Source organism: Bos taurus, unplaced genomic scaffold, assembly GCF_002263795.3.
Source record: "Bos taurus isolate L1 Dominette 01449 registration number 42190680 breed Hereford unplaced genomic scaffold, ARS-UCD2.0 Leftover_ScbfJmS_2182_1813_891_820, whole genome shotgun sequence".
In the NCBI taxonomy this organism is placed as follows: domain Eukaryota; kingdom Metazoa; phylum Chordata; class Mammalia; order Artiodactyla; family Bovidae; genus Bos; species Bos taurus.
The window spans coordinates 1-72,089 of record NW_020191262.1 but is presented as its reverse complement, the minus strand read 5'-3'; the positions used below and the strand labels follow the sequence as shown (position 1 = coordinate 72,089).

Sequence of the window (72,089 nt, the reverse complement as noted above, 5' to 3'; positions counted from 1 at the left end):
CTGTGCTTACAGCATTATCTCTGCTCTTTGTTCTTAATAAACTCACTCCTTTCTGCAATACTCTGTGTCTGGTAATTCTTTCCCAACACATATTCAGACTGCCATGACACTTAGACCTCTAGGGTTAGGAATTTGGAGCTCATGGTTATTTGAGATTCTGACTTGCTGATAGAGATGCTCAAAGTTTGAAAGGAGAAGAAAAAGATATTTACCATATATGGCCAAGAAGCCACTTGCATCTCTCAGAAAGCAAAATCTTTCCATTTTTGTAATGTGCCATGTATTGCAAAAGTGGCGTGTTCTTAGTTACTCATCATCACCAGCATTAGCTCTGGGGTAATAGTTTCAAAGCCAATGTACAAAACCAAGGCCAAAAAGAACAAAGTGAAAAATGGTAAGGATAGAACTTTGAATGATTGCTTTGCTGCCACATTTTTCAGCTATAACAAGAGAGGAAGAGGATGGTCTGAGCTGGCAGGGTCTGGGTTCATGCTAGGAAATGTGTTTTTTCAGCAGGCAGAATGAGGGCCAGGGGCAAAAATGCCAAGAGGCAGCAGGGCAAAAACTATTTTCCCATCACAGCCGAACAGTGCTGGGATCAGCAGCCTTTTAAGGGAAAGGTACACACATGAAGAGACTGGGTAAGCTTCTGTAATAGGTGCTGTAGAAATTATTTATGCATAGGCTTGGAGGAGATGGTGTCAAAAGCAGCTCCAACTCCAGACTTCCAATGCTGCACACACCTATGTCTGCTCAGGGGGAAACCAGTCCTGTCCTCTGGTTACTAAAATCCCCTGTTCTGTCCCTTGGGCCCAGGACCCTAAGAAAGGATGCAGAAGGAGCCAAGAAGAGTGGAATCAAAAAGTTCATTGTTAGATGTTCACTATGTACTGAACTGTGTGCTGCAAAGAAGCAGAGGGGGCCAAGAGCCCTGGACTTGGTCAGGAGACCTGAGTTCCACCTTGCTTCTGCCAATTTCTAGTCCTAGTGGTAGAAGCAGTAGTAGCAGTAATAGTGAGACAGGCCTGGGACCTGGGACCCTTTGCTGCAGAGCTACAATACTTGCACCTGGACACACCTCTCCTTGAGCAACAAAACACAAAGAAACTATATGGGACTAAAAATAACTGTGTGCACCCACAGTTGGGGTAAATTTTTGACCCAAAAGATACAAAGAGACCAAAATACCAACTGCTACTTTTGAGGGGCCTAGAGCAAAAGCGAAGGGTTGGGTGCAAAAGCAGGGTACTGCACATGATCCCAGCACTCAACTTCACCTAAGGGATGGGCAAAACACCAAAGCCACCCTTCTGGCCTACACCTGGACACACTCCTACCTTCACTCCATATAAGGAACATGTTTGTCCTTCCCCTACTGGGGAGGCACTGAGCAACAGAACCTGCTGTTTGTTTTTACTCCCTCCTGCTGCAGTTCAGTTGCTCAGTCATGTCCGACTCTTTGCGACCCCATGAATCCCAGCATGCCAGGCCTCCCTGTCCATCACCAACTCCTGGAGTTCACTCAGACTCACGTCCATCGAGTCAGTGATGCCATCCAGCCATCTCATCCTCTGTCGTCCCCGTCTCCTCCTGCCCCCAATCCCTCCCAGCATCAGAGTCTTTTTCCAATGAGTCAACTCTTCGCATGAGGCGGCCAAAGTACTAGTGGGATTTTAAAGAACAAAAAGAAAAGACAGGAGCTTGCATTTTTCCCTCTTCTGCTCTTACCATGTAACCATTCTTGCCTGAGTTCCAGGGGCTTGCATTTCTCTCTTCTGTCTTTGCAATGTAACTAGTGTTGCCTGAGCTTGGGTGGTTTGCATCTCTCTCCTCTACCTTTCGGAGAAGGCAATGGCACCCCGCTCCAGTACTCTTGCCTGGAAAATCCCATGGATGGAGGAGCCTGGTGGGCTGCAGTCCATGGGGTCACTAGGAGTCGGACACGACTGAGCGACTTCACTTTCACTTTTCACTTTCATGTATTGGAGAAGGAAATGGCAACCCACTCCATTGTTCTTGCCTGGAGAATCCCAGGGACGGGGGAGCCTGGTGGGCTACTGTCTATGGGGTCGCACAGAGTCGGACACGACTGAAGCGACTTAGCAGCAGCAGCAGCCTCTACCTTTGCAATGTAACTAATTTTGCCTGAGCTCTCAGAACTGCCTGATTCATCTGTAGTCCCCCAGACTTAAGGGGAAAAAAAGGACCATTTTAAATTCAAGCAGGAAAACTATGTTCTGGTTCTACAGAAACTGGCTTATCTGGCTTCAGCTTGTGGGTTTAATTAATATAGATCTGTCTTTAGAGTCCTCAACATGAAGATTAATACTTTCACTGTACCTAGGGTTACTGAAAGTCAATAAGTGCATATTGTTTTCGTTATGAAATTTGCCAACATGGAAAACAACCTGGTAAGATCAAATTTTAAAGTAAATGTAATGGATAAGAACTTTTTGGTAAACTCTATAGGATTAATTATGTTTTGGAAATATCCATCTAAAACAGTCTCTCCAAAGTTTGGTATTTGAAACTAAACTAAGTTAAATGAAAAGAATTCAATGAATATCCAGGTCATTTCAACTAAGATAAAATTTTGGAACTTTAACTGCTAAATAGATCTAAATTTGCTTACTTTTGTCTTTCTATGAGAGAGAAACTAAGGATGTTTGAGATTTTTTTTTTTTAGTGAACTTTAGAATACTAATGTAGAAGACAGTTCATGGTTGCTTAAGGAAAGTACAAGGAGTGCTTTCAGAAAAGAAGATATGAGGAATGGAAATATATCTTGCTAAAAGGAAAAGGTGATTTTGCCCTAGAGATGGTTATCTCTGAATGGAAAGAATAGAGGACAAATATCGCTGTGGGACTGGATTTGGTTTTTCTCTTTCATAAGAGAATGAAGTTTTCTTGGAACACTCCTTTTGATACCATATTGTGTGAGTTTCTTTAAGTGGACAGGACGTCCAGCCTTTAAGTGATCTGTATTTACTTTTGATATCTTTTTTTCCACCTTAGCTCAAGAAATAATGGTTTCACAGTGACCTATGATCCTATCTGACCAGATGTTTAAATTTTTAAAAAAATTTTTGACAGAATTCCCAAATATCAAATTCTAATTAAAATTCTCTTGACTTCTAGCTAAATTTGGGGTGCTTCAAGTGGCTCCTGGAATATCCCAAAGAGGTATCCTAAACTAATTACATTCATTTGATATATTAAATTATATGGGAAACATTGTTCAAACCCACTACTGCCTGTGTCAGATGGATCTTCAGGCTCTCCCCTATCATGGCTGCCAAACAGATAGGGGAAAAGGTTTTCGATTTTTCTGCTGTCTAGTCTCTCACCTTACTTTATGTCCAAAAATTTCCTAGAGGTGGGAATACTCTCACCTCTAGGCCCTCAGGTCCTGATCTTGTAGCATTTTACACTGTGCCCAACTCCAGCTGGACTTAGAAATCTGTAAGGAGAGATCTGGCAGGTTCTCAGAGAACCCTGACAAGTTTAGGGATGAATTTATCAGGCTGAGGTTGACATCTCTCACGGGGCAGGACATCACGGTCTATAATGACTGAGCGTTAACAGAGGAAGCCAATAAGGATAAGAGGCTAATAAAAGATAGTTCAGATTTTGGTTGCTCTGATTCACCCTCGAGGGGTCCCTGGAGGGCCAATATACATGGACCGTGCTTCCACAAGGTTTCTTGGACAGCCCCACCTTTTTGCAAATGCATTAGCAAGGGAACTGAGTCTTGAGAAGGGAACTCTGCTACATGTCAATGATTTATGGATAAGTAGTGACCAAACATTGGAGAAGGCAATGGCACCCCACTCCAGTACTCCCGCCTGGAAAATCCCATGGACCTGGTAGGCTGCAGTCCATGGGGTCACTACGAGTCGGACACGACTGAGCAACTTCCCTTTCACTTTTCACTTTCATGCATTGGAGAAGGCAATGGCACCCCACTCCAGTACTCTTGCCTGGAAAATCCCATGGACGGTGGAGCCTGGTAGGCAGCAGTCCATGGGGTCGCTAAGAGTCGGACACAACTGAGTGACTTCCCTTTCACTTTTCACTTTCGTGCATTGGAGAAGACAATGGCACCCCACTCCAGTACTCCTGCCTGGAAAATCCCATGGACCTGGTAGGCTGCAGTCCATAGGGTCACTAAGAGTCGGACACGACTGAGCAACTTCCCTAGTGACCAAACAAGACTCAGTTCAAAAATACTGTTACAGTCCTAAGTTTTCTGGCAAATGGGATATGAAGTCTTTCCAACTGGATCAGAGACCAGTGGCTTATTTTTCAAAACAACTGAACTCAATGGCCCTGAGATGGCCAAGCTGCCTGCAGGCAGTAGCAGCCACAGCCCTGTTGGTTAATGAGGCTTCCAAGTTCACCCTGAGGCAACATTTAGATGAGTTAACCCCTCATCAGGTACAATCTGTGCTGGAAGTCAAAGGACGTCATTGGTTGACTGGAGGAAAGTTAAGATCTCAGGCCTTTCTAATGGACACCCTCAACATTGCCTTAAAGGTGTGCCAAACTCAGTAACTCTGCTTCTAAATATTGAGAATGGAAACTTAGTACCTCAGTGTATAGAGACCATAGAACAGACCTACTCCAGCAGGTCTAATCTTCTAGATGAGCCTGCTGGCAGTCCTGAGGCAAATGATTTACCGATGGGAGCAATTTTGTAGAGATGAGAACCTGAAAGGCAGGGTATCCCATCGTTGGTCTAGATGAAATCATAGAAGCCAAGGCCCTGTAACCCCACACATCAGCCCAGAAGCCTAAACTAATTGCATTAATAAGAGCTTTGTAATATTTTTATAACTCTAAATATGGGTTCCATGTGCTACATGCTCATGCTGCCATTTGGAAAGAAAGATGAATGTTAACTGGTAAAAATTCCTTCGTCAAACATAAAGATTTGATTCTGGCTTTTTTAGAAGCATTGCAGCTTCCCAATCAGGTAGCAGTAATCCACTGCAGGGGCCATCAGAACAATGGGTTTTTTCTGAGCCAAGGGAACAGCAGAGCCGATCAAATTGCAAAACAGGCAGCTCCAGCTCAACTGCAAGAACCTGAACAAGGTATGGCTCTAGTGATTGACCTCCTTGAGCTTCCTAGCCTCCCCCAGTATTCCCATAGGAACAAGAACATGCTGAGAAATTGGGCTATGGGAAGGGAAGCACAGTGTGGTATAAAAAGGAGGATAAGATTCTAATCCCTGAAGCCCAAAAATAGAGATCCACCGAGAGCTTCCATGATGCCACACACTATGGGACTTGAACTATGGGAGGCCTTTTCTTGCTTCTGACATTTTACTGGATGATGACATGAGCCAGGCCCTGAGATATTCTTAATCTAGGGTAAGTTCAGAAGGCAGTCTAGGACTATGCCCACAGGCCCTGTGAGCTCCCACTAAAACTACAGAGGAAGGAACAATTGCTTCACAAACAAATTCTGAGGACCAAGTTCTTCTTAAAACCTGGAAAGAGGAGTTCCCCTAACACCAACTGTTGCCAGAATGGAAGGGTCCCTATAAAGTACTTTTAACCACTCCCATTGCTGTCAAACCACAAGGGATATCTAGTTGGGTACATTTGTCCGGACTAAAGCTTGTACCTCCAGAAACCCCGCAGGTCACAGCAGAAGAACAGTACACCTGTGAGCCCGTGGAAGATCTGAGATGCCTATTCAAATGATAGGCACCGTCAATAGATAAGTAAAATGATGGCATGGATGAGCTCCTATTTGAAACCTTAATGGGACTTGGGACCTCTCTTGTTTCCTTGGTTAATGTTCTTCTTAATTATCTGGCCCTTGATTGCCTTCTGGCAGAGCAAGGCAGAATGGTTTCATAATTTTGGCAGGATTGATATCACCTCTCTTGTCTGGTCAACAGTTAAGGAAGCTCAAAGTGGTTCCCTCCTTTACCAGGCCTTTTAATGGCTATTGTTGTTATTCTCCTTTTTAGCCCTTGTATGTTTAAACCTTTGGTTAGGTTTGTGTCTTTCAAGCTCCAACAGTTTGAAGTAAGGCTCATTCATCATGGCTCAAGGAATTCAGCCCATTCTAGCAGTAAGTGGCCCAGGTCCCTACAGGTCCTTGGAACAGTCAGCGAGGGACTTCTACACCTCTAGGACAGGTTAGGGTCTGTGGCCCCTGTCCCGCAGGAAGAAGTTTCAGAAGAAGAGACCTTCGGCCCCTCATCCCTTAAAAATAAAGGTGTAGAGTCTCTCAGGGGAATGAGATAGGCCTGGGACCTGGGACTTTTGCTACAGTGCTGCAGTGGTTATGCCTGGATACACCTCTCCTTGAGCAACACAACACAGAGAAACTGGGATGAAAAATCATGCATGTGCAGTTGGGGCAAATTCTGCACCCAAAAGATACAGAGACCAAAATAACCCAACTTCTACTTTTGAGGAGCCTGGAGCAAAAACAGGGTGTTGGGAGCAAAAGCAGGGTACTGTGCATGCCTCCTGCATATAACACCACCTAAGTCACCCCTCCAGCCTAACCTCTGGACACACCCCTACCCTCATCCCATATAAGGAACAAGTTTGCCCCACCCCAAGAGATAGCGAACAAGGGAAACTGTTGTTTGTTCTCACTTCCCAATAAAGCCTTGTTCGAAGTACTTGTCTGGCATTTAGTCAACTTCTGTTGATTGGGGAAGGCCAAGAACCCTGGTCGGTCAGTGAGTGCAGTAGCAACAGCAACTCCAGAGTATTTACCATGTGCAGGGTGTGACGTGAATCATCTCATTTCAGACACTCACTGCTTCAGGACTACATTAAAGATGTGTGCATGTTAAGAATGGGGGAAAGGGAGCTAGTTTGAGATAAGCCTAAGCCACGGTCTATAGTGGGACTTGGAAGTCAGGTTAAATAGTGCACACTTTACCTAGAGGGCATTAGAAAGCCATTGGGGGATTTTGACAAGGCAGTGACTAGATAGAGGGTGATTGTACCATGACATTGTTTCTTCTCAAGCAAATAGAGTTAGTGGAAATGACCACACTTAGCACTGGGGTTTCAAAGTGAAGTTGCTTGGTCGTGTCCAACTCTTTGCAACCCCAGGGACTATAGCCTACCAGGTTCCACCGTCCATGGAATTTTCCAGACAAGAATACTGAAATGGGTTGCCATTTCCTTCTCCAGGGGATCTTCCCTACCCAGGGATCGAACCTGGGTCTCCCACATTATAGGCAGACAGTTTACTGTTTGAGCCACCAGGGAAGCCTGGGGGTTTCAAAGCTGTGTGCTAAATATCAGTAGTAAATCTGATGGGTCTTTCTATCTGCCACTCACTCTCACTGTCCAAACTGAAAAGGACAGGGCACACCTCACATACGGAATGGTCATGGGTGCATGTATCTTACAGCAAGGCAGTGGAAAGCTCAGGTCTATGATGCCATGGCAGGTTCATGTCCACTCCTAGTATACAAAACTTGGTACAGCTTGTTTTTCTGCTCCATCTGATTCAGCTGAGATTTGCTAGTGGGTAGTACGAAGCAACTTAGCAGCAGCAGCAGTACCTTCAGAGTCTGTCGACATATGAGAAAGGCACATCTCCACCCATCCCCCACCCGCAGGAACCCTGTTTTGTGCGTTGGAGTCAGAGGCACTGGACCTGTACAGACTTGGGATCCATTCTTATCCTGGTTATACCCTAAAAATCCCTAGCGTAGAATTTTGATGACCTTTTATTATTATGATTGTGCCCATAGATGGGATATGAGAACCTTAAGCTGGACCTCAATATATTTAATTTCTAACCATCAAACTCTGCATGCACTTGTAATTATACCAAGTTTTCTTTGATTCCTGGACCTAATAATTTTTTTCCTTAAAAATAGTTAAAGAAAAAATGATGTCAAATGGCAAGTAGGGAGTCCCAAGAATCTGTTCCTGCACAGAAGCAATTATTAAGATGCCAGAACTGTCAGAGTCAAATTTTTTGAACTCTCGTTGTTGTCCAGTCACTAAGTTATGTCTGACTCTGCAACCCCATAAACTGCAGCACACCAGGCTTCCCCGTCCTTCACTATCTCCCGGAGTTTGCTCAAACTCATGTCCATTGTGTTGGTGATGCCACCCAACCATTTCATCGTTTGTCGCCCCCTTATCCCTTATCCTCAATCTTTCCCAGCATCGGGGTCTTTTCAGTGAGCTGGCTCTTCGCATCAGGTGGCCAAAGTATTGGAGCTTCAGCTTCAGCATCAATCCTTCCAATGAATATTCAAGGTTGATTTCCTTTAGGATTGACTGGTTTGATCTCCTTGCTGTCCAAGGGACTCTGAAGAGTCTTCTCCAGCACCATAATTCAAAAGCATCAACTCTTTGATGTTCAGCCTTCTTTATCGTACAACTCTCACATCCATACATGATTACTGGAAAAACCATAGCTTTGACTATTTGGGACTTTGTCAGCAAAGTGATGTCTCTGCTTTTAATACACTGTCTAGGTTTGTCATAGGGCTTCCCTTGTGGCTCAAATGGCAAAGAATCTGCCTTTAGTGCAGGAGACCCAGGTTCAATCCCTGCCTCAGGAAGATCCCCTGGAGAAGGGAATGGCAACCAACTCCAGTATTCTTATCTGGAGAATTCCATGGACAGAGGAGCCTGGCGGGCTACAGTCCACAGGGTCACAAACAGTCAGACACAACTGAGCAACTAATACAAACACACAGGTTTGTCATAGCTTTTCTTCCAAGGAGCAAATTCTTTTAATTTCATGGCTGCAGTCACCATCTGCAGGGACGTTGGAGCCCAAGAAAATAAAATCTGTCCCTGTTTACAGTTTTGAACTCTGGATTGTGAAAAAAAAATAACTTACAACAAATAGAAGACTGCTTAATATGGAAAGAGGTTTCAAATTTCAGGAAATGAATGTTGTTGTGTCACCCACATTCCACCACATTCCATGGTGGATATGGGAATGACAGACTGAGTTCCTGGTACAAGTTGTTGGTACAGAGGGGAAATATGGACCTTTTCTCATAGAATAGTAGTTGTGCATTTTGACCTTTCTGACGGTTTTCTGAGATGTCAGCTCATAAACTTGCCTTTGTTTTGCTCCCCACTTAGAAGTCTCTTAAGGCTGGGACAGTTGGTCAAAAGCATGTAAAGGCATTTAATACCCACATTCACCTGAGGCAAGGGACTGGACATTTGTTTTTGTTGTTGTTGTTATTGAGTTGTAAGAGTTCTTTACATATTTTAGGTATTAACACCTTATCCAGTATATTTTTTGCAGATACATTCTCCCACTCCATAGGTTGCCTTTTCATTTTGCTGATTTTCTCTTCCTCTTGCAGAAGCTTTTTAGTTTGATGTAGTTTCACATGTTGATTTTTGGCTTTGTTACTTGTGCTTTAATGTCATGTCTGAAAAAAAATCATTGCCAAGACAACGTCAAGGATATTTTCCCCTAAGTTCCTTCTAGGAGTTTTATGGTTTCAGGTCTTCTGTTTAAGCCGTTAATCCATTTCAGGTTAATTTTGTGAGTAGGCAAGATAGGGATACAGTTTCATTTTTCTACCTGTGGTTATCCAATTTTCCCAGGACCATTTATTGAGACTATCCTTTCCCTATTGAGTATTCTTGGTTCCCTTGTCAAATATTAATTGACTATACATGCAGGGATTTATTTCTGGGCTCTCTATTCTGTTCCATGGATCTATGTATATATTTTTATGCCAGAATCATACTATTTTCATTACTATAGCTGTGTAGAATAGTTTGAAACCAAGAATTGTGATGCCTCTGGCTATGTTTTTCTTTCTCAGGATTGCTTTGGTTATTTAGGATCTTCTGTGATTCTATACACATTTTAAGATTTTTTTTTTTTTTTGCTATATCTATGGAAAATAACATTAGAATTTTGACAGGTTTGGGTAGTATGGACATTTTGACCATATCAGTTCTTCCAATCCATTATCACAGGATATCTTCTAATTTATTCGTCTTTCCTTCAATTTCTTTCATCAGAGTTCTATGATTTTTAGTGTACTGATCTTTCACTCTCTTGGTGAAGTTTATTCTTAAGTATTTTGTTGCTTTTATGCTATTGTAAATGGAATTGTTTTCTTTATATTCTTTTCAGATATTTTGCTGTTATTGTATAGAAATGCAACTGACTTCTGTATGTTGATTTTATATCCTGAAGCTTTATTGAATTCGTTGATTAGTCTAACATTTTTTTTTTTTTTTTGGTGAAGTCTGTAGGATTTTCTCTATGTAAGATCATATCATCTACAAATATTCACAATTTTACTTCTTTCTTTCCTATTTGGATGCCTCTTATTTTCTCATCTTGCCTGATTGCTCTAGCTAGAACTTCCAGTACTAGAAATATGTTGAATAAGAGTAGAGAATGGAGCACTTTGTATGGTTATGGAGAATGTTCCATACGCACTTGAGAATAATGTGTATTCTGCTGCTGTTGAATAGAATGTTCTTTATATGCCTGTTTAGCCCACTTGATCTAAAGTATGGTTCAAGTCTAATGTTTCCTTGTTTAATTTGTCTTAATGATCTGTGCATTGTTGAAAGCAAGTTACTGACACCCTCTAGTATTATTGTTTTGTTGTCTATTTCTCCCTAATATCTCTTAGTATATTCTTAATATATTTAGGGATTCTGATGTTGGGTGCATGCATATTTACATTTGTTAAATCTTCTTGATGAGTCAACCTCTTAGTCATTATATGATGAACTTATTTGTCTTCTGTTAATCATTTTTGGTATAAAGTCTATTTAGTTTGGTGTCTTATAGCTTCCCACCCTTCCTTTTGGTTTCCACTTGCGTGGAATATCATTTTCTATCCCTTTTATTTTAGTGTAAGATTGTCCATAGAGCTGAAGTGAGTTTTTTGTAGGCAGTATATAGTTGAGTCTTGTTTTTTAATCCATCCTGCCACTCTATACCTTGTGACTGAAGAATTCAATCTATTTATGTTTAAAGTAATTATTGATATGTAAGGACTTATTAATGCCATGTTATTGTTTTCTGGCTGTATTGTGTTTCCATTATTCCTTTTCCCTCCACTTTCTTTCTGCTTTTGTGAGTTGGTGCTTTTCATGGTAGCTTATTTCTCGGATTCACTTCTCTTTATATTTTCTGAAGCTGTGATGGGTTTTTGCTTTGTGGTTTTTAAGGCCTACATAAAACTTCTTATATTTTTCTTAAAAATTTATTTACTTACTTTTGGTTGTGCTTTGTTGTTGCACAGGCTTTTTTCTAGTTTCAGAGAGTGGGGGCTACTTTCTAGATGCAGCATGTGGGCTTCTCATTGTGGTGTCTTCTTTTGTTGTGAACTTCAAGCTCTAGGTGTGCAAGCTCCAGTAGTTGTGGCATGAGGGCTCAATAGTTGAGGTCCCCAGGCTCTAGAGCACAGGCTCAGTAGTTGTGGTACATGGACATAGTTGCTTCATGGCATGTGGGATCTTCTGGGATCTGGAATCCATGTCTCTTGCATTGGCAGGCTGAGTCCTTACCACTGAGTTACCAGGTAATCCAGAAACCTCTTACATTTTAACAGTCTACTTTAAGCTGATCTCACTTTGATCACATACAAAAGCTCTCCCCATTTATGTTTTTCATGTCACAATTTACCTTTTTATATGGTGCATTCATTAACAAATTAGAGTCACTATAATTACACCTTATATTATTTTCATTTAAATTTTATACTATAGTTAAGTGGTTAATACATCATCGTATCATTGAATTAGAATTTTCAAAATTTGACTGTATATTAACTTTACCACTGTGTTGTGTATTTTCACATGTTTTCATGCTAACCATTAGTGTTTTTTCATTTCAACTTGAAGGCAGGCCTCATGGTGATGAACTCCCTCAGCTTTGTCTGGGAAAGTCTTCATTTCTCTTTCATTCCTGAAGGACAACATTGACAGAGTAGTCTTGAATGGCATTTTATTCCTTTCAACAGTTTGAAGATATAATTCCGCTCTCTATTGGCCTGTACAGTTTCTTTTAAGAACTATAGTGATTCTTTAATGGATATACCTGTGTGGGTTACAATCTTTTTTACTTCTTGTTTTTAGAATTTTCTATTTGTCTTTAACTTTTGACAGTTTTATGTGTCTTAGAGAAGGTCATTTTTGATTGAGATAATGGGGTGATCTATTAGCTTCATGAACTTGGACATCCAAGTTTCGCCCCAGGTTTGGGATATTCTGAGCTATTACTTCTTTAAATAAACTTTCTTCCCCTTCTCCTTTTCTTCTCCTTCTGGAACTTCAATTTTGCAGTGCTCCTTAGATCGCATAGGCTTTCTTCACTCTTTCATTCTTTTTTCTTTGTTCTCCTCTGACTAAGTTATTTTGAAGTTCCTGTTACCGATTCTATCTTTTGTTTGGTCTATTATACTGATGTCCTCTATTGCATTTTTTGTTTCATTCAATGAATTCTTCAGCTCCAATATTTCTGCTTGGTTCTTTTTTGTGTTTCTTTTTCTTTGTTAAATTTCATTTTGTTCATGTATTATTTTCCTGATTTCATTGAATCGTCTCTAAGTGCTTTTTGTACCTCATTTCATTTCCTCAAGATAACTATTTTGAATTTTTATCAGGTAAATAACAAAACTCCATGTCTTTGGGCCTGGTTACTGGAAGATTATTGTGATTTTTTGATGATGTCGTGTTTCCTTGATTTGTTGTATTCTTTGGAGTTTTCTATTGCTGATTTTTGAATTTGAAATAGGAGTCACCTATTCTAATCCTTAATAACTGTCTTTAAGGGAAAAAATCTTCATCAATCCTGCTATAAACTCTGAAGCTTTCTTAAACCTTATATGGATATACCTCCTCTCCATGCTTTTTGTTCTCTCTTGTGGCATAATTTTTAATCTTGTACGTCTTCATTCGATCTTACAACAAACCAGGCTGGCTGCTAATAGCCTGTTTTTGTTTTGTTTTGTTTTGTTGTTTCTGCATGGCATGTGGGATCTTAGTTCCCTGACCAGGGTTTGAACTTGTATCCCCTGCACTGTAAGTGCATTTTAACCACTGGACCACCAAGGAAGTCCCTGATAGCCTCTTTTTTGTTTTCTCATAAGTGGTGCTAGAGTTCACATTTGTGGTTTTTGTTTGTTTGTTTGTTTGTTTTTGTCCCTTGCCATAGTCCATCTTCTGAGCATACTCCCTGTCTACCAGGACTTACTTTTGCTTTTACCCTTGAGAATATGGACAAGCAGCTGGTTTCAGACTGAGATAGATGACGACTGGGCACTCAGGACATTGGGAGTGCTTGCAGGCCAGGTGGGGGGATCTTCCAGTGAGGTTTTCTCAACAGAAAAAATCCTGTGTGTTTGTAGTTGATTGATTTCCAAACAGAATATCAAGAATGCCAATATTATCACCAAATGTGCTTCATTCTGAGGCCTCTTCTCTTAGCTGCTATCTCACTGTGTGCTCACATGACTTCTTCACTGTGCACACACAGTGAAGGAGGAAGAGAACAAGTTCTCTGGTCTGTTTTCCTGCTCAGTCACTTCAGTCGTGTCCGACTCTTTGCGAACCCGTGGACCACAGCCCGCCAGGCTCTTCTGTCCATGGGATTCTCCAGGCAAGAGTACTGGAGTGGGTTGCCATTTCCTCCTCCAGTGATAAAGTTTTCTTATAAGAACACTAATCCTATCAGACTAGGGAACTGTCCTCCTGAGCTCCTCTAACTGTAGCTATTTCCCAAAGGCCCCATCTTCAAGTACCATCACACTGAGAGTTAGGGCTTCACCATATGAATTTAGGAGGGAAGACAAATACTCATAACGTTAGGCAATATTCAGGTAAGTGTCACATGAATTCTTTACATAATGACAACTTCCTAGATTTACCACTAAAAGGAGCTTACTAAGGAGTATTGGCAACAGCAGGCACAAAAGTATATAATGGGTCTGTTGTACATACTTGTAAAAATGTATGGCTTTGGTTAAAGAAATGATGGAACAAAATGAACAGGTAAGTTTGAATCTCAAATTAAACAGTGAAGATTCCAAATAACAACAGTTAACTCTTACTACAAGTCATTACTTATACTGCCCAGAAGTAAATTTTAAAACCAACTGCCTATATCTATATTGTTACTTATCTGTCTAGTGATATATATATCTTGGCATGGATGCCTTATAGGGTTTTCTGAAAAGTAAACTAGTTGCATGATCATGGATTGGAATGGTTTAACTATTTTTAAAACACAAATGTTGTTACCTAAAAAAATTCATGTTAAACCTCAGTTACAGCTAAGTCTATGAGCCCCATCTAGAGTAACCTTTAAAACAAGAAACTTCTAAGGAGTACTAATAACATAAGTGAATAAAATAAAAAAAAATTAAAAGGAAAAAAAAATAGATGTGGCTATCTTATCCTAATAGAAGTGGATATCTCATTGTGGTTGGATTTATATTTTTGCAATGACTAATGATTTTTAGCTTCTTTTCATTGTGCTTATTTGGCCACTTTTATATTTTCTTTGGAAGAATGTCAATTCAGATCTTTTGCCTGTTTTTATTTGTTATTTACTTAATTTTCCCTTTGTTTATTTTTATCATTTCCTTCTGCAGGAGATCTTCCCAATCCATGGATCAAACCCCCATCTCTTGTTTGGTAGGTGGATTCTTTACCACTGAGCCACCTAGGAAGCCCTCCTTTGCCTATTTTTAGGGCTTCCCTGGTGGCACTAGAGGTAAAGAATCTGCATGCCAATGCAGGTGACCTAACAAGGCATGGCAACCCACTCCAGTATTCTTTTTTTTTTCTACGGTGAGCATCCATTAGGTGCCATATAGCCCAGGATGCTCCTAGAGCCAGGTGGTTGAGAGAGAAGGCTCCACTCCAGTATTCTTGCCTGTAGAATCCCATGGACAGAGGAGTCTGGTGGGAGTCCAGAGGGTCACAAAAGAGTCAGACATGACTTAAGTGACTTAGCTCGCACACCTATTTTTAAATGGAGTTGCTTCTTGATTATTGAGACCTCAAAGAGGTCTTTATGGGGCTTCCTTGATGGCTCAGTGGTAAAGAATCCACCTGCAATGCAAGAGATACAGGAGACACAGGTTCAATCCTGGGGCCAGGAAGATCCCCTGAAGAAGGAAATGGCAACCCACTCCACTATTCTTGCCTGGGAATTCCCATGTACAGAGGAGCATGGCAGGCTACAGTCCAAAGGGTCGCAAAGAGTCAGATGCAACTGAGCAGCAACGGCTGTTATTTTGTTATCTTCTAGATACAAGTCCTTTATCAGATATATGATTAACAAACATTTTCTTTGATAATGTGGGTTGTATCTTAATTTTCTTGAATGTGTCCTTTGTAGAATCTGCTTTTCCTTCTCCTCCTTCTTATTCATTTTACTCATCTTTGCCATTTCATCTTAGAATATTGAACCTCTTCATATAAGGCATCATTATCCTCTCTGATAGCTTCTCTTGAGTGATGTTCTACTGATCCTGGGACTCATAGAAAATGTGCTCCAGTTTATTTGTGGTAAGGATAGCTTCAGCAGCAGCATTTAGGGATTCTTCCTCAAGAACTTCAGGGGCTTCCCTGGTGGCTCAGTGGTAAAGAATCCACCTGCCAATGCAGGGGACACGGGTTTCATCCCTAGTCCAGGAGGATATCACATGCCACAGGGCAGCTAAGCCCATGCACCACAACTACTGAGCCTGTGCTCTAGAGCCTGGGAGCTGCAACTACTGAGCCATGTGCCACAACTACTGAAGCCTGTGCATCTAGAGTTCATGCTCTGCAACAAGAGAAACCACAGCAATGAGATGCCTGTGTGCTGCAACTAGAGTAGCCCCAGCTCACTGCAACTGGAGAAAAAAAGCCCATGCAGCAACAAAGACCCAGTACAGGCAAAAATAATAAACAAATAAATAATTTTTAAAAAAAGAACTGCAAGAAGACAAAAGCAACTAAAGAAGGAATCATTATTTACCCACTTAACTGGAAAAAAATAAAAAAGCCTAGGAATGCCAAGTGTTGTAAAGAATGTCAAACAATAAACCAGTGTAAATTTTTTCACTAGTTGTAAAGTTTATCATATATATACCATATGATCCATAAATACTCCTTTGTATATACCCAAGAGTAGTAGTGTTTGTCAAAGGAAAAGATGGTATTAATATTTTGTGGAGAGATGATCTTTATTTGTACTGGGTAGTACCAGACATTATAGGATGTTTAACATCTGGCCCTCACCTTCTAAATACCAGTTGTACTCCCCAATCCCTGGGACAATCAACACATCCCAGGTAAGAACCACTACCCAGATCAGATCAGATCAGATCAGGTGCTCAGTCGTGTCCGACTCTTTGCGACCCCGTGAATCGCAGCACGCCAGGCCTCCCTGTCCATCACCAACTCCCGGAGTTCACTCAGACTCACATCCATCGAGTCAGTGATGCCATCCAGCCATCTCATCCTCTGTCATCCCCTTCTCCTCCTGCCCCCAATCCCTCCCAGCATCACAGTCTTTTCCAATGAGTCAACTCTTCGCATGAGGTGGCCAAAGTACTAGAGTTTCAGCTTTAGCGTCATTCCTTCCAAAGAAATCCCAGGGCTGATCTCCTTCAGAATGGACTGGTTGGATCTCCTTGCAGTCCAAGGGACTCTCAAGAGTCTTCTCCAACACCACAGTTCAAAAGCATCAATTCTTCAGCGCTCAGCCTTCTTCACAGTCCAACTCTCACATCCATACATGACCACAGGAAAAACCATAGCCTTGACTAGATGAACCTTTGTTGACAAAGTAATGTCTCTGCTTTTGAATATGCTATCTAGGTTGGTCATAACTTTCCTTCCAAGGAGTAAGCATCTTTTAATTTCATGGCTGCAGTCACCATCTGCAGTGATTTTGGAGCCCAGAAAAATAAAGTCTGACACTGTTTCCACTGTTTCCCCATCTATTTCCCATGAAGTGATGGGACTGGATGCCATTATCTTCATTTTCTGAATGTTGAGCTTTAAGCCAACTTTTTCACTCTCCTCTTTCACTTTCATCAAGAGGCTTTTTAGTTCCTCTTCACTTTCTGCCATAAGGGTGGTGTCATCTGCATATCTGAGGTTATTGATATTTCTCCCGGCAATCTTGATTCCAGCTTGTGTTTCTTCCAGTCCAGCATTTCTCATGATGTACTCTGCATATAAGTTAAATAAACAGGGTGACAATATACAGCCTTGACGAACTCCTTTTCCTATTTGGAACCAGTCTGTTGTTCCATGTCCAGTTCTAACTGTTGCTTCCTGACCTGCATACAAATTTCTCAAGAGGCAGATCAGGTGGTATAGCTGCATTAGAAGATGTGAAAAAGAATGTTCAGTAGCATTATTAATAATAACTCCTAACTGGAAACAGCCCAAATATTTATAATAGAAGAATGAATAAATAAGTTGTGGTATAATCACCTAGTGGAATATCCTGATAACCTCATGATACCAGCATACCAGCCCTCATTTGCTTATATCTAGGCTTTTAAATTTAAGAGTAAAATAATCTTACTGTCTTGTTGAGTCGCTCTTTTATTTCCCAGTCTCTAAAAAATACTGGTTTGAAAATTAATGACTTAGAAATGAGCCCTGATCTTTGGTAAGGGCCACATTAAACAAATGTGGTATTACAATGAGATTTTTTTCCCCTTTTAATCACTAGGTTGTTCCCTAACATATATGAAATGTTTAAGACTTAGGCATAATGCTGGCTGATGCAATTTGAGTATGAGATAGCATTCTGAGTTTCGATGCTGCTATTACTTTTGAAATTAAAGTATACAGTTGGTTTCTAGCTATATGATTTATAAGGCAGATTACTGTGCCTTAGCAAATCAGCCTTTGAATGTCTGGTCATTTTTAAAAACTTAATTAATTTATTTATTTTTGGCTGTGCTGGGTCTTCGTTGCTGCCCGCGGGCTTTCTCTAGTTGCGGCAAGAGCGGGCTACCCTCTAGTTGCAGTGGGCAGGCTCCTTATTGCAATAGCTTCTCTTGTTGCAGGGCACAGGTTCTAGGGCATGTTGGTTCAGTAGCTGTGATGCATGGGCTTAGTTTCTCTGTGGCATGTGGGATGCTCCAGGATCAGGGATCAAACCCATGTCCCCTGTAGTGTTGGCAGGCAGATTCTTAACCTTTAGACCATCAGGGAAGCCCTGTCTAGTTATTTTTAATGTAGTTAAGTTGTTCAAATCCTGGATATCTGGAGGTCTTCAATGTGCTTGGATAGCCTGGACCTTGAATGTTTTGCTAATTTTCATAAAAACAGGACTTGGCTGGCTTCATAAGATAGAAGCCTTAATGGTATTCTCTCTTAAACAGCTTGGATAAAATTCTTATCACTAATCTGTGCTGGTGCTGTTGTAACATCTGGTTACACATGGTTAAGGTCGTGCTATTCCTTTTCTAACTAGACACAGTTTTCCGGAAGCCCCAGTTTCTTTGGTGGTACCCCTCAGTTCAGTCACTCAGTCATGTCCAACTCTTTGTGACCCCATGGACTGCAGCACGCCAGGCTTTCCTGTCATCCCCAGATCCTGGAGTTTGCTCAAACTCATGTCCAGCAAATCGGTGATGCCATCCAGCCATCTCATCCTCTGTCATCCCCTTCTCCTCCTGCCTTCAATCTTTCCCAGCATCAGGGTTTTCTAATAAGTCAGTTCTTTGCATCAAGTGGTACCCTAGGCTGTTGAAATTATTTCATGTACCCTTATCCTTTTCCAAAGTTGCCTATATTCTGGAGAATTATGAGAAATTGCAACTCATCTTTCTCTTTGGTTGGGGATCTTTCACTTTCATCCCTACCACATCTCAGAAGACAAGCATCAGCAAAATATACATACATATATATATAGAGAGAATATATAGAGAGAATATATATATATATTCTCTATCAATAGTTTGCATAGAATGATGCTAAAGCTGAAACTCCAGTACTTTGGCCACCTCATGCGAAGAGTTGATTCATTGGAAAAGACTCTGATGCTGGGAGGGATTGGGGGCAGGAGGAAAAGGGGACGACAGAGGATGAGATGGCTGGATGGCATCACGGACTCGATGGACGTGGGTTTGGGTGAACTCTGGGAGTTGGTGATGGACAGGGAGGCCTGGCATGTTGTGATTCATGGGGTCGCAAAGAGTCGGACACGACTGAGCGACTGAACTGAACTGAACGGATAGTTTGCATCCAGTTTAACTAACTAGAAATTGAAGTGTGTTAGTCGCTCAATCGTGTCTGACTTGTGTCTGACTCTTTGTGATCCCCTGGACTGTAGTCTGCCAGGTTCCTCTGTCCGTGGAATTCTCCAGGCAAGAATATTGGAGTGGGTTGCCATTCCATTCTCCAGGGGATCTTCCTGACCCAGGGATGGAACCTGGGTCTCCTGAATTGCAGGCGGATTCTTTACCACTTGAGCCAAAGCTAGCTTTTAATTTGACTAACACAAATTTAAATTCTCATTCTCCTGCTTACTATTTGTTTATCTTGACCAAGTTACCTAAACTCTCCAAACCTGGTTCCTCTTTTTAAAAATGGAATGGAGGGAATTCCCTGGCAGTCCAGTGGTTAAGACTCCAGGACTTCTACTGCAAAGGGCACAGATTCAATCTCTACTTGGGGAACTAAAGATCCCACATGCTGCATGGCATGACCGAAAAAAAGAAGAAGAAAAAAAAGAAAAATAAATAATCAGGACTTCTCTGGTGTCTCAGTGGTAAAGAATCTGCCTGCCAATGCAGGAGACACAGGTTCAATCCCTGATCCAGGAAGATCCCACATGCTGTGGAGCAACTAAGTCCATGTGCCATAACTACTGAGTCCGTGCTTTAGAACCCATGCTCCATGACAAGAGAAACCACTACAATGAGAAGCCTGTGCACTGCAACTAGAGAGTATTCCTCACTCAGCGCCCCCATGCACCAATGAATGCCCAGCATAGCCAAAAATAAATAAATGAATAAAGAAATATTATAAAAAGAAACAAAAAAAGAAATAAATAATGATAGGAAAAGTATCCTAACTCCTTTAGTAGTCAAGAAAATGCCCATTAACATTACTTATAAAATTGCCCCCACCCAATTTTGAAGCATCATAATTTGTTATTCATTGGCTGTCATTTTGTCTCACCTCCAAGTTGTTGGATATTATTTAGGCCAGAGGAACAGGAGGAAGATGATCATATTATTAATAACTGAACTGCAGGGAAAGTGCCAGTCTCAAGGATACTGAACTTCACTGGAATATGGCCAGACTGCTCATGTATCTTTTATGCATTTTCTCCTCCCATCCTATAAGACTAATCAAAGCTCTCAACAACATGACAAGGCTAGAAGATCTCTCTTCTCTTTTCTGTACTACAGAGAATTATATCTATGTTAATGAAGAAGAAATATTCATGATATATTGAGCTAAATACATACACACACACCGAATATGAGAAAAGTGTGGAATAATACATAGAAGGTTATCTGGAGTTTGCAGGTGAAGAAGGAAAAGGGGTAAAATTATATATATTTTTATAAGATCAACATATTATTTACTTGTTTTCAGTAAACACAGGCTAATTTTATAATTCTGGAAGAAAATTTGATCACAGATTGAAGAAATATACAAATTTGAAAACTTTTAATTTAATATGGATATATAGTTTAAAATATATTTTATTATCATTTATTATTAATATAAGCTTAAAACTTATAATTAACTTATCACCTTAAAGTAAAAATATATTTTTATTTTTTGGCTGTGCTGGGTCTTCATTGCTGTGCTTGGGCTTTCTCTCATTGTGGCAAGCAGGGCCTACTGTCTAGCTGTGGTGTACGGACTCCTCATTGTGGTGGCTTGTCTTGTTGCAGAGCATGGGCTCTAGGGTGCACAGGCTTCAGTAGCTGTGGTGCTTGGGCTCAGTAGTTGTGGCTTGTATGCTCTAGAGTGCAGGCTCAGTAGTTGTGGCTTGTATGCTCTAGAGTGCAGGCTCAGTAGTTGTGGTGCATGGGGTTAGTTGCCCCAAGGCATGTGGAATTTTCCCGGATCAGAGAGCAAACCAGTGTCCCCTGCATTGCAAGGCGAATTGCTAACCACTGGATCACCAGGGAAGCCCCAGAAAAATTAATATATTGCATAAACCTGAATATTCAGTGACATGAGCATCAAACATATGTTTAATTTAGAGTCATTTCACAGAAAAATTTCTATTTGTAGTATACATTTCTTCCACCAAAAGGGCCAAACATCATTCCAATAATATTGAGTTATGAAGTTTTATTTATTATTGCATATGCTAAGTCGCTTTGATCGTGTCCAACTCTTTGAGACCCCATGGACTTGATCGTGTCCAACTCTTTGAGACCCCATGGACTGTAGCCCACAAGGCTCCTCTCTCCAGGCAAGAATATTGGAGTGGGGTGCCATTTCTTTCTCCATCATTGTATATAGTCTTTGTGAAATGGATGCAATAAACATGATTTTTTCTTTGAAATCACCCGTAGATCATTTGGTATTTCACAGAGGCATTTTGAGGAACACACTTTAGAAACTTGGAATTAGAAGAGTGATTTCCATACTCTTTAAACAATGCACCCTTTCTGGTAAAATATTGATTATAAATATTTATCTATTAATGATAAATTATATGTTTATTTCTCTTCTAAAATTTTATGTATGTTTAAAACCTACACGAAATTCAAAACATTAAAATGATAAAATCAAACAAAATTATGTTTTAAAAATACTTTACATTAATGCCACAAAAATGTACCTTTAAATATTTATCTTCAGGTATAAGTATTTTATTGAGCTCTGTATTGCTAAACATACTTTATTATTTTGAAAACCACGGTCAACATTTTGTGATACAATGATTAAAAGGATTGGTTCTAATTTAAAAGAAATCCTAATTGCTGACAGATAACAGTTGGATAAAATTACTTAGAAGATATGATAATATAGCATTTGCAGAAGCCAGATAAAAGAATGATACAAACAGCTCTTTTGAGAGGCTCTTCAGTGTTATTTGCTTGCTTTTGCTCTGTATTTCCTTTTCAAATTTCTATTTCAGCTTGTAATTTTGGAAAAGCTCCTGATTATAGTAAATGACCATTGTTCTACAAAATTTATGATGTTTCAGCAAAATGAAATAGCCTCTATCACATTAATTTTCTTCTTGTCAATACATTCCAATCATCATAGTCTTTAGTCTGTTGCAGAGGTTGCAATGGTGTCAATAATTTCCCAGTCTGTCAGAAACTGGTAAATGACAGAGAACTGTCATAATCTGTATGTTACAAGTGGTACTGCCATGATGTCAGTGAGATTATCTGCTGCAGATGTTAATGGTCATAATCACAGCTTAGTGGGTCACCATGTCATTGTGCACCCTGCAGCATATAGAATTGATTCAATGCTTCCTGTGTGCCAGGAACTGTGCCAAGCATTGTATAAGCATAGTATCATTTAAGATAAACACTTATCCAGTTAGATGTGCTTAGTTGCTCAGTCGTGTCTGACTCTTTGCGACTCCATGGACTGCAGCTCTCCAGGCTCCTCTGTCCATGGGGATTCTCCAGGCAAGAATACTGGAATGGGTTGCCATGCCCTTCTCCAGGGGATCTTCCCAACCCAGGGATCGAACCCAGGTCTTCTGCACTGCAAGCAGATTCTTTACCGACTGAGCCACCAGGGAAGCCCATCCAGTTAGATAGGTATTATTATCTACACGAAGACTCAGAGTTTAAGCCATTTGTCAGGTGGCAAATAGCGAAGCTAGGGCTTGAATTTAAGGTTTGTGATTCCAGATGTGCTCTTTACCTATAAGCTATACTGCTTCTGGTAGTATCTGAAGTATACATTACGAAAGCTCAAAAATGTTTGGTTCTCTTCTATTTTATGCATGTTGTGTGTGTGTGGTGTTAGTCACTTAGTCATGTCTGAATCTTCGTGACCCCATAGCCCACCAGGCTCCTCTGTCCACATAATTGCAAGGATATATTTCCTAGTGTTCTTGTAATTGGTAAGGGCCACCTAATGAGTTCTGGCCAAGGGGCTGTGAACAGAAGTGATATCTTTTGTTTCCAGGTAAAAACACTTAATTGGTAATATGCAACTCTCTTACCACCTTTCTTTTGTGTTCAGATGCTATAGCTTCTCAAATTCAAATAAACCTGATAACTCTGGAGAGTTACCTGAATCCATAGAGTAATTTGTGTGAGTTAAAAGCATACTTTTGTTCTGTTAAGCTACTGAGATTATAGGACTATTTGTTAACATACGTTTGTATGTGTGTGCATGCTCAGTCACTAAGTCCTATCCAACCCCTTGCAAACCCATGGGCTGTAGCCGGCCAGGCTCCTCTGTCCATGGGACTTTCTAGGCAAGAATACTGGAGTGCATTGCCATTTCTTTCTCCAAGGAATCTTCCCAACCTAGGGATAAAAATTTTGCTTGGCAGGTGAATTCTTTACCACTGAGTCACCTGGGAAACCCTAGCTTACTATAACCTGATTACTTCAGAAAACTGGTACTGGAAGTAGAGTACTGCCACAACAAAACTCTGAAATATGACATTGGCTAAGTGGTTTTGTGGTAGGATTTTTCAATGGCAAAAATGTGGTGAAATTGTAACTTGCAATAGACTCAGCATATATGATTAAGGAATTTGTAACTCCAAGAGATTGGAAAGCAATGCTAGTGGGAAAATATGGGGAAGAATCTAGAAAATAAGATGTTAGTACTATTTGTCATAGTGATGGCATTGTTCATCAATAGTTGCTGGCTTTGGTGTGATGGTTAATTTTATGCATCAACTTGATTAGGCTAATAAGAAATGCTCAGATAGCTGATAAAGCTTTATTTCTGGGTGTGTCTGTGAGGGAGTCTCCAGAACAGATTAGCATTTGAATCAGGAGACTGAGTGAAGAAAACTACCATCACCAATGTGGGTAGGCATCTATCAATTTGTTGAAGGCTTGGATAGAACAGACAGACAGAGAAAGGGCAGTTCACTCTCTCTACTTTGACAAAACACTCATTTTTTTCCCCGGTCATTGGATATCAGCACTCCTGATTCTTAAGTTTTGGGATTCAGACCGGGAATTACACCATCAGCCCCTCAATTCTTAGTCCTTCAGACTGAGTTACATCACTGGCTTTCCTGGTCCTCCAGCTTGCAGATAGCAGATGGAGGGACTTCATGGCTTCCATAATAGCATAAGCCTACAAGAAATTTCTCTCTGTGTGTGTGTGTTTCTCTTTCTCTCTGTCACCGTCTATCTATAATATATACATATAACATATATATATATATATATATGTATATCTTAATGGTTCTGTTTCTCTGAAGAGCTTGAGTAATTCAATTGACAAAAATAGCTCAAGAAAGAATTAGCTGGTTTGCAAGCAGAAATAAAGGGGAATATTGGGAGACTGGGATTGACATATACACAATACTATATATATATATAGTATTGTGTATATGTATATATAAAATAGATTAATAAGGACCTACTGTATAGCACTGGGAGTGAACTGAAAGTCACTCAGTTGTGTCCGACTCTTTGCGACCCCAAGGACTATACAGGAATTCTCCAGGCCAGAATACTGGAGTGGGTAGCCTATCCCTTCTCCAGTGGATCTTCCCACTGGAGAACCAGGGTCTCCGGCATTGCAGATAGATTTTTTACCAACTGAGCTATCCAGGAAGCACAGGGAGCTATACTCAATACTCTGTAATGATTTCGATTCACTTTGCTATGCACCTGAAACTAACACAATGTTGTAAATCAACTATAAAATGTGAACCTGTTAACCACTCAGTCATGTCCCTGCTCTTCATGACTCCATGGGCTGTAGCCCTTCCAGGCTCCTCTGTCCATGGGATTCTCCAGGTAAGAATACTGGAGTGGGTTGCCATACTATACACCAACAAAAAAATTTTTTTAAGAAATAAAGGGGAATAGTTTATGGTTGGAAAATCCAACTGTATTTCAACCTCAAACTGTAAAAAATAAGATTGAGAGATCTTTGGAAGGACAAATACCCATTGAAATGTTTCAAATTATTAAAATGTATCATGGGAAAATCAGACTAATTTAGTATTAAATAAAATACTCAGGTCAAAGATTACCTTAATGTGGTTTTTCCACAGAAGTCTGACAACCTCAAGTTAATCCACATTAAAGAAATGGGGAGATATGGGAGCAAGAAAGAAAAAACAAAAACAGTCTATGGCAAATCTGAAAACTACATCTGCATAAGAAGTGCAGGTGTGGTTATTGGCACATGTTGCTGACTGAAACCAAGTCTGTTTTTGAAACAATGGAACTGTTAAACCATAAGCCTGTAAAAAAGACTTATACCACTCCTTGGACCACCAGGATGAAAAAAATTCTACGTCATCAGGGTCAATTTAGGCCATAAGACTTAAAAACAACTCTTAGGCCACCAAAATTATATAGACAAGAAGCAGGCATACCCCTCAAGGCATACCTCAAGGCATACCCCTCATAGTCCATAATGCTTAGTTCAGATATAATACCTGTACAAACATGCGTAGAGATTCAATTAATTTTATGAAACTAGCATAGCCTTAACACAAATCTTGTAAAGATAATTCAAAATAATAAGCTAATTGTATTGATGGGTAAAAATACATCCATTTCTAATAAATAATAGTAAATATTGTGGATTGATTAGCTCAACCTCCATTCTATCTTCCTAACTGCAGTTAGAGTTCTGATGGTAAATTCATTTCTGCCAATTAGATTGACTTGTTAGATATGTATAATGTGTGTATGAGATGGAAGACATGCTGCTGTTGCTGCTGGCAATGTCATGGATATGAGACTGGTGACTCCATTTAGCAAAGACACCTTTGAGTCCAGGTGTGGCAGACATATTTGATGCCTAACATTGAATAACCTGATTTCTGACTTGTCCTGTCCATGTCAGCCAGCCTCCATCCTTGGCCACCTCAGTGTTTGCACAATGAGCCTACAAGTGGAATAGCCATGATGGTAAGGATGGATGCTATACATGGGCTCAAAAACATGGAGTACCTACCAAAACAAGCTAGCATCTTGGTGGCAAGTTGATTATTTCAGACCTTTCTGCCATGGAGGATAGTGTGAATTGCTCTTAACAGAATTGACACCTTATCCAGATATGAGTTTAGCTTGCTTTCTCTGCTGGCATCATTATGTGAAATTTACAAAATGCCTGATTCAAGGGATCCATTTTATGGTGAAGAAGGTGTGGCAATGGCCACAAGACCACAAGGACCCATTGGTCCTCTAATATACCATAGACCTCAAGATTAACTGGTCCAATAAACTGATTGAATGGCTGGTTCAAGGCACAGCTAAGGCACCGGACAGAGGACAACACCTTGCAATGTTGGGATATTGTCCTTCACAATGAATAATATCTACTTAGATATCAACAAATGATATGTAGCATTGCATTTCTAATATCTAGAATGCATGTCTTGGAACCAACTCAGTGACTCACTTACAAAATTTGTATTTCTTATTTCTACATACACAAATCTGCTTCTCACGGGGAATGCTTCCACCAGGAAACACATTAAGGGTTCTACCTAACCTGAAACTACACCTACCAGTGGTAACTTTAGGCTTCTCATTTTGATAGAGGAGAAAGCAAAGAAAGGAGTTACTATACTAGTGGGCATAACTATCTCTGATTATCATGAGAAGTTAGAGCTTCTGCTTCATAATGGAGGCAGGATAGAATATATTTGTCACTCAGATGATCCACTGGGATCTCTTTTAGTTATTCCATGTCTGATGATAGCAGTGAATGGACAACAATTACAGTAAAAGTGACTCATAATGGCAAGGCAACAAAGGGCTCAAACCCCTTGAAGATAAAATGTTAGGTTGTCCCAAAAGGTAAATGACTTAAACCAGCTCCAATGTTGGTCAAGAGCAAGGGTAATAAAGAATGAATGATAGAAGAGAATATGTTGATCAACTGGTCTTCAATCAAGATTAATCAAAGCAGGGGGGCTTCAGCTTGTTAATTAACTCTCCTAAATTACTTAATTTTAGAGACTATGGCCTGCATCTCCTTAAAAAATTTGATATAGTATACTTAATATAGGGTAATAGTGTATCTGATTAGTACAAAGGGTGAACTGAGGCAGATACACATATGTTGTGCAAAGGGTAAACTGTTGTACATTTGAGTCCTCCCTTTTAAAGAATATGTATTGTATGAAGATTCTTCAAAAAACTAGGAATAAGCTACCATATGACCCAGAAATCCCACTACTGGACATATACCCTGAGAAAACCACAATTCAAAAAGATACCAGTACCTCAGTGTTCATTGCAGCATTATTTACAATAGCCAGGACATAGAAGCAACCTAGATGTCCATCAACAGATGAAGAGATAAAGAAGTTGAGGTACATATATACAATGGAATATTACTCAGCCATGAAAGGAATGAATGTGAGTGAGCTGAACTGAGGTGGATGAAACTAGATCTTGTTATACTTACTTTCTGAAGTAAGTCAGAAAAACAAATATTGTGTATTAATGTATATATTTGGAATCTAGAAAGATGGTGCTGATGAACCTATTTGCAGGGCAGGAATAGAAATGCGGATATAGAGAATGGACTTGTGGACACAGCAGGGGAAGGAGAGAGTAGGACGAACTGAGAGAGTAGCATTGACATATATACACTATAGATAGCTAGTGGGAAGCTGCTATATAATACAGGGAGCCCAGCCTGGTGCCCAGTGCTCTATGATGACCTAGAGGGGTAGGATGGGGAGGTGGGGATGGGAGGGAGGCTCAAGAGGAAGGGGGTATATGTATGTGTGTGTATATATATATATATATATATGTATGTATGTATATGTGTCTATATATAGTTATGGCTGATTCAGGTTGTTGTATTACAGAAACCAACACAACAATGTAAACCTCCAATTTAAAATTTTTTTTAATTATTTATTTTTTTATTTGTCTGTACCAAGTCTTGGTTGCAGCCCACATGTTCGTTAGTTGTGGCATGTGAGATCTAGGTCCCTGACCAGGGACTGAAACCAGGGCCCTGCATTGGTAGCATGGAGTGTTAGCCACTACAAACAATAAATGCTGGAGAGGGTGTGGAGAAAAGGAAACCCTCTTGCTCTGTTGGTGGGAATGCAAATTGATACATCCATCATGGAAAACAGTGTGGACATTCCTTAAAAACTAGGAATAAAACTACCATTTTGTTGTTTAGCAGCTCGGTCATGTTATTGATATTTCTCCTATCAGTCTTGATGCCAGCTTCTGCTTCATGCAGCCTGGAATTTTGCATGATATACTCTGCATATAAGTTAAATAAGCAGGGTGACAATATGCAGCCTTGACGTACTCCTTTCCCAATCTGGAACCAGTCCATTGTCCCATGTCCGGTTCTGTTGCTTCTTGACCTGCATACAGGTTTCTCAGGAGGCAGGTAAGGTGTTCTGTTATTCCCATCTCTTGAAGAATTTTCCACAGTTTGTTGTGATCCCCACCGTCAAATATTTTGGCATAGTCAATAAAGCAGAAGTAGATTTTTTCTCTATAATTCTCTTGCTTTTTCTATGGTCCAACAGATATTGGTATTTGATCTCTTGTTCCTCTGCCTTTTCTAAATCCAGCTTGTACATCTGAAAGTTCTCAATTCATGTACTGTTGAAGCCGGGCTTGGATAATCTTGAGCATTACTTTGCTAGCATATGAAATGAGTGCAACTGTGCAGTAGTTTGAGCATTCTTTAGCGTTGCCCTTCCTTGGGATTGGAATGAAAACTGACCTTTTCCAGTCTTGTGGCCACTGCTGAGTTTTCCAAATTTGCTGGCATATTGAGTTCAACACTTTCACAGCCTCATCTTTTAGGATTTTAAATAGCTTAGCTGGAATTCCATCACCTCCACTAGCTTTGCTTGTAGGGCCCACATTCCAGGATGTCTGTCTCTAGGTGTGTGATCAGACCATCATGGTTATCTGGGTCATTAAGACCTTTTCTGTAGAGTTCTTCTGTGTATTCTTGCACACCTCTTCTTAATATCTTCTGCTTCTGTAGGTCCGTACTGTTTCTGTCCTTTATTGTACCCATCTTTGCATGAAATATTCCCTTGGTATCTCTAATTTTCTTGAAGAGATCTCTAGTCTTTCCCATTCTATTGTTTTCCTCTATTTCTTTGCATTGATCATGTAGGAAAGCTTTCTTATTGCTCCATGCAGTTTTTTGGAACTGCTTTCAGATGTGTATATCTTTCCTTTTCTCCTTTGCCTTTTGCTTCTTTTCTCAATTATTTGTAAGCCCTCCTCAAACAACCATTTTGCCTTTTTCCATTTCTTTTTCTTGGGGATGGTTTTGATCCCTGCCTCCTGTACAATGTTATGAACCTCCATCTAAAGTTCTTCATGTACTCTATCAGATCTAATCCCTTTAATCAATTTGTCACTTCCACTGTATAATGTTAAGGGACTTGATTTAGGTCATAACTGAATGGCTTACTGGTTTTCCGTACCTTCTTCAATTTAATTCTGAATTTGGCAATAAGGAGTTCATGACCTGAGCCACAGTTAGCTCCTGGTCTTCTTTTTGCTTACTGTATAGAGCTTCTCTGTCTTCAGCTGCAAAGGATATAATCAACCTGATTTCAGTATTGACGATCTGGTGATGTTCACGTGCAGAGTGTCTCTTGTTGTCGGAAGTGGTTGTTTGCTATGACCAGTGTGCTCATTTTTTGTGTGTGTGTGAAAGAAAATTCTGGTTCATGAACTAGAGCCCAGGCTTCTCCCTCCTTCCATCTTTAGAAAACCTCTGATTTGAGACTTTCAGATCTATAGTTCTGGCTCTAAGGGAGGAGATGTTTGAGAGTAAAGTGAGCAATGGGGAACTGTGGGGAGCAGCAGATGAAGCTTCCCTTACTCACTCCCCCCTCAACTCACCCTCTGCTGTACAGCCTGGTTCCCAATAGGAGTTGGGGACCCCTGCACTAGGGGATATCTGCCTACATTGACTACATTTTTTTTTTTTTTTTAAGGAGAGACTACTCTGTTTTTTTCTACTGTCATTGCAGTAAGCTACCAAGCTCTGTTTGGTATTTACTTTATATTTTCAAGGTTTTTTGTTGCTGTTGTTTTTTGGTATGATCTCTCTGGAATAGGTTAGAATTAATTCTAGACATTTTATTATGTTCAGAATAGTCAGGTACTTTGCACAAACTTCAGAAAAGCCCCTATATTGCACCAAGTATTTAGTAAAGCTATGCTTCAAGAAGTCATCTTCCAGTCCATGGAGCTCAATTCTGGCCTGTTTCTCCCAGAAGCATCTGAATGACCCTAGACAAGTGTAGCACCTCAGTAAGCCTCAGCAACCTTGGAAAGTTGATGATTTTGGTATCAGACTCCCCTTGTGAGGAATACAGGGAAGAACAGATGCAATGTAGCAAGGACAGCACATGTCCTACTGCTGGCCCTCCCAGTTCTCTGGGTCTGCAAAATGAAGGAACACAGTGTAATGTAGCTGATGCAGCGTCTGGCACAGAGAGTTCTCTGTGTTTGTAGCTACATGTATCAAGATCCCTAAGCCTCCTAATTCTAACTGGCCTCCTCTGCAGGGGTGGTACCCTTGGAAAGAGTTCCCTGGATGTTAGGTTGGTAGCAAACTCAGAGGGCAGTAATTACAGGAAGTTAAGTCTCCTCTGGCCCCCAAGACTCTCCTCCTCTATGACCTTGGGGAAGGGACTTCCTGTTAGGACCCCATCTTGTTTGTGTGGCTGTGACGAAGTGGTCTGGGGCTTGCACTCTCCTACCTCAGCAGCCTTCTTTGATATTCTACAAGCTTCCAGCTCCAGACCCACAGATTCTCTTCCAGGGCAGCCTGTGAGGATGGTGGTGACAGATCTCTGCCTTCAGGCCACCCTATGGGTGAGTGGTCTGCATGAGACCTTCTCTTCAGATCCCCTCAAAGCAGAAAGGGTTCTGGGTTCCCTCCCCCACCCCAAACCACAGGACCTCACAACCACTTGACTGTCCTTGAAAGGGGGGAGAGAGCCCAGACTGACTATTTTCCGGTCTCTTGAGGAGATGGGCCAAGCGGGCTCTGACACACCCATCTCGATTCCATGTGGTAAACCTCCCCTCCGACGAAAATGGCCGGTTGCTGACTTGAATTTTTCCCTGGCTAAGGAAAAGGCATGAGTCATGTTATCTTCTCAGGTCTAGGGTTTGGGGAGTGGCGAGGGTCACCTAGGTGGAGGGTAGGATTATATAAACTAATATTCTTTGGATTTATACTAGAGGTGGGGGAGGGGCAGAAAACCCACCATTACTAATGGATATTACATTAACTAGTCAGGGTAAATTGTATTAGTCCGTAGAAGATTGTTGAGGCTTTATTGCCTGGCATGTGAACTATTCTGGAATGTTTGATGAGTAGTCATGTGCATTGTTCTACGTTAATTAAATAAATTTGTTTAAGTTGTATTTTAAAATCCTCTTCCCTCTAGCTGAGATTTTGTCCTCCATTTTATGTGTCACTCAGTGATATGTGTTAAAATTTCCCACTGTGACTGTGGATTTGTCCATTGTTTATTTCTGTCAGTTTTTGCTTTGTATGCTGGCTTTAAGAGGCATACAAATTTAGAATTTGTATTACTATCTTCTTATTGCATTGAACCTGTTATCATAAAGAAATTTCCCTTTAAAGTGTACCTTTTACTGATATGGTTATTACCAGTTTTCTGAGGTTAATGTGGAAAAGGTGTACATTTTGCCATTTTTTATATTCTAATTTTCCTGATGATTAAATTTTGCATGTGTCTCTTTTCAGGAGTATTTGATGAGAGGTTTCTTGACCAGTCTGATAAAATGTCTATTTGGAGTATTTAGCCTGAATCTTTTAATATAAATAGATCTAATTTGGTTTATGTATATCATATTACTGTATATTTATTTTTACCTCATATACATTCCTTTCCCTTGCCTTTCCTTTGATATAGTTGATGTTTTATAACTATTAAATCGTTACTTCACATGGCTATCTAGTTAAACTTTCTTTTGCTGTTCTTGTAGTGTTCACTCTTCAGATTACAGTGGACATGTTTGCATTTTCACAGTCTAATGTTAGTTAATTAGTTCTTTAAAACTGCTCAGAGGATTATGGGACGTGAGACACTTTGATTCTCTAAACTGTCTCCAAATTTATTGTCACACATTATCGTTGTCTCTATATTTAAATCCCCAGAGGAAATGTCAATTGTGTTCTATAGCCAATACTCATTTAAATTTGCCTATATATTCACAATGCCGTTAGTCTTTCTTTATAGCGTCTATGTGCCTCTGCTGCTACTGCTAAGTCACTTCAGTCGTGTCCGACTCTGTGCGACCCCATAGACGGCAGCCCACCAGGCTCCCCCGTCCCTGGGATTCTCCAGGCAAGAACACTGGAGTGGGTTGCCATTTCCTTCTCCAATGCATGAAAGTAAAAAGTGAAAGTGAAGTAGCTCAGTCGTATCCGACTCTTAGCGACCCCATGGACTGCAGCCTACCAGGCTCCTCCGTCCATGGGGTTTTCCAGGCAAGAGTACTGGAGTGGGGTGCCATTGCCTTCTCTGCTATGTGCCTCTACTAAGGATGATATTTCTTCTGCCCCAAAGAGTCTATAATATTTTAGATTGAAACATTTAGTCACAAATTTCCAAGTTTTTGCTACATGATGATGAAATGAATGTATATTCTTGTAAGAATGTTTCTCCTCCATTATACTTTTTTCTTACTAATATTCTTATACTGAGTTGATGTCTTGTTACTTTTGGAAACTTCTCAACCCTATTCTCTTCAAATACCTCTTCTCTACTATTCCCTCTCCTCTCTGGGACTCACATTAGCCATGTGTTAGATATACTCTTCGCATCACCTGTAATTCTCCATACTTCTCTTTTGGTATTCTCCATATTATGTCTCTCCAGACTACATTCTGGATCTTTACATCAGACTTATCTTTTATTTCTCTAATTCTTCCTTCAGGGAGATAGGTCACTTTGACCCTGGAACCATCACACCATGGTAGATTTAAGAGTATGTTTTTTGTCCTCCTAGAGCAGAACAGAAAAGTGAGACTTGGGGATGAAAAGCCACTTGTCACAGGCCACCTAGCCTGAACCAAGTACAGCAGGGTCTAACATCACAGACTACACTCTAGATCCAGACCCTTTCCCCAGTGCCTGTTTTCTTCTTAGCTGTGACTGATCCCTATCTCTCATTTCCTGAACAATGGAGCCACAGTGAGGTCTCTTAGTCTTTACTTTTAGCATTGTGATACATTTCTGTTCAGATTATAAAGTCAATGATATTCCTTCAGTAGCCATGATATTTACTGAGGACTTCTTCTGGTACTGTGACCATCGACCTGTCGTTGATGATTTTAGAGCGCACTGATAAAGTGAACCTTTTACAAAGAAGAGCACAAAGCTGGGGTATTTACCAAAGGCAACACAAATATTGGTCTGAACAGGTCACTTCCCAGCAGCACCATCTGCTTCCCATCAGAAGCACGTGATGCTCATATGGACAACCAAGCAAGACAGTAAGTGACCAGTCAGCATGACTGACATGTACCAACCAAAACCTTGTAGCTAAACATGTCATTCTTCTCTCCAACCTGGCAGAGTGAAAAATGATGGGATGAGGTTAATGTTTGAGCATTCTTCACTGTAGCTCTAATATCATTTGGAAAAATGTAAAGAAGACTTTCCAAGCCTATATGGACCACTTTGTTTCTCTCCACTTCCCCACAGTGCTCCATATGCCATTCCACCCCATCATCAGAGAAGTGGTTTTCAGAAACAAGACCAAATGCATGTTAACATGGAGACAAAGCAAAAGCCTCCAGAGAGAAGAATGGAGAGAACAAAGTGCGTCCATATAGGCTTGAAAGTTCTTCCTTTACATTTTTCCAAATCGATATTCAGAGCTACAGTGAAGAATGCCAAACAATTAACTCATTCCCATCATTCACTCTGCCAGGTTGGAGAGAAGAAATAATGTTTTTAGCTACATGGTTTTGGTTCGGTAATGCTCAGTCATGCTGACCTGGTCACCTTACTATCTTCCTTGGATGACCATATGAGCATCACTTTCTTTTGAATCTCTGTCTTGCTGCTGCTGGGAAGTGACCGGTTCAGACCAACAGGCGTATTGCCTTCGGTAAATACCCGAGCTTTGTGCTCTTCTTTGTAAAGACTTCACTTTATCAGTGTGCTCTAAAATTGACAACAACATATCAGTGGTCCCAGTATCAGAAGTAGTCCTGAGTAAATATGACTAATGAAGAAACATCATTCTTTATAATCTAAACATACATGCATCATAGAGCTAAGAAATGGCTGAGAGACCTCACCATGACTCCACTTTTCATGAAATGAGAGGTCGAGAGCAGTCACAGACAAGAAACCAGGGAAAGGGTCTGGATGTAGAGTGCAGTCTGTGATGTTAGGCTGTGTTCTACTTGGTTCAGGTTAGGTGACCTGGGACAAGTGGCTTTTTATCCCCAAGTCTCACTTCTCTGCTCTGCTCTATGAGTACAATAAACCCTACCCTGAAATCTACCCTGATGTGACAGTTCAAGGGTCAAAGGTGATCTGCCTCCCTGAAGGAAGAATTAGAGAAATGAAAGGTAAGTCTTATGAAAAGATCCAAGATGGAACCTGGAGAGATATAATATGGAGAATACCCTCCCCCAAAAAAGAGAATTAAAGGTGATACAATGAGTATACCTAATACATGGTTAATGTGAGCCCCATAGAGAAGGAAAGTGAACAGGGGAGAAGTGGTATTTGAAGAGAACTTGGCTGAGAAGTTTCCAAATGTACCAAGATATCAACGTAGGATAACAATATTAATAGGAGGACTTCCTTTGTGGTTCAGTGATTAAGAATCCACCTGCCAATGCAGGGGACACCAGGGTCCCTGGTCTGCGAAGATTCCACATGCCTCAGGACAACTTAGGCCCTGTGCCACAGAAACGGAACCTGTGTTTTAGAGCCTATGAGCCAAAACTACTGAAGCACATGTGCCCTAGAACCCGTGCTCTGCAACAAGAGTGCAACAAGAGAAGCCGTGGTAATGAGAATCCTGTGCATTGCAACTAGATAGTAGTCCCTGCTCATTGCAACTAGAGATATCCCTCACCCAGCAACAAGTCCCAGCACAGCCAAAAATAAATAAATCAATTTTTAAAAGACCTATATTAATAGGACAAAAAATATGCTTTACGGAAAAACATCCTTAAAAGAAAAGACATGCATTTCCACATCATGTAACAAAAACTCAGAAAATTTGTGACCTAAAGATCCAAACTAAAGAAATATTATAGGCTCTTCTTTGGGCAGAAGAAACATCACCCTAGGTGGAGCCACACAGATACAGGAAAGACGAATGACATTTGTGAATATGGAGGAAAATTTAAATGAGTATTGACTATATAACACAATGATAATAATTTCCTTCGGGGATTTATATATAGAGAGTATGAAAATGCGTGACAATAAATGTGGAAGCAGTTTATGGAATCAAAGTGTCTCAAAGCCCCATAACTGAGCAGTTTTAGGAACTAATTAACTAATATTAGACTGTGAAAAGGCAAAAATGTACATTGTAATCTGAAGGGTGAACACTACAAGAATAGCAAAAGAATGTTTACCTCGATAACCATGCAAAGTAATGATTTGATAGTTAAAAATATTCACCATATCAAAGGAAAAGAAAGGAAAAGGAACTTAGAAGAGGCAACAATAAATACACAATAATATGATATACACAAACCAAATTATATCTATTTTTATTTTAGAAGATTCAGGCGAAATACTCCAAATAGAAAGACAGATTGTATCAGACTGGACAAGAAACCTTTCCTCAAATACTCCTGAAAAGAGACATATGCAAAATTTAATCATCAGGAAAATTAGAAAATAAAAAATTGCAAAATGTACACCTTTTCACATTAACCTCAGAAAACTGCTATAACCATATCAGTAAAGGAAAAGGTACACTTTAAAAGGGAAATTCCTTTATGATAACAGGTTCAGTGCAATAAGAAGATAGTAATATACATTCTAAATTTGTATGCCTCTTAAAGCCAGCATACAAAGCAAAAACTGACAGAAATAATGGACAAATCCACAGCCACAGTGGGAAATTTTAACACATCCCACTGAGTGACACATAAAATGACAGACCAAAATCTCAGCTAGAGGGAGAGGATTTTAAAATCTGACTTAAACAAATTAATTTAATTGACGTAGAACAATGCACATGACTACTCATCAAACATTCCAGAATATATCACATGCCCGGCAATAAAGCCTCAAGAAGCTTCGAAGGGCTAATACAATTTACCCTAACTGTTAACGTAATAGCCAGTAGTAACGGTCGGGTTTCTGCCCCTCCCCCACCTCTAGTATAAATCCAAAGAATATTAGTTTATATAATCCTACCCTCCACCTAGGTGACCCTCGCCACTCTCCAAACCCTAGACCTGAGAAGATAACATGACTCATGCCTTTTCTTAGCCAGAGAAAAATTCAAGTCAGCAACGGCCATTTTCGTCGGAGGGGAGGTTTACCACATGGAATCGAGATGGGTGTGTCAGAGCCCGCTTGGCCCATCTCCTCAAGAGACCGGAAAATAGTCAGTCTGGGCTCTCTCCCCACTTTCCCTGAAGAACAGGCAACTGGTTGGGGGTCCTGTGCTTTGGGGTGTGGGAGGGAACCCAGAACCCTTCCTGCTTTGGGGGGCTCTGAAGAGAAGGTCTCACACAGACCACTCACCCATAGGGTGGCCTGAAGGCAGAGATCTGTCACCACCGTCCTCACAGACTGCCCTGGAAGAGAATCTGTGGGTCTGGAGCTGGAAGCTTGTAGAATATCAAGGAAAACTGCTGAGGTAAGAAGAGTGCAAGCCCCAAACACCTTCGTCACAGCCACACAAACAAGATGGCGTCTTAACAGCCACACAAACAAGATGGCGTCCTAACAGGAAGTCCTTTCCCCAAGGTCATAGAGGAGGAGAGTCTTGGGGGCCAGAGGAGACTTAACTTCCTGTACTTACTGCCCTCTGAGTTTGCTACCAGCATAACATCCAAGGAACTCTTTCCAACGGTACCACCCCTGCAGAGGAGGCCAGCTAGAATCAGGAGGCTTAGGGATCTTGGTGATGGCACCCCACTCCAGTACTCTTGCCTGGAAAATCCCATGGACGGAGGAGCCTGGTAGGCTGCAGTCCATGGGGTCGCTAAGAGTCGGACATGACTGAGCGACTTCACTTTCACTTTTCACTTTCCTGCATTGGAGAAGGAAATGGCAACCCACTCCAGTGTCTTGCCTGGAGAATCCCAGGGATGGGGGAGCCTGATGGGCTGCCGTCTCTGGGGTCACACAGAGTTGGACACGTCTGAAGCGACTTAGCAGCAGCAGCAGCAGCAGCAGGGATCTTGATACTTGTAGCTACAAATACAGAGAACCCTCTGTCCCAGTTGCTGCATCAGCTACATTACACTGTGTTCCTTCATTCTGCAGACCCAGAGAACTGGAGGGACAGCAGCAGGAAATGCGCGGTCCTTGCTACATTACATCTGTTCTTTCATGTATTCCTCACAAGGGGACGTTGATACCAGAATCATCAACTTTCCAAGGTTGCTGAGGCTTATTGAGGTGCTGCACTTGTTTAGGGTCATCCAGATGCTACTGGGAGAAACAGGCCGGAATTGAGCTCCATGGACTGGAAGATGCCTTCTTGAAGCATAGCTTTACTAAATACTTGGTGCAATAAAGGGGTTTTTCTGAAGTTTATGCAAGTGTAGTGAAGTGAAGTCGCTCAGTCGTGTCCGACTCCTCCGTCCATGGGATTTTCCAGGCAAGAGTGCTGGAGTGGCTTGCCATTTCCTTCTCCAGGGGATCTTCCTGACCCAGGAAACGAACTCGGGTCTCCCGCATTGCCAGGCAGACGCTTTACCGTCTGAGCCACCACCTGACTATTCTAAAAATAATCAGGTGGCTAGAATTAACTCTAATCCATTCCAAAGAGATCATACCAAAACAACAAAAATCCTTGAAAATAAAAAGGAAATACCAAACAGAGCTTGGTGGGTCACTGCAATGACAGTAGAAAAAAAAAAAATTAGTCTTTCCTTTAAAAAAAAAAATAGCCAATGTAGGCAGATATCCCCTAGTGCAGGGGTCCCCAGCTCCTGTTGGGATCTGGGTTGCACAGCAGAGGGTGAGCCTAGGGGGAGTGAGCAAGGGAAGCTTCATCTGCTGCTCCCCACAGCTCTCCATTGCTCACTTTACTCTCTGAAACACTGCCTCCGTTAGAGCCAGAACTGTAGATATGAAAGTCTCAAATCAGAGGGTTTCTAAAGAAGAAAGGAAGGAAAAGCCTGGGCTCTAGTTCATGAGCTAGAATTTTCTGGAATGTTTAATATCTTCCTCTCCAGTTCTCTGTGCCCTGAAAGAAGTACAATGCCTGAGAGAGATGAAGAAAATCTACACCTGAGTGTGTGAACATCTGAGGTGAGGGAAATGTAAGACGCAAATGCATACGAATACACGGATACATTGTCAAGTCAAAAGTTGAAGAAGTTGACTTTTTATTAAACAACCACATGTGAACATTTTTATAACATGTAAATATATTGGACCTTTTTGTCAATTAGTTGTTGTTTTCAAGTGTTCCTCTTAACAAATTAGCCTAATCAGAAATTCTCAAACATTGAAAATGTATATCTGGAAAATAAAATTATTCTCAACCTTCCATCTACACGATCACATTATCATGACCCACACGTACCCAAGGTATCCAATGTAAACAATTAGTGCACATTTTCCAGATGTGTTTCTCTTATGGTAATGCATATACCTATCTTAAAGGATTTGTGTAGGTATGTAGTTCTAGATATAATATTGTTTATAATTTTCCATTACAGGGACTTCTCTGATGGTCCAGAGGTTAAGATTTTGCACTCCCAATCCAGGGGCACTGGCTTGATCCCAGGTTGGGGAACTAAGATCACACATGCCACAAGGTGCAAAAATAAATAAATAAAATAAAATTTAAGTTACCTATGCAAATGTATGCAAATTAATTTTTAATTTAATATGACATCTTCAGATTTTCATTTCTTCAGTTCATGGTTTGGCATATTTCCAGATGTTTACTGAAAAGCATTTCGTTTTTTAGATGAATTATTTGTGGGTTTTTTTTTGTCTTTTCTCTATTGATTATCAGAAATCCTGTTTGCTCTTGCACATGAACACAAAAGCTGTAATACTGTTTGAAATGTTGTCTCCAAACTTTTCAATCTTTTACATTTTTTTCTTTTGACAGTAAAAAAATTCCTTTAATTTTCGTGGGTTATTTTTAAATATAAAAATAAAGGGCTTCCCAGATGGCGCAAGTGGTAAAGAACCTGCCTGTTAATGCAGGAGACACAAGAGACACGGGTTCGACCCCTGGGTCAGGAAGCTCCCTTGGAGGAGGGCATGGCAACCCACTCCACTGTTCTTGCATGGAGAATCCCATGGACAGAGAAGATGGGCAGGCTGTAGTCCATAGGGTTGCAAAGAATCAGATGCAACTGAAGCAATTTAGCGTGCATGACTGAAAAAGTGAGTAATGCATAGGGTTGCATTGAGTACTAGTCCACTGGGAATTCTAGATCCAAAGACTTGAGGGCCTCATGACAAAATGGAAAAGAGCTTTAGCCCAAAATCTACATTGATTAATAATGGGGAAAATATTTGAATCTGTGTTTGCCTATACAAGATACCATGTAAAGTGCATCTGGCCTAATATAACTCCATAAATGACCATTTCCTTCCCTCCATGGAGTCTAATTTCCTCTGCTTCAACCTGAGCCTCACACAAATCCTTCAGGACACTTCAATTCCTGGGGCCCTATATCCAGGGAGTGGATTTCACCTATCTTCAAGACCAAGACATGGGGGAGAAGGTTGTTTGAGGACCCTATCAACATGGCATTGACACCAGGACAACCAAAACTAGATCTGAGAGGCAAGAAAAGCTTGGAACTCTGTTACAAAATTAATTAGAGCAATTGAAGTGAAGTGATAAAAAGCCCATGTCTCTCCCAAACAAAAATGTCACATACAAAATAAATCAAATTATTGGCAAAATATTAGGAACATATTTTAGAGCACATGGTTTATACTATATAATACAAATAAATCTGATCAGTAAAGAGGGTCATTTAAAGTCTCTTAAAAACTTGAATGAGAACTATGATTCACAAACATATAAAGATCAAACAAATACAAAAGCAGTTATATTGGAAGTATATATGAATGTACATACATTTACATATGTATATTTACATAAACATACATACATATATCAACATAGATATATAGATACAGAACTTAGTATATATACATACTGTGAACAACATGTGGAAGAACGGATATGCTCATGTAAATTTACTTATTTAATACTGTACACAGAGAAATATATCTGGGGAACAAAGTAAATTATCAAGAATACATTTCGTGTTATGGAAAAAGATTAATAAAACATAAAAATTACTTTATCTATTGTATACACATCCCTGCATTTCATTAGTTTTGAAAAGAAAGATATTAATTTGAAGTCAGAAAAGTAATTAATGACAATTTTTATAACATTATAGTATAGAACTAGTTGTGAATTTCATTTCAAAAAACAATTTATGTGGCTTAACTGTGTTTATATATGAGTCGATAATTTTTTTCACACTACACTTTCTCTTTACTCTTTTAATCACATGTATATCAGTTTCCTGTCACAACAGGGAGGGAGAGGCTGAAGAAAAGTTCTTGCCAGTAGATTTAATGTACATGGGCTCTGACTCACCCTTACTGATTCATTTAACCATAAAATCCTACCAGATATTTCCTAGTGATGGGCATCTTGCTCCTTTCCTCCTTCCAAGGCTTTTATTCCAGATATGTTCACCAGGTGGCACAGATCTCCAGTTTTTGAATTTTATCCAGTGAGAAGTGCTATTTGGGAAAAGGAATGAAAAATGTTGTAAAAGTTGCTTTGCATTGCGAGTAGTGGGAGAATATATAAAATAAATTCATGCTCAGATTGCTTTGCCTAACAATTTTCTTCTCTGTGGTTTCCCACATAGAAATCATAGTAATAATATGACTCTTAGAGAACAACTGGTTAGTATATGCCTGAGGTGGGAGCAAGGAAGGCAGAAGGGGTTCATGTACATCTCTCTACAGCTGTCCTGTTAAGGTTCACAAAGTTTTTCCCTGAGTGATAGACTGATGGGTAAGGGATTTCCACTCTGGATTTTCCAAAGGGATGAACCAGATTACAGGGTATGTCCTTCCTGTTATATTTGGCTCGTCTCCACCCTTACCCCTTTTGCTGGCTAAAGCCTCCTTAAGCTCAGATCTCAGCTTAAAGATCACCTCATGTGAGAAGTCCCAGACACACCCTACTGGTTTGATTACCACTAGGCATATAATGGGGGGCTTCCCTGGTAGCTCAGATGGTAAAGCGTCTGCCTACAAAGCGGGAGACCTGGGTTCAATCCCTGGGTCGGGAAGATCCCCTGGAGAAGGAAATGGCAACACACTCCAGTATTCATGCCTGGAAAATCCCACGGACCAAGGAGCCTGGTGGGCTACAGTCCATGGGGTCGCAAAGAGTCGGACGTGACTGAGCGACTTCACTTCACTTCACTTCAGGCATATAATGACTCCACCACATTTGTCATCTCCAGACACACTTTGCATGTGAAAGGGGACCGAAGGCTGTGAGCGCACCAGTTTTCAGAGGCTGTAGCATCACATAGTGGACTTCAGATGCTGAACTTTTCAAATATCTTGTCTGAAGAGTCACCGAAAATTCACTGTTCCACTTTGAAGGGGGATGCTGGGGACACTTCAGCAAAGGAACTGCAGCATCGTTCCTCAGACAAAAATCAGACTCTGTATTTCTGAGAACCTGTGGCAGCTGGGGATTGTTTCTCCTTCTGTAAAAGAGCCCATGGTAGCAATGTATTGACAGTCTGTCAGTTTTAGTGGATTGGTTTTGCGTGGCAAAAACCAAATGAATCTTCCTGAGGTAGAATTGCAAGTCTTAAAATTTTTGAATAATTTGTTTTGTGGAATACTCTTAAATATATTTCAAAATATTTAAATGAGCTTTGAAAGTAATAAAAAAAAAACTAAAGAAGGAAGAAAAATGTTCCATTAACCTCTGATGAGATATCACCATTTTTATATTCTCATTAATTATGTACATAAAATGACACTGGCTTATCTTTAATCTACATATAACATTTAATCCTTTTGACATAACTACAAACTCCACATTGTGATTCATTCCTTATAGGTGACAAAACTGAGCCTCAGCCAGACCTGACTGAGACTCAACGCTCTGGGTGACCTTTACTGTCTTGTGGTTTCAATAAATCCTGACAAGGACCGGTATGAAGGAGAGAGTGGTCACTCCCTGGATGGGGAACCTGAGGTTCGGGACCTACTTTAATGGCCTACACTGCTGCACGGCATGCTCCTACTCATTGGCTGGTTCCAGACTGGGACCCACGTCTTCTGAACCTAAACTTTATTCTTCCTACCAATTCACTCAACCTTGCCTCAATTATAGATACAAGTATATGTTGGAAATATTGTGAATTGGTTGCACACCATTGCAAGAAAGCCCATATGGCAACAAAGTGAATAACATAAATTTTTTGGTTCTCCATGTCTTATAAAAATTATGTCTATACTGTACTGTAGGCTATTAAGTGTACAATAGCGTTGTCTAAAAAACTAAGTGCATATCTTAATTAAAAATACTTGATTGCTGAAACTTGCTAACAAATATCTGAAAGTTTAGAGAGCCATAATCGTTTGGCTGGTGGAGGGTCAGGCATGTGTTTTGATGGCTGCTGACTGATTAGGGTGGTGGCTGTTGAAGGTTGGGGTGGCCATGGTAACTTCTTTAAATGAAACAACACTAACGTTTGCTGTATCAATTGACTCTTCTTTTTCAGAAACAACTAGCATGCAGTGTTGTTTGTTAGCCTTTTACCCACTGAAGAATTTCTTTCAAAACTGGAGTCTATCCTCTCAAAACCTGCCACTGTTTTATCTAATATTCTAAATCATGGAATATTCTAAATCCTTCATTGTCATTTCAAAAATCTTCACAGCATCTCCACCAAGGGTAGATTCCTTTCAAGAAACCACTTTCTTCACTCCCATAAGAAACAGCTCCTCGGGGTTAAAGTTTTATCATGAGATTGCAAAAATGCATTCAGGTATTCAGGTCCCTTTTCTATTTCTAGTTCTCTTGCTATTTCCTGAAACCATAAAACTCCCAGGTTTTATGAATAGAAGAAAAAGCTCCTTGGCATTGGTCGTGGCAGTGATTTTTCGATATATTACAAATGCACAAGTAACAAAAGCAAAAACCAACAAGTGGGACCACAAAACAAAACATCTTGCACAACAAAAGAAACAGTCAACAAAATAAACAGGTAACCTGTGGAATTGGAGAGAATCTTTGTAAACTGTGTATATAACATGCAATTAATTTTCAAAATATGTAAGGAAATCACACAACTCAATATAGAAAAGTCTGAGTAAAATTTGGCAAATGACCTAGAGAGATATTTTCCCAAAGATTATATATAAATGGTCAACATGTATATGAAAAGGTGCTCAATATCATTACAATTGCATAAAGAAGAATAAAATACCTAGAAACAGATTTAACAAATGAGGTGAAACACCTCTATAGTGCAAACAGTAAGACACTGGTGAAAGAAAATGAAAGAGGCACAAATAAATGGAAAGATAGTGCATCTTATGGATTGAAAATCTTAATGTTGCTAAAATGACCATAACACCAAAGCAATCTACAGATTCAAATCAACCTCTATCAAAATGACAATGACATTTTTCATAGAACCAAATCCAATAATTCTAAAATCGGTAGGGAACAAAAGATCCTGAATAGACAACAATCCTGAACAATCTTGATGTTCACTGGAGCCATCAGAGATTCCTGAAAGAGGAACTAGGCCTGGGACAGTGGGCAAGACTAAAGGAGGGGTGGATGGAAGGGAAGAGATGGGGAGTCCACTCTGCCTGGAGTGAAGAGTGGGGGCTCCCAGGTGAGCACATAAGGCTGAGAGGTAACTGATGGGACACTCCTGGGCACTGAGGCTATCTGGGTGTAGGACTGATTGGGGAAGGACCATATTTGCTTCCATGGACACTACACAGCCCCTTCATACACTGAAAAGGCACAACGATGGTAAGGAGTAAAGTGCCCCACATGTCTGTCACTGGTCCACGGAGCAGAGAGGGACCAGGTCCACTGAGAGTAGGGAAACTGTGCTGATACTCAGTTCCCTGAACCTCCTTGAAAGTAGGAAGCAGACCTAAAGGGGAAGAATTCATGAGTAAGAGATGCCCCATGCCATCTGGAAAATATACACCCTCTTTAATTTCTCTCTGTCCCCAGACCCCAGGGACTCCATCTGCCAGTGAGGTCCTACCTGCCTCCTGGAGTCACATTCCTGGCCAGAACATTCTGTCCACCTGCTAGCTCTCTGGTTTGTTCCATCTCTGCATCGTCGCTGACATCACTCAGGCTTTTCTCCTCCTTTGTTGTCTCAAGTCCTTTCATCAGCTCAGTGAGGTGTATCACAACACAGCACTGCCGTGACAGTTCAGTTCAGTTCAGTTCAGCTGCTCAGTCGTGTTCGACTCTTTGTGACCCCGTGAACCACAGCACGGCAGGCCTCCCTGTCCACCACCAACTCCTGGAGCCTACCCAAACTCATGTCCATTGAGTCGGTGATGCCATCCAACCATCTCATCCTCTGTCATCCCCTTGTCCTCCTGCCCTCAAGCTTTCCCAGCATCAGGGTCTTTTCAAATGAGTCAGCTCTTCACATCAAGTGACCAAAGTATTGGAGTTTCAGCTTCAACATCAGTCCCTCCAATGGACTCCCAGGACTAATCTTTACAATGGACTGGTTGGATCTCCTTGCAGTCCAAGGGACTCTCAAGAGTCTTATCCAACCCCAAGATAACCCCAAATTTAATATTCACCTTCACTATCATTTACATTTTTTTTTTTTGCACTTTGCATTTCTGCAGAGCTAAAATCTGATAGCCACAACCTGGTCTAAGAAGACAGTGACTGAAAGGAGTGTGTTTTCCTGTATCCAGACTAACACACAGACTTTTGGTCACTTTATGGATGCCTCAATTTTGAAGGTGACCCAATTTTGTATTACTAGTGTTGGGCATGTGTATATTTTCCTTTCCTGGGATTATTTTAGGTGCCCCAAAGAAGGTGTCTGCTGTACAAAAACGATCTTAATGACTGGATAACTGCGATAATGTCGTCCCTCACCTACAGCCAGACATCTTGAAATGTGAAGTCAAGTGGACCTTAGGAAGCATTACTAGAAACAAAGCAAGTGGAGGTGATGGACTTTCAGCTGAGCTGTTTCATATCCTAAAAGATGATGCTGTTAAAGTCCTGCCCTCAATATGCCATCAAATTTGGAAAATTCAACAACGGCCACAGGACTGGAAAGGGTCAGTTTTCATTCCAATCCGAAAGAAAGCCAATGCCAAAGAATATTCAAACTACGGCACAATTGCACTCATTTCACATGCCAGCAAGGTAATGCTCAAAATCCTTCAAGCTAGGCTTCAAAAGTATGAGGACCAAGAATGTCCAGATGTACAAGCTGGATTGGCAAAGGAACCAGAGATCAAACTGCCAACATCTGTTGGATCATAGAAAGAAGATGGGAATTCGAGAAAAGCATCTACTTCTGCTTCATAGGTAACGCTAAAGCCTTTGACTGTATGGATCACAACAAACTGTGGAAAATTCATAAAGAGACAGGAATACCAGAGCACCTTACTTGCCTCTGGGGAAACCTGTATGCAGGTCAAGAAGAAACAGTTAGAACCAGACATGGAACAAAGGACTGGTTCCAAAGTGGGAAAGGAGTACGTCAAGGCTATCTATTATCACCCTGTTTATTGAACTTATCTGCAGAGTACATCATGTGAAATGCTGGGCTGGATGGATCACAGACTGGAATTAGATTGCAGGGAGAAATATCAATAACCTCAGATATGCAGATGATACCACTCTAATGGCAGAAATCAAAGAAAAACTAAAGAGCCTCTTGATGAAGGCGAAAGAGGAGAGTGAAAAAAATGGCTTAAAACTCAACATTCAAAAAAATGAAGATAATGGCATCTGGTCCCATCACTTTATTGCAAATATATGGGGGAAAATGAAAACAGTGTTAGATTTTATAGTCTTGGGCTCCAAAATTAGTGCTGATGGTGACTGTAGTCAGGAAGTTAAAAGACATTCACTCCTTGAAAGTAAAGCTATGACAAACCTAGACAGCGTATTAAAAAGCAGAGACATCAGTTTGCCGACAAAGGTCCGTATAATACTATGATTTTTCCAGTAGTCATGCAGTGATGTGACAGTTGGACCACGAAGAAGGCTGAACGCCAAAGAATTGATGCTTTTGAATTGTGGTGCTATAGAAGACTCACGAGAGTCCCTTGGACAGCAGGAGATGGAGCCAGTCAATCCTAAAGGAAACCAACCCTGAATACTCACTGGAAGGACTGATTCTGAAGCTGAAGCTCCAGTATTTTTGCCACCTGATGTGAAGAGCCAACTCAATGGAAAAGACCCTGATGCTGGGAAAGATTGAAGCGGGAGGAGAAGGGGATGGCAGAAGATGAGATGGTTGGATAGTATCATGGACTCAGTAGACATGAGTTTGAGCAAACTCCGGGAGATAGCGGAGGGCACCGGAAGCCTGGTGTGCTGCAGTCCATAGGGTTGCAAAGAGCTGGACATGAGCAATTACTGAACAACAACAAGGAAGGTACTTCAAAGGTGCTTTCATTTACCTCTGTTGACTGTTTATGGGGACTTTGAATGATCCTGGGACTAAATTTTCCCTGAAACCTGCCCTTTGAACATTTGCCCCTCTGGATGTTCATGAAGGCTCTCAACCTTTCCTGTCTCTGTGGTGTTCACTGCTTTGCTAACTGGGTGGTTAAACCCACGAGCTTGCCTTCATTTCAAGAGAGTTTATTTGGAAAGGACAGAGTGATGCATGTTGAGAAACTACTGTCAACTCAAGACCTTAGTTAAAATGCTGGGAAGTGGAGACCCTTCCTAACTGTTGAATGTAACATTTGTTTAGAGACAGATTCCCTTCTCTTAGCCATGTGATTTCCCTGAGGCTGCTCAATTGGGATGATCATACGGCAGAGTCATAAATGATTCCTGGGTCCACAACTATTACCTATCTGTGTGAGCAGGTATACCTCATCTTTGACCCCTGGTGTCCCCTTTCCTTGGGGCACCTCCTACATGCTTGATCCTCCTGGCAAGTGTGCTGGGCTGAATGTACCCACATGCAGCATGTGGTCATCTTGTGGTCTGGGGGCCCGAGGGATGTGTGAACAAATTGTGGCATCGGGTGTTCAGGGGGTTACTGGGGTGTGTTAAGGTGAGGCTCAAACTGGGGGGCTGGTGACAGCTTTCCTTGGCAAAGCCTCCTGGGCTGGGGCAGCCAATCGTGGCCTGCTGAAGGCTTTGAAGACCCCCACAGCTCCCCTACTAGGCAATGAGCCCCCTAGGCCCTCTTGCTGGCTTCAATTTCATGGTCCACCCCATCTGGAGCCAGCTGGGATATTTTAAACCTTCACACCCTCGATCTTTGGCCTCATTTAAGCTTCTAGATATTGGGGAGGGGTGCACTGAAATGGACCTTCAATGTCTGAGTGCAAAGGACAGACCCCAGAACTTCCTCTGCACCCCAAGTTTCTGCAAGGCCCCCCAGGCTGCCCTTCAAGACCCATTCCCTGCAGTTGGGCCTGGCCCACCTCTCACAGGCTGCAGGTGGCCAGGCTTGTGGAGGGAAGCTGAGAGTGGGAACAGCAGATGACTCCCGTGTTGGGAGCCTGAGGATTCCCTACGTCAGTTCAGTTCAGTCACTCAGTCGTGTCCGACTCTTTGCCACCCCGTGGACTGCAGCACGCCAGGCTTCCCTGTCTATCACCAACTCCTGGAGCCTACTCAAACTCATGTCCATTACGTTGGTGATGCCATCCAACCATCTCATCCTCTGTCATCCCCTTCTCCTCCCGCCTTCAATCTTTCCCAGCATCAGGGGATTCTCCAATGAGTCGGTTCTTCCCATCAGGTGGCCAAAAGTATTGGAGCTTCCGCCTCAGCATCAGTCCTTCCAGTGAATATTCAGGACTGATTTCCTTTAGGATGGACTAGTTGGATCTCCTTGCAGTCCAAGGGACTCTCAAGAGTGTTCTCCAAACCACAGTTCAAAAGCATCAGTTCTTCAGCACTCAGCTTTCTTTATAGTCCAGCTCTCACATCCATACATGACTACTGGATAAACCATAGCTTTGACTAGACAGACCTTTCTTGGCAAAGTAATGTCTCTGCTTTTTAATATGCTGTCTAGGTGGGTCATAGCTTTTCTTCCAAGGAGCAAGCGTCTTTTCATTTCATGGCTGCAGTCCCCATTATAAGCATGAATGTTTTTGATGGTCCAATTGTTCTATCTTTGGTCAGTGGGAGCCCCTCAGGTTATTTTTCTTTTTGATATAATTTCTGTTACGAGAGTTCAGTCCAGACCCACCTTGTACAATCCTTACCTAGACCAGAAATCAGGCATTTCTCCAGGAAGCCTGGTGCCTTTCAGTGGGAAATGTGTTTAGAAAATTCAGTGCAGGGACTACAGTTGCTGATTGCTACTAGATTGGTCAATGTTTCTTGCCCCTTTCAGCGAATAGAGCTAATAAACCTAGATCTCATAGTCAGAAAATCTACATCATTGTCATGCATCCTGGGTTGCTCTTCTGTCCCCTTATAGGTACACATTTTTATCATCAATTGTATTTACTGCCCAGTTTAGAGAATATAAGAACAGATAACATACATTTGTTTCTCCTTTCAGATGTAAAAGTTGTCATACTTTATACCAGTGCTATCCAATAGAAATTTCTGTGGAGCTAGGAAAATATTCTGTATCTGTGCTGTTCAACATGGCAGTCATTAACTAACATTTTATTCAGGAATTGAACATTTAGCTACTAAAACGTGGCAACTGTGATTGATTTGTAATTTTAATTTAACTTACTGTAAGTAGTTACTTGAGGCTAGTAGCTATCCTATGGGACAGCAGCAGCTCTACACACTTTTCTGCACCTGTTTTTTTATATCACTAAAAGTTTTATCCTGGCAATGACTCCATAGCAATAGAGAAAGAGAGTTTTATTGGTGTTTTTTTTACTCTTATTGGTTTTTATAGCTGCATAGTCCTTTTGGATGTAGATGGACCACAGTTTATTCAACCAGACCCTCGCAACAGGGGGCTGGTTGAATATATATGTTGTATATGTCTTGTTTCTTATCTTCTGCTGTATGCATTATTCTGGCAGGAATGATTTTGTACTTATGTCTTTTTTTTCTTTTTGCATTGTTAATTTAGGGTAGATTCTTAGAAAAGGCACTGCTGATTCCAAGGGTAAGTACTCTGGTAATTTCATTACATCATAACAAATACCCTGGTTAGGAATTGTACCATGTCACATTACCACCAGCAAAAATGTACATGTCTCCCTATTTCTTCACAGACTATGTAAATGATGAGAAGAGGCATCCTGATTTTTCCTCTTTGCATCTCTTAAGAGTTAGGTTGAACAGTTTTTAACATGTTGAAGGAACATTTTTTCGGGAAGTACTTCTTTGTATCTAGTGTGCTTTCTCTTTCAGAATGTTCTCATTGGCCTTTTCTTTTTCATAATCTTTCTACTACAAGTAGATAAACTTTGTTAGTTACATAAGTTGTATACTTTCCCCAATGTGTAACTTTTCATTCTACTTTGCTTGTGAGATTTTTCACCATGCAATTTTTAATGGAATCAAGTGTTACCAGGGTTTTCTCTTACTGCCTCTGGATTTGAAGTCATCTTTGGAAAACTTTTCCCGAGTATTAGCTTATAGAGGAATTTACTGTGGGTGTACATTTGTAGCCAGGAGAGAGAGAAAGGGATCATATTAGAGTGTCAGGTGTAAGAGGAACCCAGAAAACAAGTGACCATCGTGTGAGAAATCTGGGAAAACCATTTCACTAAGTCAAGAGAGTTGGGCATTTGGACCAGAGTCTTCATGCTGTGTTTGTCTTAATAGCTCAGTCTCTACTCTTTGCCATCTCTTATGGATACATACCAGGCTCCCCCCGACTGGCAGAGAACATCTTCATGAAGCAGGAATTCTGTGTCATCTCAAATGGACCTGTCAGATGACTAAATGGATAGAACCACCCTCTTATCTCCTCAGGGGTAATAAATTCCAAACCAATTCCAAAGTGTATCATTCTGACAGAACAAAAGAAAGGGATACCTCCAGCTGGATCTGGTGAGAAGAAGCAAAACTGAAACCAACATTGATCATCTCATCCTTGACTCTCTGAGTGATGTCCTGTCAGGAAAGGTAATAGACAGCTTATTAGTCCTATGCCAAAGGATGGGGGTTTGAGTTAGGAGGTGCCACAGTCTCTTGTGTTACAAGCTCTTCCACTCAGCTACATCATTTCTTATTTCCATGATGGTTTCCAGGAGTCAAAGTCAAGCTCAGACTCATTTTGCTTAGAATGGAGCCTGAGGTCATACCCCAGGGATGGCCACTAACATCCATCTTGTTTCCTGTGGGCATTTCCAGGTACGCAGGTCTGCAGATAAGAGAGAGGCTGAGATGCAGATAAGGAATTGGACTGACAGTTCCTGGCAGATAGTACTCACACAGTACACATAATACCTCAGTGAGAAGCAGGATAGAAACTACACACATATCCTGTTAGTCTTTTTACACACGTCTGAATTTTCAAAGAAAGTTAAGGTCCCGTTGTACCTACTTTTGTCTTTGGGAAACTTTTTACTTTGAAAAAATGATGTCTTTTCGTTGAGGGAGAGAAAGAAAAATATGTAGAAAATGGAGAGTGCTGCCACCTGGTGAACAGAGTCAGAACTGCAGGTGTGAATGTCTGAACTGGTGGCTGGCAAAGGATGGGGGATGGAAAAGAGCCGTGGTATTGGTGTGGAGTTGAACGGATTCCCCTCCACAGGCCAAGATTTCTAGACTTCACACTGGCAGCAGTCCTTCTGTGTTTATGCCCATGCTGGGATCTTCAAGCCCGGGGACTGGAAATCCAGCCTCCTAGTGAATTGAGTAGAAAGCTGCACGAATTAGTGTATGGATAATTGATATAAACAATTTGAGACAAAAAACACATATAAATACACACACATATAGAAAACTGTCAAATACATTGTTTTCAATGCCTTCTGAAACAATGAATATATGAATGTTGTATCTTTATCAGGGTGCAATTTTTTGTATTTTCAACATTTTATTCAGTAAATTACATATTGAAAACACCCTAGAAATGTAACGTTATAAAATTAAAACATCCTCTATCTTTGACAATGCATATTCACCAAATAATCATTACAGAGATCTGTTTAATACCTAAGTCAATGAATGTATTTCTACACTATTGTGACTCAGCTGTTGATAAACCTGTTTTACAAAATTTCTCTTAATATGTTAAGTCACCAATTAATACTTCTCTTTGTTTAACACATATGGAAAAAATAGAGACATGAGTTTCTCTTAACTTCTTGGTGCCTACTTTCCAGATTTTTCTCTGCATGTAATGCACTAACATATTTAATCACACTCATACACCCATGCTGATATATATTCTTTGCAAAAAAAAGCATCATATTTTTGGTACATCATGACAATCCTGTTCACTTAATATGATTTAGTTCTTACTTATTTACATAGTTTTTTTCTTTTCAAGTGTTTTTGTGCACTCTTGATATCATTGACCTACTCTATAGCTTAAGAAATCTATATGTGAATATAATATCTTCCAGGTGTTTACACATCTTTTAATGTTGTTATGCAGAGGGTATCCAATACTTTGTAATGAGTTTTAGTGTTTTGCATGTTCTTCACATTGTTTTGAAAAGAACAACTGAATAATGATGCTTCCTGGGATGTCGAATGTCAGTTAAAGTATAAAATGGGAAATGCTGAATCATTTTTGTAACTCCCGTTTATGAATCCTGAAGTAGTAGTTAATAATGCTGTTTCCTAGGTCATGTTACTTAACTTTTACATTCTGTTCCCTGAAATGAACTGAGCAAGGTAGCAGGATAGAAGATTAATCTATAGGAATCTATTGCATTCCATTACACTAATAAAGAAATATCAGAAAGAGATTGCAAAAAAAACAAACAAACAAAACAAAACAGCAATCCCATTTAAAATGCCATCAAAAATACCTAAGAATAAACTTAACCAAGACATAAAAACTCTAAAACCTTGATAAAATAATTGGAAGAAAATTCAAAGAATTTAAAAGATATCCCATGATCTTAGATCAGATCACTTAATATTATAAACATGTCTATACCTCCCAAAGATATCAACAGATTTAATGCAATCCTTATCAAAACAACCTATGACATTTTCACAGAACTAGAACAAATATTTCAAAAATTTATATGGAACTACAAAAAGACCCAGAATTACCAAAGCAATCCTGAGTTAAGGAACAAAGCTTGAGGCATAACCCTCCCAGACTTCAGGCTATACTAGGAAACTACAGTCATCAAAGCAACTTGATACTGGAACAAAAGCAGACATATGTATCAATGGCAGAGTAGAGAGTCCAGACATAATCCCACGAGTGTGTGCCTGCGTGCAAAGTCACTTTAGTCGTGTCTGACTCTTTGCAACCCCATGGACTGTAGCCCACCAGGCTCCTCTGCCCATGGATTCTCCAGGCAAGAATACTGGAGTGGGTTGCCATGCCCTCTGCCAGGGCATCTTCCTGACCCGGGGATGGAACCCACGTCTCCTGCATTGCAGGAGGATTCTTCACCTCTAGTGCCACCCGGCAAGCCCAAACCCATGCACCTATGGTCAATTAATCTTCAACAAAGGAGGCAAGAATGTACAATGGAGAAAAGACAGTCTCTCCAACAAGTGGTGCTGGGAAAACTGGACAGCTACATGTAAATCAGTGAAATTAGAACACCCCCTCGCACCATATACAAAATAAACTCAAAATGGTTTAAAGACCTAAATATAAACTCTTAGAATTCTGAGACCAGAAGCAACAAACACTCTGACAAAACAATCATAGCAATATCTTCTTAGATCAGTCTCCCAAGGCAAAATAAATTAAAACAAAGATAAACAAATGGAACCTAACTAAACCTAAAAGGGTTTGCACAGCAAAGGAAGTCATCAGCAAAATGAAATGACAACTTATGGGATGAGAGAAAAATATTTGAAATGTCGTGGCTGTCAAGGATTTAATATCCAAAATGCACAACTCTATAACAAAAGGTAAACAACAAAATGAAAAAATGGGGAGAAGATCTAAATATTTTTCCAAAGAGATGCAGATCTCCAAGAGGAACTGGAAAAGAGGCTCAACATAAGTAAATATTAGGGAAATGCAAATCAGAACCACAATGAGGTTATGCCTCACATGGGTCAGACTGGCTATCATCAGAAAGTCTACAAATAATAAGTTCTGGAGAGGGTGTGGAGAAAAGGGACCTTGATACACTGCGGGTGGGAATTAAATTGGTGCAGCCACTATGGAGATTGGTATGGAAGTACTTGAGGAAGCTACAAATATAGCTACCATAGGATCCAGCATTTCCACTTCTGGGAACATAGCCAGAAGAAGAGAAACTGTCATTCATAGCAGCACCATTTACAGTAATCAAGACACTCAAACAACACAAGTACCCATCAACAGATGACTAGCTTAAGAAGATGTGATATGATACACACACACACACACACACAGTCACCCAAACAGTGGACCATCACTCAGCCATAAAAGGATGAAATATTACCATTTGCAGCAACATAGACAGACCTAGTGAATATTATAGTTAGTTAAGTCAGTCAGAAAGAGAAAGTAACTATGATATGATATCATTTATATGTTGAATCTTAAAAATCATACAAATGAATCTATATTCAATACAGAAACAGACTCACAGACAGACAAACTGAGCTTATGATTACCAAAGGGGATAGGGAGTGGAGAGGGACAGGAATTAATAGGAATTTGGGGTTAACAGATACAAACTCTTATCACAAAAAGGGTAACCAATAAGGAATTACAGTAAGGTACAGACATTATGCTGATTAATTTATAATAATATATGGATAATATTCTGAAATACATATATATATATATATTATCCAAATTGCTTTACTGTACACCTGAAAATAATGCCCTACATCAGCTGTATCTCAATTTAAAAATTCACACACAAAAACTCTCTTTCTCACTGTTTGTGAGTGCATATTGGCCTTGAAAAGAGATTAGGGCTGAATGAGATAAAATGTAAAACAGGTTTCATATAGTAGCTGTGAACATGTTCAGTTCAGTTCAGTTCAGTCGCTCAGTCGTGTCCGACTCTTTGCGACCCCACGAATCGCAGCACGCCAGGCCTCCCTATCCATCACCAACTCCCGGAGTTCACTCAGACTCACATGCATCGAGTCAGTGATGCCATCCAGCCATCTCATCCTCTGGCGTCCCCTTCTCTTCTTGCCCCCAATCCCTCCCAGCATCAGAGTCTTTTCCAATGAGTCAACTCTTCACATGAGTTGGCCAAAGTACTGGAGTTTCAGCTTTAGCACCATTCCTTCGAATGAAATCCCAGGGCTAATCTCCTTCAGAATGGACTGGTTGGATCTCCTTGCAGTCCAAGGGACTCTCAAGAGTCTTCTCCAACACCACAGTTCAAAAGCATCAATGCTTCGGCACTCAGCCTTCTTCACAGTTCAACTCTCACATCCATACATGACCACAGGAAAAACCATAGCCTTGACTAGCTGAACCTTTGTTGGCAAAGTAATGTCTCTGCTTCTGAATATGCTCTCTAGGTTGGTCATAACTTTCCTTCCAAGCAGTAAGCGTCTTTTAATTTCATGGCTGCAGTCACCATCTGCAGTGATTTGGGAGCCCAGAAAAATAAAGTCTGACACTGTTTCCCCATCTATTTCCCATGAAGTGATGGGACCGGATACCATGACTTTGTTTTCTGAATGTTGAGCTTTAAGCCAACTTTTTCACTCTCCTCTTTCACTTTCATCAAGAGGCTTTTTAGTTCCTCTTCACTTTCTGCCATAAGGGTGGTGTCATCTGCATATCTGAGGTTATTGATATTTGTCCGGGCAATCTTGATTCCAGCTTGTGTTTCTTCCAGTCCAGCGTTTCTCATGATGTACCCTGCATATAAGTTAAATAAACAGGGTGACGATATACAGCCTTGACGAACTCCTTTTCCTATTTGGAACCAGTCTGTTGTTCCATGTCCAGTTCTAACTGTTGCTTCCTGACCTGCATACAAATTTCTCAAGAGGCAGATCAGGTGGTCTGGTATTCCCATCTCTTGAAGAACTTTCCACAGTTTATTGTGATCCACACAGTCAAAGGCTTTGGCATAGTCAATAAAGCAGAAATAGATGTTTTTCTGGAACTCTCTTGCTTTTTCCATGATCCAGTGGATGTTGGCAAATTGATCTCTGGTTCCTCTGCCTTTTCTAAAACCAGCTTGAACATCAGAAAGTTCACGGTTCACATATTGCTGAAGCCTGGCTTGGAGAATTTTGAGCATTACTCTACTAGCGTGTGAGATGAGTGCAATTGTGTGGTAGTTTGAGCATTCTTTGGCACTGTGTTTCTTTGGGATTGGAATGAAAACTGACCTTTTCCAGTCCTGTGGCCACTGTTGAGTTTTCCAAATTTGCTGGCATATGGAGGGCAGCACTTTCACAGCATCATCTTTCAGGATTTGGAATAGCTCAACTGGAATTCTATCACCTCCACTAGCTTTGTTCGTAGTGATGCTTTCTAAGGCCCACTTGACTTCACATTCCAGGATGTCTGGCTCTAGGTCAGTGATCACACCATCGTGATTATCTGGGTCGTGAAGCTCTTTTTTGTACAGTTCTGTGTATTCTTGCCATCTCTTCTTAATATCTTCTGCTTCTGTTAGGTCCATACCATTTCTGTCCTTTATCGAGCCCATCTTTGCATGGAATGTTCCTTTGGTATCTCTGATTTTCTTGAAGAGATCTCTAGTCTTTCCCATTCTGTTGTTTTCCTCTATTTCTTTGCATTGGTCGCTGAAGAAGGCTTTCTTATCTCTTCTTGCTATTCTTTGGAACTCTGCATTCAGATGTTTATATCTTTCCTTTTCTCCTTTGCTTTTCGCTTCTCTTTTTCACAGCTATTTGTAAGGCCTCCCCAGACAGCCATTTTGCTTTTTTGCATTTCTTTTCCATGGGGATGGTCTTGATCCCTGTCTCCTGTACAATGTCACGAACCTCATTCCATAGTTCATCAGGCACTCTATCTATCAGATCTAGGCCCTTAAATCTATTTCTCACTTCCACTGTATAATCATAAGGGATTTGATTTAGGTCATACCTGAATGGTCTAGTGGTTTTCCCTACTTTCTTCAATTTAAGTCTGAATTTGGCAATAAGGAGTTCATGGTCTGAGCCACAGTCAGCTCCTGGTCTTGTTTTTGCTGACTGTATAGAGCTTCTCCATCTTTGGCTGCAAAGAATATAATCAATCTGATTTTGGTGTTGACCATCTGGTGATGTCCATGTGTAGAGTCTTCTCTTGTGTTGTTGGAAGAGGGTGTTTGTTATGACCAGTGTATTTTCTTGGCAAAACTGTATTAGTCTTTGCCCTGCTTCATTCCGTATTCCAAGGCCAAATTTGCCTGTTACTCCAGGTGTTTCTTGACTTCCTACTTTTGCATTCCAGTCCCCTATAATGAAAAGGACATCTTTTTTGGGTGTTAGTTCTAAAAGGTCTTGTAGGTCTTCATAGAACCGTCCAACTTCAGCTTCTTCAGCGTTACTGGTTGGGGCATAGACTTGGATTACTGTGATATTGAATGGTTTGCCTTGGAAATGAACAGAGATCATTCTGTCGTTTTTGAGATTGCATCCAAGTACTGCATTTCAAACTCTTTTGTTGACCATGATGGCTACTCCATTTCTTCTGAGGGATTCCTGCCTGCAGTAGGAGATATAATGGTCATCTGAGTTAAATTCACCCATTCCAGTCCATTTGAGTTCACTGATTCCTAGAATGTCGACATTCACACTTGCCATCTCCTGTTTGACCACTTCCAATTTGCCTTGATTCATGGACCTGACATTCCAAGTTCCTATGCCATATTGCTCTTTACAGCATTGGACCTTTCTTCTATCACCAGTCACATCCACAGCTGGGTATTCTTTTTGCTTTGGCTCCATCCCTTCATTCTTTCTGGAGTTATTTTCCACTGATCTGCAGTAGCATATTGGGCACCTAATGACCTGGGGAGTTTCTCTTTCTGTATCCTATCATTTTGCCTTTTCATTACTGTTCATGGGGTTCTCAAGGCAAGAATACTGAAGTGGTTTGCCATTCCCTTCTCCAGTGGACCACATTCTGTCAGATCTCTCCACCATGACCCCACAATCTTGCGTTGCCACACGGGCACGGCTTAGTTTCATTGAGTTAGACAAGGCTGTGGTCCTAGTGTGATTAGATTGACTAGTTTTCTGTGAGTATGGTTTCAGTGTGTTTGCCCTCTGACGCCCTCTTGCAACACCTACCATCTTTCTTGGGTTTCTCTTACCTTGGGCGTGGGGTATCTCTTCACGGCTGCTCCAGCAAAGCGCAGCCATTGCTCCTTACCTTGGATGAGGGGTATCTCCTCAGCGCCGCCCTTCCTGACCTTCAACGTGGCATAGCTCCTCTAGGCCCTCCTGTGCCCGTGCAGCAATCCAGGTCCTCTTTCCAAAGAGTAACAGCTTGTGCTGCCTCCTGGGTTCAGTTCAGCACCTCAGGAATCAGGTAATCATTGTAGCCCCCACACCCATTCCTCCTGGCCCAGGGAGGAGGACTTCATCCCCATTATCATCTTCATGTCCAGTGGGGAGCATGACACAACCTAGATTCTACATCAGGTGAATTTTCCACTATCAGTCTTTAAGCCCTGGAAATCCATCATGTAAAATGGAGCTGCCGGTTGGCCTTTGCAGAGGGCAAAGGGAAGACATCTGACCCTGGAAATTTTACATTCTCTGTCAGCCTGAGGTTGACCATCTGTAAAACAGGACTATGGCTGCCTACTTCTAGACTTGTTAGAAGAAAAGGAGAAAACCTCAAAGAACAGCTCATATACAACGGGACTTTGAGATGTATTACTCCTGGCCTACCCTGCACCGGAGAAGGCAATGGCACCCCACTCCAGTACTCTTGCCTGGAAAATCCCATGGACAGAGGAGCCTGGTAGGCTGCAGTCCATGGGGTTGCTAGGAGTCAGACACGACTGAGCGACTTCCCTTTCACTTTTCACTTTCATGCATTGGAGAAGGAAATGGCAACCCACTCCAGTGTTCTTGCCTGGAGAATCCCAGGGACAGGGGAGCCTGGTGGGCTGCCGTCTCTGGGGTTGCACAGAGTCCAACACGACTGAAGCGACTTAGCAGCAGCAGCAGCAGCAGCACCCTGCACCTTGTGCATGCATGCTAAGTTGCTTCAGTTGTGTCTGACTCTGTGTGACCCCATGGACTGCAGACCATCAGGCTCCTTTGTCCATGGGATTCTCCAGGCAAGAATACTGGGTGGGTTGCCATTTCCTTCTCCAGGGGATTTTCCCCACCCATGGATCAAACCCGAGTTTCCTATGTCTACCTGCAGTGGGAGGTGGGTTCTATACCACTAGTGCCACCTGGGAAGCTTGTCTCCTATGTGCTATTAAGTAGAAAATTTGAAAAACTATCTGGAAATGAGGAATCAAGAAGTAAACTTTGGTTCCATCTCATCACTTCCTATTTGCTCACACGTTTTGGTGTCTTTTTTCAAATTCTCGTTTGACCAGAAGTAACTTCTTATTGAAGCCCCAAGGATGGATTAGTACAGGAGAGCAAAGAATAGGCACAGGTCAGCTAGACAGAAGTCATCGAGCAAATCTCCAGTTCCAGAGTCATCAGCTGACCACAGGACCTGGGCTGAGTCCCTTACCTGTGTTGGCCTCAGTCCTAACGCATAAGTACACTCACTATAGAAACAGAGGTGATGGGCAGAGCCTTTTCAGTCAGAAGACCAGGATTTGATGCTGTGAACCATTATGTGCTGAATGATTTACCTTGATAAGTTAGTAATTTATCTGTGTGCTTGGTATCTTTTATCATTTTTGTGGGTTTTTTTCAGTTTTATGTGTATTATTCTTTTTCTTACTACTCAGCCAAAATATGAATGGTGGAGGTGGTAATCAGCAAGAAGTTAGGGATGAACCCAACTGAGAGTGGAGTACATAGGAAGTGAAGATTGCGGAGGTGAAGGATGCAGACAAGCATTGGGCTCTCCCTGGGTGCTTGGCCCTATGCCCATCCTCTAACGACCCAGGGAAGATTCTTACCCAATAGCATTCCTGGTTCTCAGCTGCAGACAGTGGTGACGTGGGGGCTACCAGGGAGGTGCCTAGCTGAAGCACTCTGCCCTGCTCAGCTCCTGCTCCACTGAAGGCCACCATAGCTGCCCTTGCATTGCCTTCTCCTGCTCTTTGCTTCTGGATATCTGAAAAGGTCCCCCTGTGGAACCTTCCAGACTTGATTCTTAAAGCACTTCCACATGAAAATGATACTCCATTTTCCCCAATCCTCAAAAGTTGTCCTGCACACTAGGGAAGGGGACTCTGAGGTAAAGAAGGAAATGTCTTTCTCTCAGAGGTATGTCATCTCCACATATTTACCTGACATATTGTGCCTTTATAAGTAATGATATTATACATTTCCTACACACAGCCTGATGATACACACACACAGACACACACACACACACATACACGTAGATATGCTGGCAATTCGTTTTAATTCTAATTCATCTCCTCATGAAACTGAACATAATGAATTCTTTTCTTAGGTAATGAATGCATGTGCACATGTCTGTGCAGTATTATATTCATCAATAGGGGCTTTTGAGGGAGTACCCCTTGAGCCTGTTATATCACAGGAGAGCAAAGTGACCATTTCTCTAGCCCATAGTCTAAAAGGGAGGCTGCTCCCTTGTCCTCCAGAGAGGGCAAGGGACAGAACCTCACCCCAAGTTCCCACTTATCTGGACAGGGGACAGAAGCTATAAGAGGAGGAGCTTATAGCTGTGAAATGGGACTCATCTCTAACCCAGAGCTGTCCTGAGGGGTGAATGAGAAAGCCTGGGGCTAAGGCAGGCACTGTGTAAAGTCATTTCTCACACTTCTCCTTAATGATATGGTAGATATGATTAGAAAGGATGCAAATGACTCTGATATGGCTGGAGTTCAAACTTCTAGACAGAATAACTTCTAGTCTCTTGGGAGACTCAGAAGCTCCTAAGAGCTGCCCAACATCATGCCTCTGAGCAGACCTTAATCCAGTCCCCTCACTGGGAAGACAGGCTTGCCTTTAACTCACCTGGTAATTTCAGTGAGAGATGGCAACAGGGCAGCAAGCTGTGGTGTTGCCTAACTGCTGCTCCTGGACTGCTCCTTATATTAATATACTGATAGGAAAATTCTGGACCTACCAGTTGGATCCAGGGATATCCTCAGGAGAACAGCTTTGGCGAAAGAATAGCAAAAGGGGAGAGACAGAGGCTTGATCTGACTGGTTTACGTGGGACACCAATAAAGTTCGTGACACCGAACTTGCTCTGACCACAGAGGCTGCAGGCACCCTCCCAAATAGCTGAAGGTGCCCCACCTTAGGCACCTTCTCGAGTGGGTCTTAGAAGCCCAGGCAGTAAGTGGTCTCAGAGAGCCCCCACGCTCCATTCAGTCATCCTGAAGGAAGAACAGAGAAGAAAAGGAGAGAAAGGGAAGCAAGAACAACACGGGGAGACCAAGCCTGATGAGCAAGGCCCGTAGCTTTATTTTCAAAGGGAGCTTATATACCTTAAGGTGTGCATAGAGGATAATAGGAGGTGTAAAGTCATGCAAAGTCAGCAGTCCTTGATCCTTATCGAGACCAGGCTTTCTTTTCTGCAAACGTATTGTATACAAATGCTTTAGGTGATTTACATCATCTTCTGGCCAGGAGGCCTATTAACATTTTATGACTCTTTGTTCTGATAAAGGTTAGTTAACCAGAAAATTTATTTCACAGCACCCTCACCCCCCCAGTATTCTAGCATTCAAGGGCCCTGGTCACCACTCTATGGATGGACCAAGAGGGAGACTGTCCCCTCCACCCCTTCCTTGAACCTCCTCCTCCATTTCCTTTCCTCTGCGTAGCTCCCAGCCAGACTGTTCTGACTCCCTTCTGCAGTGCCACAGGGACCGGCACTTCAAATCCAGTCTGCAGGCCTTACTCCCCTCCATCCCTTCCTTCCTTCCTCCAGGGCCCAGTGAAGGCTGTAGAGAAAAGAAGATATGGGAGGATGGGAGCCCGGGGCTTTGCTACCTCACTTGGGAGTCCAGCATGCTGTCAAGTCAGGACACACCTCAGGGATGACCAGGTGCTATGGCAGGGAGGTGATTGAGGTGGGACTCAGGAGGTAGGGAGGGGAATAAAGACAGAAAGGGAGTGGAGGGAGGAGGGGAGAGATGAGAGAGACATAGGGGTGTAGAGACAAGGCAGAGGAAGACCTCATGTTGGTTGACTTATCACGGAAGGTGGTGCACACAGCGCTTCTGTCTGCACACACCCCTTCTGGTTCCAGCTGATGACCCTTGTCCATCTCCCCTGCAATCTTCACCTAGTATTATAGGGAACACCCACATGGACCAAATGGCTCTGCACCCACACCCTTCCTTTCCCTACAAATCCACTTTCCTTTGTCTGTCATCACCCATAAGGCCTCCCACATTCCTTTCAAAGGAGGATCTGGGTGCCCCACCTCACCTCAGTGTTGGAGAGATTCAAGTTCTCGGTGGTGGAAGCAATCTCCATAATGGTGGACAGGCCATGCACCAAGTAGGGTTTCTTGTTGCTCAAGTACAAAGATGAAAGCTATGAGGAAAGGGAGTGAGGACCCCAAAGAGAATACCTGAGACATCTGCCTCTTCTACGCAATGTCCCCCTCCCTCACCTTTGGACCCAACATTGGGCCTAGGTCCTCACCATGGGCCTGATCCCTGGATAGACGTGCAGGGAAGCAGCCATGCTATTTCTACGGTTCCATGTCATTCCAATACCACGTGTTATCAAGTCTCCAGGAAACTAGAAGGAGGGAAACACAGGCTGAGAGGGTCCCAGCTGGAACACCTCCAGCACCAAGCCCTCCCCATGATACCATCTCTGAGTGCTCTACTCAGACAGACCCTCTACCCTCACCTGCCCTGCAGTCACTACTGTAGCCATACCAGGGCCAAAGCGGAGCCTCTGGATGTCAAGAGCTTGCTGGCAGGCATCGTATGGTTTGTTCATGGTGAGCTGCAGAGTTAGGGATGGGGTCCAGCGAGCCTGAGTCTGAGGGTGAGTGGGGGGAAGAGGTGGGTCTGGCTATGAGGGCACAGCTTGTGTTGAGTCTGCATTACCTTTATCTGCTCCAACTTTTCAGATGTCAGTGTCTTCTGCACAGACTCGGGTGCATCACAGGGCTCAACAAAGATAGATATCTGTAGAGAACACAAGAAGGGCTGGGTAAGCTCCAGGAAATCTGTGCATGGGATCAAGCAAGACCATGCCGCTCTCCTGCCCTCTTGCCCTTAGTCAGCCCTTGACACACACCTTTTCATTATCCTCATTGCAAATCTTGCCGCTGACATTCTTCAATGCACAGGCAACGTTGGCATTCTCTACAAAGAACTGGGCCTGCATTTTCTCATAGTGAAACTGTAGGGAGAGTGACAGGAGAAGCAGAACATGAGACCGGTGCCATTTCTCTGGGCCCGCAATCTACCCCAGTTTGTCGCATCATCTCCATGTCCTGTCTTACTTCGACTGCAGTAAAGGGGACACTGCACTTCTTCTGAATCAAATTCATCAGCCACTTCTCATCATATTTTGTACCAAAGGGAATCTAGGAATCAGAGAACAAATGGGAAAGAGAATGGATACAATGGAATCCAAGATTAAGGTAAGACCCAACTGTGTCTTGCTTTAGGGCCATTTTTCAGGTTTTAAATAATTTCTTAAGATAAAACAATATCTGTTATCACTAACTTTGGTATGAGACAAGGATTTTCTATATACACTTTCTTTGCATTCAGATACTCTTCCTGAAAAAAAAATTGACTTAATATGTTTCACATGTACTTCCTTTTATAAAGTTCCAGGAGATCCACATGAGGTACACCTGGCCTGTCACTCTGACACGGACCCCAGAGACTCAACCTCCTCCCACACCCAGCTCAAGCCAAACTGCGTCATCTGGTATGAAATGCTCCATCCCCATGGCAGTAGGCTTCCTCCTTTGCTTTCAGTCAACCTCTCCCATGCTCTTCCTTGCAGTCAGTCTGTTTCCTTCATACCGCTTCTCTGCACCTGCCCTTAGATGATCTAAGAAGATACCTCCTAGTAATATCAAGACAGATTACCAACACCACTGCCCCAGAAAAGTTCCCAGCATCTCTACACAAATCCAACACGACTCTGTCATCTTCTACATATTAGGTTCATTTAGCCAGGATACTCACAATAATCTTGAACCAGCTCCCCAAGGTCTCATCCTGTCTATTTGTTTTCATTGTTCTCTCCGGAGGCTTTTGGTCTGTCTCCATGTTAACATGCATTTGGTCTTTTCTCTGAAAACTGCTTCTCCAGTGATGGGATGGAATGGCATAGGGAGCACTGTGGGGAAGTGGAAAGAAAAAAGTGGTCCATATAGGCTTGGAAAGTCTTCTCTACATTCTCCCAAATGATACCAGAGTTATAATAAAGACTGCTCAAACATCAACCTGATCCAATCACTTTTTACTCTGGCAAGTTGGAGAGAAGAATGACATATTTAACTGCAAGGTTTTGTTGTTCAGTGGTTGGTACATGTCAGCCATGGTGACTGGTCACTTACTATCTTCCTTGGATGTCCATATGAGCATCACTTTCTTTTGAATCTTTGTCTTCCTGCTGCTGGGAAGTGACCGGTTCAGACCAATAGGCGTATTGCCTTCGGTAAATACCCGAGCTTCGTGCTCTTCTTTGTAAAGAGTTCACTTTATCAGTGTGCTCTAAAATTGACAACAACATATCAGTGGTCCCAGTATCAGAAGTAGTCCTGAGTAAATATCATGACTAATGAAGAAACATCATTTAAATTTATTTATTTTAATTAGAGACTAATTACTTTACAATATTGTATTGGTTTTGCCATACATCAAATCTAAACACACATGTATCATAGAGCTAAAAAATGGCTGAGAGACCTCACCATGGCTCCACTTTTCATGAAATGAGAGGTAGGGAGCAGTCACAGACAAGAAAACAGGAACCAAGGAAAGGGTCTGGATGTAGAGTGTAGTCTGTGATGTTAGACTGTGTTCTACTTGGTTCAGGTTAGGTGTCCTGGGACACGTGGCTTTTTATCCCCAAGTCTCATTTCTCTGCTCTGCTCTATGAGTTCAATAAACCCTACCCTGAAGTTCAAGGGTCAAAGGTGATCTGCCTCCCTGAAGGAAGAATTAGAGAAATGAATGGTAAGTCTTATGAAAAGATCCAAGATGGAACCTGGAGAGATATAATATGGAGAATACCCTCCCCCAAAAAAGAGGGAATTAAAGGTGATACAATGAGTATACCTAATACATGGTTAATGTGAGCCCCATAGAGAAGGAAAGTGAACAGGGGAGAAGTGGTGTTTGAAGAGAACTTGGCTGAGAAGTTTCCAAATGTACCAAGATATCAACTTAGGATAACAATATTAATAGGAGGACTTCCTTTGTGGTTCAGTGATTAAGAATCCACCTGCCAATGCAGGGGACACCAGGGTCCCTGGTCTGCGAAGATTCCACATGCCTCAGGACAACTTAGGCCCTGTGCCACAGAAACGGAACCTGTGTTTTAGAGCCTATGAGCCAAAACTACTGAAGCACATGTGCCCTAGAACCCGTGCTCTGCAACAAGAGTGCAACAAGAGAAGCCATGGTAATGAGAATCCTGTGCATTGCAACTAGATAGTAGTCCCTGCTCATTGCAACTAGAGAAATCCCTCACCCAGCAACAAGTCCCAGCACAGCCAAAAATAAATAAATCAATCTATTTTTAAAAGACCAACATTAATAGGACAAAAAATGTGCTTTAAGGAAAAACGTCCTTAAAAGAAAAGACATGCATTTCACATCATGTAACAAAAACTCAGAAAATTTGTGACCTAAAGATCCAAACTAGGGGGGCGTTCCTAAGACGGCAGAGGAATAGGACCGGGAGACCACTTTCTCCCCCACAAATTCATCAAAAGAACATTTAAACGCTGAGTAAATTCCACAAAACAACTTCTGAATGCCTGCAGAGGACATCAGGCACCCAGAAAAGCAGCCCATTGTCTTCGAAAGGAGGTAGGAAAAAATATAAAAGACAAAAAAAGAGACAAAAGAGGTAGGGATGGAGCTCTGTCCCGGGAAGGCAGTCTTAAAAAGAGCGAAGTTTCCAAACACCAGGAAACACTCTCACTGCCGAGTCTGTGCCAAGCCTTGGAAGCACAGAAGGCAACATAACAGGGAGGAAAAATAAATAAATAATTAAAATCCACAGATTATGAGCCCAACGGTAACTCCCCCAGTGGAGAAGCAGCGCAGACGCCTGCACCTGCCACTAGCAAGCGGGTATGGGCAGGGAGGCGCGGGCTGCATGGCTTAGAGTAAGTACCGGGGCCTGAATGCCTTGAGGCCAATCTGAGCAAACTAACTTGGGCTAGCAAACCAGACTGTGGGATAGCTACCACACGAAAAGCCAGCCCTAACCTAAGACACCGCCAGGCCCGTGCACAGAACAAAGGACTGAACAGAGCTAGCCTGCTGCAGACCATCTCCCTCCAGTGACAGGCAGCCAGAGCCAGAAGGGGGCAATCGCAGCCCCAGAGAGACATTATCTACCAAACTACAAGCAGGCTTCTTTGCTAACTAAGACTTCTTGGGGTTCTGGACGGTCAATATCTGCCTGAGAAGGTGCGCTGGTTGTACACCCAGAAAACTGAGCGGCAGGGACGGGGGAGGCGATAAGTCGCAGAGATCGCGCTTGCCAAACACCTCATCACATGAGCTCCTCGGACATGAGAAGGGCACAAAACGCAGGCCCAACCAAGTCTGCGCCTCTGAGGACTACCCGAGTGCCTGAACCTGAGCAGCTTAGACCTGGGAGGTGCAGGCAGCCCAGGGCCAGCCTTGGATGGTTCCTGGCGGAGCAACCTAGAACCTGAGCAGTGTGGGCAAGGGGGCACATGTGCCGTGAGAGGGGGCAGGCGCAGTGTGGCTGAGACGCTACGAGAACATGCCAGTGTTATTTGTTTGCAGTGTCCCTCCCTCCCCACAGCGCGACTGAACAAGTGAGCCTAAAAGAAAGTGTCCACCACAGCTCCCTTTGTGTCAGGGTGGAAATCAGACACTGAAGAGACCAGCAAACAGAAGAAGCTAAAACAGAGGGAACTGCCTTGGAAGTGACAGGTGCAATAGATTAAAACCCTGTTGTTAGTACTGACTACATGGGAAGGGGCCTATAGATCTTGAGAAATATAAGCCGGACCAAGGGAATAGCCGAAAATGAACTGACCCCAAAGTACCCACAACACCACCAGAGAAAGTCCTAGATATATTTTTACTATTTTTATGATCATTCTTTTTTTTTAATGTTTTTTAATTTTTAAGTCCTCTATTACTCCTTTTTCATTTTTATAACCTACTACTACTTTGCAAACAAAAAGACCCTACTTTTTTAAAGCAAACTTCATATATATATTTTTTAAAATAATTTTTGTGACTTTTTTTCTTCTTTTCTTTAATATTGTATTTTTGAAAATCCAACCTCTATTCTAGATTTGTAATCTTTGATTTTTGGTATTTGTTATCAATTTTGTACCTTTAAGAACCCAATCTTCAGTACCCATTTTTACTTGGGAGCAAGATTACTGGCTTGACTGCTCTCTCCCTCTCTGGACTCTCCTTTTTCTCCACCAGGTCGCCTCTGTCTCCTCCCTCCCCCTTCTCTTCTCTACCCAACTCTGTGAATCTCTGTGTGTTCCAGACGGTGGAGAACACTTAGGGAACTGATTACTTGCTGGATCTGTCTCTCTCCTTTTGATTCCCCCCTTTTATCCTCCTGGCCACTTCTGTCTCCTTCCCTCCTCTTCTCTGTATAACTCCATGAACATCTCTGAGTGGTCCAGACTGTGGAGCACACATAAGGAAGTGATTACTGGCTAGCTTGCTCTCTCTTCTTTTGATTCCACCTCATCTCATTCGGGTCACCTCTAACTCCCTCCTCCCTCTTCTCTTCTCCATGTAACTCTGTGAATCTCCCTCACTGTGGAGAAACTTTTCATCTTTAACCTAGATGTTTTATCAACAGTGCTGTATAGATGGAGAAGTCTTGAGACTACTGTAAAAATAAGACTGAAAACCAGAAGCAGGAGGCTTAACTCCAAATGCTGAGAACACCAGAGAACTCCTGACTCCAGGGAACATTAATCAACAGGAGCTCATCAAATGCCTCCATACCTACACTGAAACCAAGCACCACCCAAGGGCCAACAAGTTCCAGAGCAAGACATACCATGCAAATTCTCCAGCAACACAGGAACACAGACCTGAGCTTCAATATACAGGCTGCCCAAAGTTACTCCAAAACCACTGACATCTCATAACTCATTACTGGACACTTGACTGCACTCCAGAGAGAAGAAATCCAGCCTCACCCACCAGAACACCGACACAAGCTTCCCTAACCAGGAAACCTTGACAAGCCACCGGGTACAACCCCACCCACAGCGAGGAAATTCCACAATAAATAGAACTCCACAAACTGCCAGAATACAGAAAGGCCACCCCAAACTCAGCAATATAAACAAGATGAAGAGACAGAGGAATACCCAGCAGGTAAAGGAACAGGATAAATGCCCACCAAAGCAAACAAAAGAGGAAGAGATAAGGAATCTACCTGATAAAGAATTCCAAATAATGATAGTGAAAATGATCCAAAATCTTGAAATTAAAATGGAATCACAGATAAATAGCCTGGAGACAAGGATTGAGAAGATGCAAGAAAGGTTTAACAAGGACCTAGAAGAAATTTAAAAAGTCAGTATATAATGAATAATGCAATAAATGAGATCAAAAACACTACGGAGGCAACAAATAGTATAATGGAAGCAGAAGATAGGATTAGTGAAGTAGAAGATAGAATGGTAGAAATAAACGAATCAGAGAGGAAAAAAGAAAAACGAATTAAAAGAAATGAGGACAATCTCAGACCCCTCCAGGACAATGTTAAATGCCCCAACATTCGAATCATAGGAGTCCCAAAAGAAGACAAAAAGAAAGACCATGAGAAAATACTTGAGGAGATAATAGTTGAAAACTTCCCTAAAATGGGGAAGGAAATAATCGCCCAAGTCCAAGAATCCCAGAGAGTCCCAAACAGGATAAACCCAAGGTGAAACACCCCAAGACACATATTATTCATATTAACAAAAATCAAACACAAAGAACAAATATTAAAAGCAGCAAGGGAAAAACAACAAATAACACACAAAGGGATTCCCATAAGGATAACAGCTGATCTTTCAATAGAAACTCTTCAGGCCAGGAGGGAATGGCAAGATATACTTAAAGTGATGAAAGAAAATAATCTACAGCCCAGATTACTGTACCCAGCAAGGATCTCATTCAAATATGAAGGAGAAATCAAAAGGTTTACAGACAAGCAAAAGCTGAGAGAATTCAGCACCACCAAACCAGCTCTCCAACATATGCTAAAGGATATTCTCTAGACAGGAAACACAAAAAGAGTGTATAAACTCAAAAAAAAAAAAAAAAAAAGAGTGTATAAACTCAAACCCAAAACAATAAAGTAAATGGCAATGGGATCATACTTATCAATAATTACCTTAAACGTAAATGGGTTGAATGCCCCACCCAAAAGACAAAGACTGGCTGAATGGATACAAAAACAAGACCCCTATATATGTTGGCTACAAGAGACCCACCTCAAAACAGGGGACACATACAGACTGAAAGTGAAGGGCTGGAAAAAGATATTCCATGCAAATAGAGATCAAAAGAAAGCAGGAGTAGCAATACTCATATGAGATAAAATAGACTTTAAAACAAAGGCTGTGAAAAGAGACAAAGAAGGACACTATATAATGATCAAAGGATTAATTCAAGAAGAAGACATAACAATTATATATATGCGCCCAATATAGGAGCACCACAATATGTAAGACAAATGCTAACAAGTATGAAAGGGGAAATTAACAATAACACAATAATAGTGGGAGACTTTAATACCCCACTCACACCTATGGATAGATCAACTAAACAGAAAATTAACAAAGAAACACAAACTTTAAATGATACAATAGACCAGTTAGACTTAATTGATATCTATAGGACATTTCATCCCAAAACAATGAATTTCACCTTTTTCTCAGGTGCACATGGAACCTTCTCCAGGATAGATCACATCCTGGGTCATAAATCTAGCCTTGGTAAATTCAAAAACATTGAAATCACTCCAAGCATCTTTTCTGACCACAATGCAGTAAGATTAGATCTTAATTACAGGACAAAAACTATTAAAAATTCCACTGTATGGAGGCTGAACAACACGCTGCTGAATAACCAACAAATCACAGACAAAATCAAAAAAGAAATTAAAACATGCATAGAAACGAATGAAAATGAAAACACAACAATCCAAAACCTGTGGGACCCTGTAAAAGCAGTGCTAAGGGGAAAGTTCATAGCATACCTTGAGGCATACCTCAAGAAACAAGAAAAAAATCAAATAAATAACCTAACTCTATCCCTAAGGCAACTAGAAAAGGGAGAAATGAAGAACCACAGGGTTAGTAGAAGGAAAGAGATCTTAAAAATTAGGGCAGAAATAAATGCAAAGGAAACAAAAGAGACCATAGCAAAAATCAACAAAGCCAAAAGTTGGTTCTTTGAAAGGATAAATAAAATTGACAAACCATTAGCCAGAGTCATCAAGAAACAAAGGCAGAATAAAATCAATAAAATTAGAAATGAAAATGGGGAGATCGCAACAGACAACACAGAAATACAAAGGATCATAAGAGACTACTATCAGCAATTATATGCCAATAAAATGGACAACTTGGAAGAAATGGACAAATTCTTAGAAAAGTAAAACTTTCCAAAACTCGACCAGGAAGAAATAGAAAATCTTAACAGACCCATCGCAAGCAAGGAAATTGAAACTATAATCAGAAATCTTCCAGCAAACAAAAGCCCAGGTCCAGATGGTTTCACAGCTGAATTCCACCAAAAATTTAGAGAAGAGCTAACACCTATCCTACTCAAACTTTTCCAGAAAATTGCAGAGGAAGGTAAACTTCCAAACTCATTCTATGAGGCCACCATCACCCTAATACCAAAACCTGACAAAGATGCCACAAAAAGAGAAAACTACAGGCCAATATCACTGATGAACATAGATGCAAAAATCCTTAACAAAATTCTAGTAATCAGAATCCAACAAAACATTAAAAAGATCATACATCATGACCAAGTGGGCTTTATCCCAGGGATGCAAGGATTCTTCAATATCCACAAATCAGTCAATGTAATACACCACATTAACAAATTGAAAAATAAAAGCCATATGATTATCTCAATAGATGCAGAGAAAGCCTTTGACAAAATTCAACATCCATTTATGATAAAAACTCTACAGAAAGCAACAATAGAAGGAACATACCTCAACATAATAAAAGCTATATATGACAAACCCACAGCAAACATTATCCTCAATGGTGAAAAATTGAAAGCACTTCCCCTAAAATCAGGAACAAGACAAGGGTGCCCACTCTCACCACTGCTATTCAACATAGTTTTGGCCACAGCAATCAGAGCAGAAAAAGAAATAAAAGGAATCCAAATTGGAAAAGAAGAAGTAAAACTCTCACTGTTTGCAGATGACATGATCCTCTACATAGAAAACCCTAAAGACTCCACCAGAAAATTACTAGAGCTAATCAATGAATATAGAAAAGTTGCAGGATATAAAATCAACACACAGAAATCCCTTGCATTCCTATACACTAATAATGAGAAAATAGAGAAATTAAGGAAACAATTCCATTCACCATTGCAATGAAAAGAATAAAATACTTAGGAATATATCTACCTAAAGAAACTAAAGACCTAAATACAGAAAATTATAAAGCACTGGTGAAAGAAATCAAAGAGGACACTAATAGATGGATAAATATACCATGTTCATGGATCGGGAGAATCAATATATTGAAAATGAGTATGCTACCCAAAGAAATCTATAGATTCAATGCAATCCCTATCAAGCTACCAACGGTATTTTTCACAGAGCTAGAACAAATAATTTCACAATTTGTATGGAAATACAAAAAACCTTGAATAGCCAAAGCAATCTTGAGAAGGAAGGATGGAACTGGAGGAATCAACCTGCCTGACTTCAAGCTCTACTACAAAGCCACAGTCATCAAGACAGTATGGTACTGGCACAAAGACAGAAATGTAGATCAGTGGAACAAAATAGAAAGCCCAGAGATAAATCCACGCACCTACTGAAACCTTATCTTTGACAAAGGAGGCAAGAATATACAATGGAGAAAAGACAATCTCTTTAACAAATGGTGCTGGGAAAACTGGTCAACCACTTGTAAAAAAATGAAACTACACCACTTTCCCCT

General features: G+C 41.3%; 1 protein-coding gene and 1 long non-coding RNA gene across 3 annotated transcripts; both read right to left on the bottom strand.

Moving 5' to 3' along the window:
- Window positions 1-34,140: 34,140 nt before the first annotated feature.
- LOC132344766 (uncharacterized) lies at window positions 34,141-44,322 on the bottom strand. The gene is made up of 3 exons (XR_009493719.1): window positions 41,866-44,322; window positions 36,862-41,085; window positions 34,141-34,296 (listed from the first exon to the last, which is right to left on the bottom strand). It is a non-coding gene; the product is annotated as an uncharacterized lncRNA (long non-coding RNA).
- A 14,455-nt stretch (window positions 44,323-58,777) lies between these two features.
- Window positions 58,778-64,476, bottom strand: LOC615581 (nuclear RNA export factor 3). 2 transcript variants are annotated; one of them, XM_024989127.2, is made up of 9 exons: window positions 64,260-64,476; window positions 63,886-64,039; window positions 63,186-63,269; window positions 62,978-63,082; window positions 62,785-62,865; window positions 62,582-62,680; window positions 62,369-62,467; window positions 62,150-62,257; window positions 58,778-62,003 (listed from the first exon to the last, which is right to left on the bottom strand). In XM_024989127.2, the coding sequence occupies exons 1-9, from the start codon at window positions 64,433-64,435 to the stop codon at window positions 61,767-61,769; spliced, it is 1,143 nt and encodes a 380-aa protein (XP_024844895.1). In that variant the 5' UTR covers window positions 64,436-64,476; the 3' UTR covers window positions 58,778-61,766. The 2 variants fall into 2 exon arrangements, with proteins under 2 accessions (XP_024844895.1, XP_024844896.1); XM_024989128.2 differs by lacking the exon at window positions 62,582-62,680 and having other exon boundaries at window positions 58,779-62,003; window positions 64,260-64,475.
- Between the last annotated feature and the right edge of the window lie 7,613 nt (window positions 64,477-72,089).

Excerpts from the sequence above, each read along its gene's own strand:
- LOC615581 (XM_024989127.2), bottom strand. The coding sequence starts at position 64,435 with ATGTTGTTGTCAATTTTAGAGCACACTGATAAAGTGAACTCTTTACAA. Across the intron at positions 64,040-64,259 it reads ATGGACATCCAAGGAAGATA|TGCTCCCTATGCCATTCCAT; the intron begins GTAAGTGACCAG and ends ACTTCCCCACAG. Across the intron at positions 62,258-62,368 it reads ATCCAGGGATCAGGCCCATG|CTTTCATCTTTGTACTTGAG; the intron begins GTGAGGACCTAG and ends CTTTCCTCATAG.